We start from the raw sequence: 71,569 nt of genomic DNA on the forward strand, positions 1-71,569 counted from the left end.
AGATATTACAGGAAGATGTACAGGTTTAGTGACTGGTGCATCAGTCCAGAGTGGATTTGCCGGTACACGTAAAGTAAAAAGAATGACTGTGTCAGTAAGAGAGCGTGAGCTGTCGTGGGTATGAAAAATCGAGGGAAAAATGAACCATCAGTATTCACTTGAAGTATTTTGGACAAAGAAATACAAATCTGCAATGATTTCGAATGGAAATGTAGGTTATATAACGAGCCTATGGAAGTAAAGTTTTCTACGGAAGTAAAGTTTTCTAAGTCCAATAAGCTGTCTTGATATATCTTACCATCTTTCCCTCCTGGTATCCCCCATCTACCCTTGCCCTTGTTGTCTTTGCCCCTGCTTCCTCTGTTACCCTTGCCCTAGCTTCCCTACCTGCCCCTGCCCCCCCTCCAACACCCAGCAACACCATCCAGCAACTGGTCCGTTTGTGAATCCGGATCATCTGCTTTTTTTTTTTTTCTTTTTACTTCATCTGGCTGATGCTCTTTCTGTTACCTCTCTCGCTAGCGTTGCCGTCTGAGACCTTGCGTTAAGGACAGGCCTACCGGAGTGAATTACTTGGTAAGGATTTAGATCAACAGCATAAGCAGTAGTGGATATTGACTACACACCCTCTTGATGCATCCTATTTAAATGCAACCTGCGTATAGTGCCGACCTTGGGGTCCCGCTCGTCTATACTGTTACCTCGCTCATCCCGCATCGAGACCACCTCAGAAAGCGGTTCATCTTGAGAAGAGGCAATCGGGTACTCTATAGATTCATGAATCTTTAAACAGCCAGTGACACATTCAGGTTTTTGAAGACCACCTCGCTGGCTCTCCAGGTCTTTGAAGAGCACCACCTCGTTGGCTCTAACTAGCATAGTCAAGAGTTCCTGTAGCTCAGTGTAGACAAGAGCAAATATGGAACTCACCGTATCGTGAGTGGCAAGATCGCTGATCTCTCGAGAATAAACGTTTGAGATCTGAAGTCTGGATTGTCATAGCCATACTTAAACAAACGAGTACAGGTTATATCTCCTCTCGGAAAGGATTCTTTTTTTTGTTATGATTTTCATCACTTTCTTATTTTCAACAATCAGAATCAGAAACATAGTGAAGATGCGTTTGAGGTGTTGCGGGTGCTGTGAAGATGAGGGGGAAATGAAGATGAGGTAGCCTTCAACCTGACCAGTATGGGCCACTGGCGTCGGAGATGCATGCACAGTTACGTTTTCTCATAACAATGCCTTCGTCAAGTTAATTGATAGATTTCCCGAAATCAATTTCCTAGAAGCAGACAGAAAGGCACATAGACACATCCCGATGCACTCCATAATTTACCTTAATTTCTGGATGTAAAGATTCCATCGGTTGTGGTGTAGATCGGAAGGGCTCAGCAAGTGTATTGCAGATGTACCGAGGTTTGGTGTGGATGTGCATGAATCAAACGGTTTGCTGTGGCGTTGGTTGCAAGTCGTTCCTTTAGGTATTTCAAAACCTAAAACTGTCATATTATTCCTCTATCGGTCATAAACAAACAGAAAAATCAACCAATTATGTTTTGTATGCAAGTTGTTTACAATATCCTCGTCCACCATCTGTCTGTCTATCTGTCTGTCTGTCTGTCTGTCTGTCTGTCTCAAAATTTGAAATGATAAGAAGGGCATGTAGTATATGGTTCATAAAACTCGTTTTCCAGTTAGAAAGTTACATAGATCAAGCATAACGTCCTGAGGGACTTATCCTCGCCTCCTCACACCCCTCCCCTGCTCTGGTTGTCCCCAGACTGAGAGCGAGGAGGGCGTGGTCAGATGCCTTCAAGGATGAACAGGTATGGTTCAGCTTAACTGCTCTCAGGGTGTCCAGTAACTATATGTAAATGAAATTCCCACTAACTGTGCAACAGAACATACATTAACTGGTTCACAGCCTTTATGTATGGGATGTTATATAGCTGTATATCATATCATTGATACCTATGTACATAGAATGAATCATCTTTAACTGGGTTTGCATATTATGTTCCTCAACTAAATTGATTTTGACTGATACAGAATTAACGTACAATAACTGAAGCGGGCGGGGGAAGCTATGGCAATGTTTATGATGCCTGGTTGTGGCTAGAGGATAAGGAGGCTCTGGTTTAGGTTCATAATACATAATTTCTAAGTCTTCTGCATTGGATCAGCAGCTGTGCTTAGCTGTTTCGTATTAGTTTTCAGTCATTATCAAGTCATTTTGATTTGAATCTTGTTCAGGTGTACTTTGTTCTCCCTTATCATTATTCTTACCTTGGATATGTTTTGATGACCACTTTGGAGATGAATATATATACTCATAATTTACGCGCTATGCTCGGTGAAATCTAAATGTATACTTTCTCAAACATACTGAATCAATCAATCTATCAGTTAATAATCTGCAAAAAGTTTAGTGTCCCAACAAATTGATAGGAATAAAGAAAACAGAAGCCAACATAACATTTTGAAGAAAACAGATCTATTAAAGGAGTAACTTGTTCATAGTGGTTCCCACAAGACATATCACTGTTACCAACATGGGTAACAAATAATGTTAATGTAAACAGAGATATATAGTTTATGGCGGAAACGAAGGAGAAAAGGAACCTATATTTATCAAATATGATCGTTTGGAGGTCTACACGGGATGTAAAGTTCTCAATGTACCGTGAGGTATGGAGGAGTGAGTGCCTATCCCACCATGATCGTCTTAGGTCTCTTCATCTCCGCCTTTGAAAGCTACGGTTTCAAGCTGGCAACGCGAACAAGAACACGAACTACAAAATCCATCGGGGGCAAACATGGGTAGGTGAAGTTGGTGGACAGTGTTGTGACCCAAGGAGCGCACCAAGAGCCTCACGGTATAATCGACCTCATTGGACTCAACCATAGACCAATGTTACTCCCATCATCCCACCAACATCCTCATTCGTAACGCATGTTAGAATCGACTCAGTGGAGTCAATCATCATAACTATTCCACTCGTATAATTGCTGGCGTTGCAATCATAAATCATTCAAGATGGTGACTAGCAACAATGGTGTGTCTTTAGCTCTGATGTTGTATAGTTTAACGCAATCACTGGGGACAGCTGAAGCTCCCAGTCTGACAGTAGATGAAGATGTGATATTAAAAAGGATATAGTTGGGGGTTATGTTTCAGGGCAACTCCCAACCCAGAAAATATGTTTCGGCCGTGGACAATTGTGCAACAATTTACGCCACACTGTTTCTTCTCAGTCTGATGATCTACTTATGCCACCACGCTCAAGTAAGATGACGAGATATGCTAAACAAACTTACACCTCTGCAAATGAAGCACTCCTCGCTACATGGGCAATCTGCCACTTCTCAGACACTTCACCTTGAGCCGTATATTTAGACCCAGCGTATGGAGTGATGGCTGAGCCTTTTGGACCCAGCGTATGGAGTGATGGCTGGGCTTTCTGGACCCAGCGTATGGAGTGATGGCTGGGCTTTCTGGACTCAGCGTATGGAGTGATGGCTGCGCCTTTTGGACCCACCGTATGAAGTGATGGCTGGGCTTTCTGGACCCAGCGTATGGAGTGATGGCTGAGCCTTTTGGACCCAGCATATGGAGTGATGGCCGGGCCTTTTGGACCCAGCTTATGGAGTGATGGCTGGGCTTTCTGGACCCAGCGTATGGAGTGTTGGATGCGTTTTTAGACCCAGCATATGTAGTGTTGGATGGGCCTTTTGGACCCAGCTTATGGAGTGTTGGATGCGCTTTTAGATCCAGCATATGTAGTGTTGGCTGGACTTTTTTTTTCTCTCTCTCTCTCTTGCAGGAGGAGCTACGAGGGAAGAAGAAGACCCCCTGAGCACCCGGTGAAGACCCCTACGCTGACACTCGTCAGGAGGCCGCGTCGGGCAGGACGGTAGGCGACGGGTGAGTAGGATCCTGGCGCTGCCGGTCGGTGAGAGGGCGCCCCATCCGCTTCACCACGAAGCCATTCCCTAGCTGGGTCACGGGCGCTCTGCCAAGCACCACCAATAACACCAGGAGAATAATGAACATGAATTTTCAGCTATTATTTTATTTTCCACGTTGGTCGCTATGACATGCAGGAGTGATTCGTATATATCTGTTATTCATATAAGGGAACTGGAGTAACTGTAGGTATATGCCTTGGAACACTGTGTTTATGTTTTGCGACACTGTGGTTAAGGGTTGCAATACTAATTATAAGGCATAATACTGTAATCATAAATAGGCTTCTAGTTAGATTAAGATATCTCTTTTTTTTTAGGAGATGTGAAGAAATATCCAAAGGCTTCAAAGAACGACCATATTCCAGTCAATATTGTATATTTAGATCTCTCATTTTATGATTTGAATACTTTCACTTAGGAAAATCAGATTCCAGTATAAGATGAAATAGAACAAGTAATATCCTGATATATATATATATATATATATATATATATATATATATATATATATATATATATATATATATATATATATATATATATATATATATATATATATATATATATCAATTTTTCTCGGAAACCTTCTCTCTAACATACAAATGATATTACACTGACTGATCAAGTGAAGTGGGATATGCAAGCGTTGATCCACTTGGCTTCCATATTTTCTTTTTTGGTATTTTGACATCAGAATCGGTACTGACATACGATACTGGTGAAGGAAACAATGAGTTACAGTACAGAAGCTTGTGATCCGTGGAGTTCTCTTGTAAGATCATTTCCAACTAAGGCACCAATTCTGTTTTCCCGTGGATTAGTTGCACTAGCGGCACTAGTGCTAGTTATTCGTCGACCTTGATGACAGGGATGGGCGAGAGGGAGTACGGAAGAGCTGCGAAGGGGTAGGAGTAAGGGAGGACGGCTGGGGACACAGCAGTGTACTTGATGGGCTTGAGGTTGACGACCGGCTGCACATACTTGACGGCGGGGATGGTGACTTCGTGCTCCTTGGTGGTGAGTTCGATCTTGGTGGTGTCAGCTGGGGTTGCGGCCTCAACCGGCTCGTACTGCTTGGTTTCCACGGTGGCTTTCTTCACGGTGGGCAAGGCATGGATGTACGGGAGAGGGAGCTTCACATCCCGGCGGCGACGACGACGAGCCTCCTCTGCCTTTACCTCCGTGTAGATGTATGGGAATTCGGTGGCCTTTAGGGTTGGGTCAGCCTTGACGACGTAGCCATAAGGGTGAGCATAAGGAGTGACCAAAGGATGAAAGTATGGGCTGGCCAACGCCACTGGCTTGACGTCTCCCTCAACCTTAGGGGTTGTGATCAGCTTCGCATATGGCAGCGCCCAGGAAGCCAAGCCTGGCAACACCAGCTGCGCTGAGCAACATGACACTGCGACCAGAAACACCTGCGGGAAGAGAGGACATTAACGCATGAACTCAGCTAAAACACTTAATACATGAACAATCCAACTCCACCTTGCTTATGGAGCACGGCTACCGTGTCTTTACGACAGCACCTGCTCCAGTGGATGATAAGATAATGGACACAATCGTCTTTATGAAAGGCGACCTCTTTTTTTCTTCATACATCTCCGCTGTCTCCCGTGTTAGCGAGGTAGCACCGGGAACAGACGAAGATATAGTCTTATTTGCTTGTATCTTTTCTTTAGTTGTCATGCATAGCGTATGGGAAAGCTCAGTCACATAATGAAGAGAAACACCAGTGTTATGAAGTGGTTTTCATTACACTGGTGCTCCTCTTCAAACATACACAGCTTTGTCGCTGTCTCCCGCGTTTGCGAGGTAGCGCAAGGAAACAGACGAAAGAAATGGCCCAACCCACCCCCATACACATGTATATACATATGTCCACACACGCAAATATACATACCTACACATCTTTCCATGGTTTACCCCAGACGCTGCACATGCCCTGATTCAATCCACTGACAGCACGTCAACCCCGGTATACCACATCGATCCAATTCACTCTATTCCTTGCCCTCCTTTCACCCTCCTGCATGTTCAGGCCCCGATCACACAAAATCTTTTTCACTCCATCTTTCCACCTCCAATTTGGTCTCCCACTTCTCCTCGTTCCCTCCACCTCCGACACATATATCCTCTTGGTCAATCTTTCCTCACTCATTCTCTCCATGTGCCCAAACCATTTCAAAACACCCTCTTCTGCTCTCTCAACCACGCTCTTTTTATTTCCACACATCTCTCTTACCCTTACGTTACTTACTCGATCAAACCACCTCACACCACACATTGTCCTCAAACATCTCATTTCCAGCACATCCATCCTCCTGCGCACAACTCTATCCATAGCCCACGCCTCGCAACCATACAACATTGTTGGAACCACTATTCCTATATATGATCACACAAGTCCTTGATGATAGTTATGAAGGTGAAATCGCACTTCAGTAGTTCATGTAATTTTGTTTAACGTAATTTTTCTATACATGTGTCACGGCATGTTTCGTGGAGACACTTCACGTTATCATGTGCCAGTACTTAACAAGGTTATTCAAATCCCAACATCACAACGGAGTACCGCCGTTGTCTATACTGGCAGAAGCTGTACGGCGGCACTCCGGTGTGATGTGATTTAAATTTTTTTTTGTAAATACTGGCACCTGATGAGATGTATTGTCTCCACGAAACATGTCGTGCCACATGTATAGAAAAATTACGTTATATGAAATTGTATGAACTACTAAGGTGCTATTTCACCTTCATATTTCACCTTTATACATATATATATATATATATATATATATATATATATATATATATATATATATATATATATATATATATATATAATCATAACACTTTTTGGTGATTTGATTAGCTAATCTCACAGTATCTAGACGAACGATTCACTATTCATACATGAATCAAACTTCACCATTTTGTCACAATCCTATACAATCTGAACCTCACCAGAGCCCTCATGGTTGTAATGAGAGTGCAGCTCCTTCTGCTGACCTAAGAGCCTTCCCGCCTTTATATACACTGCAAGAACTGTGGCCCCGCCTACGTCATGACCTTGTGGTCAGACCAGACGGCGTTCCCAGATCCTTCCCAGGGACCTTGTCGTGCAATAACACGCATGTCGTAATGCTCAGCACCAGCTCTGGTATTTCACTTCGACTCGTCCGTGCGCTAGAATTTATGCTATCTTCGCATCAGAGGTACACACAGTTAATGTCTCGTAGAATTATATCATTCGTACCATCTTATGGCTTCATAAAGAAGTCTTCTCAATTTCATCCGTACTATCTTAGTACTTTACAGAGCAGACTTCATAGTTACAGTGACAAGATATCACGAATATCTCACATTATTATTAGGGGTGGCTGTTGGAAAAACAGATCACCATTCCCCCTACGAATTTACATTTTTCTTTCAGAATACGGTATCCCAGTCACTTCAACTTATGCCTTGGGACGATCCATTTACTAGTCATTATAACTAAAGATCCTATTACTCACTTGAGTGTATAGTAGTTCATTACTGTTGTATGGAGCACAGTGTTATGTAAGACAAGGTCTGCACCTCCAGGCTTCTGCTGCTTCCTGAGTAAACACGCAGCAAGGTGACGCTCGTGGTGTCTTCCCCTGACCACACCCACCCAGTCTATAGCAATGAGCACCGACATGACAACAAAACAGCGATTTCATGCAAATGACCATCAGTGGTCGTTGTTTTAACATCTTTTTACGGTGAATTAGGAAAAATAATTACCATGGATGTGTATAGACCCTTAAAGAAAGCAATTTTCAAGTGAGTGAATACGATAGTACATTACGAAAGTGTCATGTATGCAAATTTGGATCCCGAAGGTATCTGTGAATGTTCAGTGTTTTGTTTTTCTAAAACCAAGAAATGTAAAATGTGTCTAAAACCATCAGAATATAAGAATCTAGATCTCTGTAGTGATGTGGAAGCAACGTTCCTCGTAGTGAGGGCGACATGTATAGGTTTATATAAGATGCAAAATAAAAATAAAAATGTAGCAAGCGGATCTGTGTTTGCACCACGAGGGATCTATTAACTGTGGTCACCTTGCACCTCGAAGGGGTTTTAAGAATTTCAACAGAGAGAGAGAGAGAGAGAGAGAGAGAGAGAGAGAGAGAGAGAGAGAGAGAGAGAGAGAGAGAGAGAGAGAGAGAGAGAGAAGTGGTCTGGCCTTAATGCTAAGAAAAAGGAAGATGAAAACACGGAGAGAAAAGTCCCCCTTCCACTTGTAAGCAGTAGAAGAAAAATGATCGTCGAAGGCCTTTGCTTCAGATCCCGTATCTCTGCATTAGTAGTAACATCCTGAACCTGCCCTGCTCTGTAATCAGAAGCAGTGGTCGACCAGTCATACAGTATAAATAAAACCTGACGCCCTTACCACAGTCATCCACACTTGATGGTTATAATTGATAAACGTTTTTATTTGACAAATATTCATCTTGATTTTATAAACCATGTTTACACGGGTTATCTCTTCTTGTTAGTCTTTTTCCTGATGACGCGTTGCGACATTGCCTTGCGACGTTGCTTGATATAACTGTAATGTGCCTCCCTTGTTGAAGTTTCTCAGAGACTAACCAAAAGCTCTGCAGAAGGAGAAGAGATCAGACTCTTGTCGACCCTACCCCTCCAATCCACTTTTAAGTCACCAACAACCTAAACCACCCCTTTTAGGTCACCAACAACCTAAACCATCCCTTTTAGATCACCAACAACACGAATCCCCTCTTTTAGGTCACCACCATCTACTTGTTTACGCTTACTGCATGGTTACCGCCTTACTCTTACCTGCGCAACGGTCTTTAGCCACCATCAAGGTCACAAGTCTCTGTATCTATTGGAAGATGCAAGGAGGGTCTCCTCTGCCGCCATGACGTTCACGGATCTCTCTCTCCCCCCTGCCACCTTGCCCGACTACCACACCCACTTCCCCACGTATTCTCTCCTACCATATCGTCCTCCTCACCTTCTCCTGCCACCCTGTTGCCACAGCGCTCTCCACACACCCCCTCCCCAACTTTCCTCCATGTAACCCAACCCAACCCAGCCTTCCAAACATTATGCCCTGCTACTACTTTCTCCTCACCGTCCTCAGCCACCACCACGCCCTCCTCACCGTTCTCAGCCACCACCACGCCCTCCTTACCATCCTCAGTCACCACCACGCCCTCCTCACCGTCCTCCTTCTCCACCACGCCCTCCTCATCGTCCTCAGCCACCACCACGCCCTCCTCACCGTCCAATTCCTCTACAGCGCCCTCCTCAAGGTCGTTTCCCACCACCAAACCTTCCCCACCATCTTCTCCCACCACCAGGCCCTCTCGAATATCCTCTTCCCCATTACTCCCTCCACACGGTCGTCTCCCAACACCAAACCCTCTCAATAATCCTTCACCACATTGATGACCTCCTTCATGTCCTCTAACCCACCACCACGCCCTCCTATCCATATCCCTTCACCACCACGCCTTGCTTAACGTCCTCTCTCACCACCAAGACCTGCTTGACGTGCTCCTCCCAACCGCACTTTCTTTTATTTGGGTTGAGAGAGAGAGGAGGCAGATGTGGGATATGGGAAGGGATTGTTTCTAGATTGCTTTTGGAGGAATAAAAAGCAGGAACCTCTACCCCTTCCTTGGGTATATAGAATATCGTCCATGTTTCCTTCACTCTGTTTTAAAAACCTTTGTATTGTATCCTATGGTGTATACCTTTACGAAAATACAGTCTAGCAAAAGGTTAAGTATTGTGGATTGATTCTGTTATCATATTACTTTGCCACATAATATCGTGAAACATATTCTTGCCTTTTGAAATTCGACTGTCTTTATATTGTGCAAGTTGTGTTATGTAATGTACAAAAAGTTATAATTCCCTTACCATGACACGAAATAATCTGAGATAGGACATTATACTTTTTGAATGTCATGAATGACAGAGAAGCAAGTTGTTGTCATCCTGTTATATATATATAATATAATATATATATATATATATATATCTATATATATATATATATATATATATATATATATATATATATATATATATATATATATATTATCCCTGGGGATAGGGGAGAAAGAATACTTCCCACGTATTCCCTGCGTGTCGTAGAAGGCGACTAAAAGGGAAGGGAGCGGGGGGCTGGAAATCCTCCCCTCTTGTTTTTTTTTTTTCCCCAAAGAAGGAACAGAGAAGGGGGCCAGATGAGGATATTCCCTCAAAGGCCCAGTCCTCTGTTCTTAACGCTACCTCTCTAATGCGGGAAATGGCGAATAGTATGAAAGAAAAGAAAAGAAATATATATATATATATATATATATATGTATATATATATATATATATATATATATATATATATATATATATATATATATATATATATATGTATATATATATATATATATATATATATATATATATATATATATATATATATATATATATATATATATATATATATATATATATATATATATATATATATATATATATATATATATATATATATATATATATATATATATATATATATACATATATATATATATATATATATATATATATATATATATATATATATATATATATATATATATATATATATATATATATATATATACATATATATATACTGATTTAACTGTGGTACTTTGCAAATACTCATAAGAATTCAAACTTTTGTTCGTAAGTGGCACATGACATTTTCCCTTTTTGCAAAATAAGATTCTTAAACAAAGTATGATTGTGTAGCCTTTTCTTTTTGACTTTCTGTGATTAGTAGAGTTACACTCAGCACTATTGGAAAAGAAATAAGCATAGATTGGGAGAAGAAGTAAATTGTCTTTTGCTAAAAGAGTTTATTAGCATATATCACAATGTTGACGTTCGAAAAAAGCATTGTTCTTCTGGATTCTCTCATTTCCATTTTACTTGTCTCCAAGCCGTGCGATGACAGTCTAAAAAATTAGAAGAACCATACTCATTACTTTTTTTTTTTTTGTAAGTGGACCTCAAAGAAGAAGTCAGTCAATTCCTTGAGCTTCACGATAAAGGTAACCAGGAAGGCTGTGTTGTTAACCCCAGGGGAAGAGAGCTGGGGAGATAGCAGAATAGGTGACGGGCTTGAGGTTGACGACTGGACGCACGTACTTGACGGCGGGGACGGAGAACTCGTGTTCCTTGGTGGTGATCTCCAGCTTGGTGGTGTCGGCGGGAGTAGCGGCCTCAACTGGTTCCAACTGCTTGGTCGTGAGGGTAGTCTTGGCGACGGCAGGGACGGCGTGAAGGTAGGGAAGGGGCACTTCTACGTCGCGGCGACGACGACGGGCTTCCTCTGCCTTGGCTTCGGTCCAGATGAAGGGGAACTCTGTGGCCTCGAGAGCAGGGTCAGGCTTGATCATGTAGCCATAGGGGTGAGCATAAGGGGTAGCAAGTGCGTGAGCATAGGGGGTAGCAAGGGGGTGAGCGAAGGGATGCATGTAAGGGCTAGCCAGAGCCAAAGGCTTGACTTCTCCCTCGATCTCAGGTGTTGTGATCAGCTTCGCGGTGGTCAGCGGCCATGGTGCTGCGTAGGGCAACACCAATTTTGCTGAGCAGTAAGAAACCGCGACCAGAATCAACTGTTGGGAGAGAAAACGTTATTATCATGTGAGCTGCTTGAAATATATGAATGATGATATGTCTTCAAATCATATACCGCGGTAAAATAGCACCACAGTGAATGAAAGTCATGTGTATGGGAAGTACATAATTAAATAACCAATTTAGCAAATAGAACGAAAAGATACTTCAGCATCAGTTAGTCAACTTCTTTACTGAAAGATTATTTGTTTTAAAACATTCAAGTGATCGTCAACCGTTGCTCAGCGTACCAACTCTGATTACACTTTTACAACTTTTGTTTCACATATCTGTCACTAGCTGCCCAAGCGTACACTCACCAGAGCCCTCATGTTAGCAGCGAGAGTTAAGGTCCTTCTGACTGCAGCAAGCTCTTGTCCTCTTTATATACGCGCGGGGAATGACTCCACTGGCTTGTTGGTTATGTAACTTTACCTCACACCTCCGTCACAACCTTGAGGTACAATGGAGTTTGGGCGGGCGGGTCATCTTCTTTGGATGTCTTATGAGGATAACAGCGTATGTCTCGTGCTGCATATCGAAGAGACGTGGTTTAAGAATAACCTACGTTGACTTTTGCAGTTAAGTTCACAAAATTGTATCAAATTTTCCATTATCGTATTTTGAATATGCTAATTTCATCGTGGAATTGCAAGGAATAGCACATATGCTACAAGAAATATATTTCTTGGTTATCACAGTGTTGTAATGGCATAATAAACATACGTCGTAAGTAAGGCACTGAGAACACATTTGATATTAACATATTTCTGAAATTCGTGTTCCATAACGTGTGACGCGTTTGAAGCCATTCTGCATGAGTAAATTGTTTAGTAAGAGGAAATGCTAAACGCAAAGAGGTTATGGGACGCTCTTCATAACAAGGATTGTTTCCTGGTATCTCTTGTTGATTGAGTTGTTTTAGGAAAAATGCATACCATCCAAATGAGATGGACTTTTAAAGACCCATTCATTTTCTTTACGGATATCATAACATAATAACTATAGTTGGCAGTGATACTGACAGGAATATAATGTTTAATGCTTTATTTATCTGAATGCATGTTCCCTAAACTATCATGTTTTGTTTTTCTCCAAAAAGAAGAAAAGAAAATCCTCCTCTGTAACAGAGGAATATCACATGTGAAGAGTGACCATGACGTAGAAGTGCCTCAACGGGTTGTCATGTCTAACTGCTTTATATCCTTCACTCCCTCAAAGACAGGATTCGTGAATGAGAAACAGTCAGTATGAGTTCCTACTTTCTCGTCTGTTTATAATTTTTGCTTTTTATTTCTCTTGGATGGAATCAAATATTGATCTGATCGCAAGAAATTATCATTGGATTTAAGAACAACTAACTCTCTGGTGTGAATTCACGAACGGGGAATTTTCAGTTAACATATGACACCTTATCATAAGCTCCAGTACAGCTTTTGGTTATCACGAACTGAGGCACTTAGAGAAAAGTAACTCTATACAGTCGATCATTTTTAGATGATATCATCCTTTGATATTTTTGTGTTTCTCTCCTCCCTGATTTCCAGCTCTGGCCATTTCATTGCAGGAGTCACTGATGGAGTAACGTAATCTTCTTACCTTATCAAGAATGGTATTCCTCAGGGCTCTGTCCTACGACCTACTGTCAATCAATTACCTATCAATCAATAATTTTTACTGTCCTTCATCAAACTATATTTACTGTTATGCTGTAAATTCCACTTTACATGCTTAGGCTCATTTCCATTCCACTAATCATCGTGAAAACCATGTATAATCAATATCACATTTCCAGATTCCCAAAAGCTTAAAGTTTCTTGTACTCAGCTATTTCATATCTCCAGAAGTTTATTTGCCCGATAATGGAGTACTGCTTACGTATGTCGGGTGGGTCCTAATCAACATCTGTATGAACCGGAATGGAATCAGAATCCCAAATGTCTTATCAGTATCTCTGGCATAACCTCTCTTTGACCATCCCTCTCAGTACGTCACGTAATACTCCTCTCCCCTTCTCTCTCTCTCTCTCTCTCTCTCTCTCTCTCTCTCTCTCTCTCTCTCTCTCTCTCTCTCTCTCTCTCTCTCTCTCTCTCTCTCTTGTACCAGTATTATGTTGGCTCTTGCTCCCGTGAGTTTGTACACAGGTCTTATCATCCTTAAAGGCTTGCATCCAAGTTACGTTTCTGGTTGCAGAATCTCACAGTTGTCGTGCAGAGACCGGCCACTCGAGAATTAGCTATTTGGAAGCCTCCCTCTTCCCTTGAACACACAGTCTGTGGAATTCTCTTCTTCCTACCGCCTTTCCCTCCTCCTATGATATTCTTTGTGTCTTTGAGTAAAGTCTACAAACACTGGCAGAACCTTTATCATAATTAACATTCTTTTTCTCTCACTATATTTCTTTTATCTAAGACGACCCTTGGCTCAGGTGTACTTTGCCTGCGCCATGTTGATCAATACATGTAAGGAAGGTCATTATATTTTCGGTCTTTAATGGTATATACCACATAAGGTCATTTTGGTTCTTATAGTGCGATATTCAATACAAGTTTGTCGCTTAAAGTTTCCACACTCGATCATGAGTATTTTTACCACTAGAAAAGAAAAAGAATAGGCTCTCTTTTGCCGTTTGAAGGAGATTTGTAAGAAATACATTTTCATTTGAAACTTATTTATTTGTATTATTATTTTGATGATATGTAAGAAGATATGTACAGTTGAACGTAACATATATGAAGTGACATCTGCTGGGAAACAAAATATAATCAGATTTCAGGATGTTCTGGGATGTATCAATGACAGTGGGTCCCATAAGTTCTAGTTCCAGTTCATACTCATTATCTTTTTTTCTTTTGTAAGTAGACCTCAAGGAAAAAGTCAGTCAATTCCTTGAGCTTCACGATAAAGGTAACCAGGAAGGCTGTGTTGTTAACCCCAGGGGAAGAGAGCTGGGGAGATAGCAGAATAGGTGACGGGCTTGAGGTTGACGACTGGACGCACGTACTTGACGGCGGGGACGGAGAACTCGTGTTCCTTGGTGGTGATCTCCAGCTTGGTGGTGTCGGCGGGAGTAGCGGCCTCAACTGGTTCCAACTGCTTGGTCGTGAGGGTAGTCTTGGCGACGGCAGGGACGGCGTGAAGGTAGGGAAGGGGCACTTCTACGTCGCGGCGACGACGACGGGCTTCCTCTGCCTTGGCTTCGGTCCAGATGAAGGGGAACTCTGTGGCCTCGAGAGCAGGGTCAGGCTTGATCATGTAGCCATAGGGGTGAGCATAAGGGGTAGCAAGTGCGTGAGCATAGGGGGTAGCAAGGGGGTGAGCGAAGGGATGCATGTAAGGGCTAGCCAGAGCCAAAGGCTTGATTTCTCCCTCGATCTCAGGTGTTGTGATCAGCTTCGCGGTGGTCAGCGGCCATGGTGCTGCGTAGGGCAACACCAATTTTGCTGAGCAGTAAGAAACCGCGACCAGAATCAACTGTGGGGAGAGAAAACATTATTATTAAGTGAGCTGCTTGAAATATGGGAATGATATTATGTTTTGAAATCATATACTGTAGTAGAATTGCAACACTGTGAATTAAAGTCATTTGTATAAGAAGTACATAATGAAATAATCTATTTAGCCAATAGAACGAAAATATACTCCAGTGCCATCCTGTCATCTTCTTTACGAAAAGATTATTCGTTTTAAAACATTCAAGTGATCGTCAACCGTTGCTCAGCGTACTATCTCTGAATACACTTTTACAACTTTTGTTTCCACATATCTGTCACCAGCTGCCCAAGCGTACACTCACCAGAGCCCTCATGTTAGCAGCGAGAGTTAAGGTCCTTCTGACTGTCGCAAGCTCTTGTCCTCTTTATATACGCGCGTGAATGACTCCACTGACTTGTTGATTATGTAACTTTACCTCACACCTCCGTCACAACCTTGAGGTACAATGGAGTCTGGGCGGGCGGGTCATCTTCTTTGGATGTCTTATGAGGATAACGGCATATGTCTCGTGCTGCATACCTAAGAAACGTGGTTTAAGAATAGCCTACGTTGACTTCTGCAGTTAAGTTCACAAAATTGTATCAAATTTTCCATTATCGTATTTTGAATATGCTAATTTCATCGTGGAATTGCAAGGAATAGCACATATGCTACAAGAAATATATTTCTTGGTTATCACAGTGTTCTAATGGAATCATAAACATACGTAGTAAGTAAGGCATTGAGAAAACATTTAACATTGCTATATTTCTGAAATTCGTGATCCATAACGTGTGACGCGTTTGAAACCATTCTGCATGAGTAAATTATTTAGTAAGAGGAAATGCTAAACGAAAAGAGGTTATGGGACGTTCTTCATAACAAGGAATGTTTCCTGGTATCTCTTGTTGATTGAGTTGTTTTAGGAAAAATGCATACCATCCAAATGAGATGGACTTTTAAAGACCCATTCATTTTCTTTACGGATATGATAACATAATAACTATAGTTGGCAGTGATACCGACAGAAAATATATTGTTTAATGCTTTATTTATCTGAATATATGTTCCCTAAATTATCATGTTTTGTTTTTCTCCAAAAAGAAGAAAAGAAAATCCTTCTTTGTAAGAGAGGAATATGACATGTGAAGAGTGACCATGACGTAGAAGTGCCTCAACGGGTTGTCGTGTCTGATTGCTTTATATCCTTCACTCCCTCAAAGACAGGATTCATGAATAAGAAATACTTAGTATGACTTCCTACTTTCTCGTCTGATTATAATTTTTGCTTTTTATTTCTCTTGGATGGAATCAAATATGTACATATTGATCTCATTGCAAGATATTATCATTGGATTTAAGAACAAGTAACTTTATTGTGTGAAGTCACTAACGAGGAATTTTCCGTTAACATATGATACCATATCATAACCTCCAGGACAGCTTTTGGTTATGACGAACTGAGGCACTTAGAGAAAAGTAACTGTATACAGTCGATCATCTATAGATGATATCATAATTTGATATTTTTGTGTCTCTCTCCTCCATGATTTCCAGCTCTGGCCATTCCATTGCAGGAGTCACTGATGGAGTAACGTAATCTTCTTACCTTATCAAGAATGGTATTCCTCAGGGTTTTGTCCAATGACCTACTGTCAAACAATTACCAGTCAATTAATAATTTTTTTCTTTCCTTCATCAAACTATATTTACTGTTATGCTGTTAATTCCACTTTACATTACTGAGGCTCATTTCCATTCCACTTCTCATTGTAATTCTTTGTTCTATTGTTTGTATTGTTTGTACTGAGGACATTTTGTCTCTCAATTTAGAATTTTCCAACATCTCAGGAAGAAGAAAGAATAACCCAGATAGATTTTAGAGCTTAACGCAAATTTATGCTAGACCTGAAAGTCGATCGTTTCTGCCTGTTCCATTTCAAAGCTCCTCAAATGAACCGTATAATAACATAATTGTTATAGTTAACCACATCCTTCACTGTATCGTCAAAACCATGTATAATCAATATCACATTTCCAGATTCCCCAAATCTTAAAGTTTCTTGCAACCAGCTATTTCATATCTCCAGAAGTTTATTTGCCCGATAATGGAGTACTGCTTACGTATGTCGGGTGGGTCCTAATCAACATCTGTATGAACCGGAATGGAATCAGAATCCCAAATGTCTTATCAGTATCTCTGGCATAACCTCTCTTTGACCATCCCTCTCAGTACGTCACGTAATACTCCTCTTCCCTTCTCTCTCTCTCTCTCTCTCTCTCTCTCTCTCTCTCTCTCTCTCTCTCTCTCTCTCTCTCTCTCTCTCTCTCTCTCTCTCTCTCTCTCTCTCTCTCTTGTATCAGTATTATGTTGGCTCTTGCCCTCGTGAGTTTGTACACAGAGTCCCATCATCCTTAAAGGCTTGCATCCAAGTTACGTTTCTGGCTGCGGCATGTAAGGAAGGTCATTATATTTCCGATCTTTAACGGTAAACATAATGTAAGGTTATTTTGGTTCTTATAGTGAGATATTCAATATAAGTTTGTCGCTTTAAGTTTCCACACTCGATCATGAGTATTTTTACTACTAGAAAAGAAAAGAATAGGCTCTCTCTTTTGCCGTTTGAAGGAGATTTGTATGAAATACATGTTTATTTGAAACTTATTTATTTGTATTCTTATTTTGATGATATGTAAGAAGATATGTACAGTTGAACGTAACATATATGAAGTGACATCTGCTGGGAAACAAAATATGATCAGATTTCATGATGTTCTGAGATGTATCAATGACATTGAGTAGCCCACAAGTTCTAGTTCCAGTTCATACTCATTATCTTTTTTTGTAAGTTGACCTCAAAGAAGAAGTCAGTCAATTCCTTGAGCTTCACGATAAAGGTAACCAGGAAGGCTGTGTTGTTAACCCCAGGGGAAGAGAGCTGGAGAGATAGCAGTATAGGTGACGGGCTTGAGGTTGACGACTGGACGCACGTACTTGACGGCGGGGACGGAGAACTCGTGTTCCTTGGTGGTGATCTCCAGCTTGGTGGTGTCGGCGGGAGTAGCGGCCTCAACTGGTTCCAACTGCTTGGTCGTGAGGGTAGTCTTGGCGACGGCAGGGACGGCGTGAAGGTAGGGAAGGGGCACTTCTACGTCGCGGCGACGACGACGGGCTTCCTCTGCCTTGGCTTCGGTCCAGATGAAGGGGAACTCTGTGGCCTCGAGAGCAGGGTCAGGCTTGATCATGTAGCCATAGGGGTGAGCATAAGGGGTAGCAAGTGCGTGAGCATAGGGGGTAGCAAGGGGGTGAGCGAAGGGATGCATGTAAGGGCTAGCCAGAGCCAAAGGCTTGACTTCTCCCTCGATCTCAGGAGTTGTGATCAGCTTCGCGGTGGTCAGCGGCCATGGTGCTGCGTAGGGCAACACCAATTTTGCTGAGCAGTAAGAAACCGCGACCAGAATCAACTGTGGGGAGAGAAAACGTTATCATGTGAGCTGCTTGAAATATGGGAATGATATTATGTTTTGAAGTCATATACCGTAGTAGAATATCAACACGGTGAATTAAAGTCATGTGTATGAGAAGTACATAATCAAATAATCAATATAGGAAATAGAACGAAAATATACTTCAGTATCAGTCTATCAACTTTACCGAAAGATTATTTGTTTTAAAACATTCAGGTGATCGTCAACCGTTGCTCAGCGTACCATCTCTGATTACACTTTTACAACTTTTGTTTCACATATCTGTCACCAGCTGCCCAAGCGTACACTCACCAGAGCCCTCATGTTAGCAGCGAGAGTTAAGGTCCTTCTGACTGTCGCAAGCTCTTGTCCTCTTTATATACGCGCGGGGAATGACTCCACTGGCTTGTTGGTTATGTAACTTTATCTCACCACACCGTCACAACCTTGAGGTACAATGGAGTTTGGGCGGGCGGGTCATCTTCTTTGGATGTCTTATGAGGATAACGGCATATGTCTCGTGCTACATACCGAAGACACGTGGTTTAAGAATAGCCTACGTTGACTTTTGCAGTTAAGTTCACAAAATTGTATCAAATTTTCCATTATCGTATTTTGAATAAGCTAATTTCATCGTGGAATTGCAAGGAATAGCACATATGCTACAAGAAATATATTTCTTGTTTATCACAGTGTTGTAATGGCATCATAAACATACGTAGTAAGGTACTGAGAACACATTTAACATTAACATATTTCAGAAATTCGTGCTCCATAAAGTGTGACGCGTTTGAAACCATTCTGCAGGAGTAAATTGTTTAGTAAGAGCAAATGCTAAACGCAAAGAGGTTATGGGACGCTCTTCATAACAAGAATTGTTTCCTGGTATCTCTTGTTGATTGAGTTGTTTTAGGAAAAATGCATACCATGCAAATGAGATGGACTTTTAAAGACCCATTCATTTTCTTTACGGATATGATAACATAATAACTATAGTTGGCAGTGCTACCGACTAGAATATAATGTTTAATGCTTTATTTATCTGAATGCATGTTCCCTAAATTATCATGTTTTATTTTTCTCGAAAGAGAAGAAAAGAAAATCCTCCTCTGTAACAGAGGAATATCACATGTGAAGAGTGACCATGACGTAGAAGTGCCTCAACGGGTTGTTGTGTCTGATTGCTTTATTTCCTTCACTCCTTCAGAGACAGCATTTATGAATAAGAAATACTTAGTATGACTTCCTACTTTCTCGTCTGTTTATAATTTTTGCCTTTTATTTCTCTTAGATAGATTCAAATATGTACATATTGATCTCATCGCAAGAAATTATCATTGGATTTAAGAACAAGTAACTTTATTGTGTGAAGTCACTAACGAGGAATTTTACGTTAACATATGATACCATATCATAACCTCCAGGACAGCTTTTGGTTATGACGAACTGAGGCACTTAGAGAAAAGTAACTGTATACAGTCGATCATCTATAGATGATATCATAATTTGATATTTTTGTGTCTCTCTCCTCCATGATTTCCAGCTCTGGCCATTCCATTGCAGGAGTCACTGATGGAGTAACGTAATCTTCTTATCTTATCAAGAATGGTGTTCCTCAGGGCTCTGTCCTATGACCTACTGTCAATCAATTACCTGTCAATTAATAATTTTATTCTTTCCTTCATCAAACTGTATTTACTGTTATGCTGTTAATTCCACTTTACATACTGAGGCTCATTTCCATTCCACTTTTCATTGTAATTCTTTGTTCTATTGTTTGTATTGTTTGTACTGAGGACATTTTGTCTCTCAATTTAGAATTTTGCAACATCTCAGGAGGAAGAAAGAATAACCCAGATAGATTTTAGAGCTCAATGCAAATTTACGCTGTACATGAAAGTCTATTGTTTCTGCCTGTTTCATTTCAAAGCACCACAAATGAATCGTACAATAACATAATTGTTGGAGTTAACCATATCCTCCACTATAACTTGAAAACCCTGCATAATCAATATCACAGTTTCATCTTCCCAAAAACTTAAAGTTTCTTGTAATCGGGTATTTCATATCTCTAGGAGTTTTATTCGCCCGATTATCGAGTACTATTTATAAATCTGGTGTGGGTTTTAATCAACATTTGTATTAACCAGAATGGACTCAGAATCCCAAATGTTTCATGAATTCCTCTGGCATAACCTCTCTTTGACCACCCCTCTCTGTACGTTGCGTAATAACACCCCCTTCTCTCTCTCTCTCTCTCTCTCTCTCTCTCTCTCTCTCTCTCTCTCTCTCTCTCTCTCTCTCTCTCTCTCTCTCTCTCTCTCTCTCTCTCTCTCTCTCTCCTACAGGAATCATTTTGGCTATTACTCTCGTGAGTTTGTATATATGTCCCATTATCCATCAAGGTTTGCATCCAAGTTACGCTTTTGGCTGCGGCTTCCTCACAGTTGCTGTGTGGAGACCGGCCACTCGAGAATTGACCATTGGAAGCCTCCCTCTTCCCCTGAACATCCAGTCTGTGGAATTTCTCTTCCTCCTCCCGCCTTTCCCTCCTCCTATGATTATCTTTTTGTCTTTGAGTAAGGTTTACATACACTGGCAGAACATGGATTATTATCAACATTTTTTTTTCTCTCACTTTAAATCTTTCATGTAAGATGACCCTTGGCTCAGGCATGCTTTGCCCACGCCATGTTGATCAATACATGTAAGGAAGGTCATTATAGTTCTGATCTTTATTGATATACATTACGTTAGGTCATTTTGGTTCTTACAGTGAGATACACTAAGTTTGTCGCTTAAAGTTTCCACGCTCGATCATCAACATTTTACTACTGTAAAAGAAAAGAATCTGCTTTCACTTTTGTCGTTTAAAGGAAATTAGTAAAAGTTATATACTTATTTCAAACTTGTTTATTTGTATTGTTTCTTATTTTGGTGATATGGAAGAAGATATGTACAGTTGAAAGTAACATAAATGGAATCACATCTGCTTCGAAGAAAAAATATAATCAGACTTCAGGATGTTCTGAGATATATCAGTGTCAGTGGGTAGACCACTTGTTTTAATCACAGTTCATATTCATTACTTTTTTTTTTTTTTTGTAAGTGGACCTCAAAGAAGAAGTCAGTCACTTCCTTGAGCTTCACGATAAAGGTAACCAGGAAGGCTGTGTTGTTAACCCCAGGGGAAGAGAGCTGGGGAGATAGCAGAATAGGTGACGGGCTTGAGGTTGACGACTGGACGCACGTACTTGACGGCGGGGACGGAGAACTCGTGTTCCTTGGTGGTGATCTCCAGCTTGGTGGTGTCGGCGGGAGTAGCGGCCTCAACTGGTTCCAACTGCTTGGTCGTGAGGGTAGTCTTGGCGACGGCAGGGACGGCGTGAAGGTAGGGAAGGGGCACTTCTACGTCGCGGCGACGACGACGGGCTTCCTCTGCCTTGGCTTCGGTCCAGATGAAGGGGAACTCTGTGGCCTCGAGAGCAGGGTCAGGCTTGATCATGTAGCCATAGGGGTGAGCATAAGGGGTAGCAAGTGCGTGAGCATAGGGGGTAGCAAGGGGGTGAGCGAAGGGATGCATGTAAGGGCTAGCCAGAGCCAAAGGCTTGATTTCTCCCTCGATCTCAGGAGTTGTGATCAGCTTCGCGGTGGTCAGCGGCCATGGTGCTGCGTAGGGCAACACCAATTTTGCTGAGCAGTAAGAAACCGCGACCAGAATCAACTGTGGGGAGAGAAAACGTTATAATCATGTGAGCTGCTTGAAATATGGGAATGATATTATGTCTTGAAGTCATATACCGTAGTAGAATAGCACTACTGTGAATTAAAGTCATTTGTATAGAAGTACATAATGAAATAATCTATTTAGCCAATAGAACGAAAATATACTCAGTGCCATCCTATCATCTTCTTTACTGAAAGATTATTTGTTTTAAAACATTCAAGTGATCGTCAACCGATTCTCAGCGTACCATCTCTGATTACACTTTTACAACTTTTGTTTCACATATCTGTCACTAGCTGCCCAAGCGTACACTCACCAGAGCCCTCATGTTAGCAGCGAGAGTTAAGGTCCTTCTGACTGTCGCAAGCTCTTGTCCTCTTTATATACGCGCGGGGAATGACTCCACTGGCTTGTTGGTTATGTAACTTTATCTCACCACACCGTCACAACCTTGAGGTACAATGGAGTTTGGGCGGGCGGGTCATCTTCTTTGGATGTCTTATGAGGATAACGGCATATGTCTCGTGCTACATACCGAAGACCCGTGGTTTAAGAATAGCCTACGTTGACTTTTGCAGTTAAGTTCACAAAATTGTATCAAATTTTCCATTATCGTATTTTGAATAAGCTAATTTCATCGTGGAATTGCAAGGAATAGCACATATGCTACAAGAAATATATTTCTTGGTTATCACAGTGTTGTAATGGCATCATAAACATACGTAGTAAGGTACTGAGAACACATTTAACATTAACATATTTCAGAAATTCGTGCTCCATAAAGTGTGACGCGTTTGAAACCATTCTGCAGGAGTAAATTGTTTAGTAAGAGCAAATGCTAAACGCAAAGAGGTTATGGGACGCTCTTCATAACAAGAATTGTTTCCTGGTATCTCTTGTTGATTGAGTTGTTTTAGGAAAAATGCATACCATGCAAATGAGATGGACTTTTAAAGACCCATTCATTTTCTTTACGGATATGATAACATAATAACTATAGTTGGCAGTGATAATGACTGGAATATAATGTTTAATGCTTCCTTCAGCTGAATGCATGTTCCCTAAATTATCATGTTTTGTTTTTCTCGAAAGAGACGAAAAGAAAATCCTCCTCTGTAACAGAGGAATATCACATGTGAAGAGTGACCATGACGTAGAAGTGCCTCAACGGGTTGTTGTGTCTGATTGCTTTATATCCTTCACTCCCTCAGAGACAGGATTCATGAATAAGAAATACTTAGTATGACTTCCTACTTTCTCGTCTGTTTATAATTTTTGCCTTTTATTTCTCTTAGATAGATTCAAATATGTACATATTGATCTCATCGCAAGATATTATCATTGGATTTAAGAACAAGTAACTTTATTGTGTGAAGTCACTAACGAGGAATTTTACGTTAACATATGATACCATATCATAACCTCCAGGACAGCTTTTGGTTATGACGAACTGAGGCACTTAGAGAAAAGTAACTGTATACAGTCGATCATCTATAGATGATATCATAATTTGATATTTTTGTGTCTCTCTCCTCCATGATTTCCAGCTCTGGCCATTCCATTGCAGGAGTCACTGATGGAGTAACGTAATCTTCTTACCTTATCAAGAATGGTATTCCTCAGGGTTTTGTCCAATGACCTACTGTCAAACAATTACCTGTCAATTAATAATTTTTTTTCTTTTCTTCATCAAACTATATTTACTGTTATGCTGTTAATTCCACTTTACATTACTGAGGCTCATTTCCATTCCACTTCTCATTGTAATTCTTTGTTCTATTGTTTGTATTGTTTGTACTGAGGACATTTTGTCTCTCAATTTAGAATTTTCCAACATCTCAGGAAGAAGAAAGAATAACCCAGATAGATTTTAGAGCTTAACGCAAATTTATGCTAGACCTGAAAGTCGATCGTTTCTGCCTGTTCCATTTCAAAGCTCCTCAAATGAACCGTATAATAACATAATTGTTAGAGTTAACCACATCCTCCACTATATCGTGAAAACCATGCATAATCAATATCACATTTCCAGATTCCCAAAAGCTTAAAGTTTCTTGTAATCAGCTATTTCATATCTCCAGAAGTTTATTGGCCCGATAATGGAGAACTGCTTACACATGTGGGGTGGGTCCTAATCAACATCTGTATGAACCGGAATGGAAAGAGAATCCCAAATTTCTTATCAGTATCTCTGGCATAACCTACCTTTGACCACCTCTCTCTGTACGTCACGTAATACCCCTCCCCCCTTCTCTCTCTCTCTCTCTCTCTCTCTCTCTCTCTCTCTCTCTCTCTCTCTCTCTCTCTCTCTCTCTCTCTCTCTCTCTCTCTCTCTCTCTCTCTCTCTCTCTCTCTCTCTCTCTCTCTCTCTCTCTCTCTTGTATCAGTATTATGTTGGCTCTTGCCCTCGTGAGTTTGTACACAGGTCCCATCATCCTTAAAGGCATGCATCCAAGTTACGTTTCTGGCTGCGGTATGTAAGGAAGGTCATTATATTTCCGATCTTTAACGGTAAACATCATGTAAGGTTATTTTGGTTCTTATAGTGAGATATTCAATATAAGTTTGTCGCTTTAAGTTTCCACACTCGATCATGAGTATTTTTACTACTAGAAAAGAAAAGAATAGGCTCTCTCTTTTGCCGTTTGAAGGAGATTTGTATGAAATACATGTTTATATGAAACTTATTTATTTTTATTCTTATTTTGATTGATATGTAAGAAGATATGTACAGTTGAACGTAACATATATAAAGTGACATCTGCTGGGAAACAAAATATAATCAGATTTCATGATGTTCTGAGATGTATCAATGACATTGAGTAGCCCAAAATTTCTAGTTCCAGTTCATACTCATTATCTTTTTTTGTAAGTGGACCTCAAAGAATAAGTCAGTCAATTCCTTGAGCTTCACGATAAAGGTAACCAGGAAGGCTGTGTTGTTAACCCCAGGGGAAGAGAGCTGGGGAGATAGCAGAATAGGTGACGGGCTTGAGGTTGACGACTGGACGCACGTACTTGACGGCGGGGACGGAGAACTCGTGTTCCTTGGTGGTGATCTCCAGCTTGGTGGTGTCGGCGGGAGTAGCGGCCTCAACTGGTTCCAACTGCTTGGTCGTGAGGGTAGTCTTGGCGACGGCAGGGACGGCGTGAAGGTAGGGAAGGGGCACTTCTACGTCGCGGCGACGACGACGGGCTTCCTCTGCCTTGGCTTCGGTCCAGATGAAGGGGAACTCTGTGGCCTCGAGAGCAGGGTCAGGCTTGATCATGTAGCCATAGGGGTGAGCATAAGGGGTAGCAAGTGCGTGAGCATAGGGGGTAGCAAGGGGGTGAGCGAAGGGATGCATGTAAGGGCTAGCCAGAGCCAAAGGCTTGACCTCTCCCTCGATCTCAGGTGTTGTGATCAGCTTCGCGGTGGTCAGCGGCCATGGTGCTGCGTAGGGCAACACCAGTTTTGCTGAGCAGTAAGAAACCGCGACCAGAATCAACTGTGGGGAGAGAAAACATTATTATTATGTGAGCTGCTTGAAATATGGGAATGATATTATGTTTTGAAATCATATACTGTAGTAGAATTGCAATACTGTGAATTAAAGTAATTTGTATAAGAAGTACATAATGAAATAATCTATTTAGCCAATAGAACGAAAATATACTCCAGTGCCATCCTATCATCTTCTTTACGGAAAGATTATTCGTTTTAAAACATTCAGGTGATCGTCAACCGTTGCTCAGCGTATTATCTCTGAATACACTTTTACAACTTTTGTTTCCACATATCTGTCACCAGCTCCTCAAGTGGAGACACTCACCAGAGCCCTCATGTTAGCAGCGAGAGTTTAAGTCCTTCTGACTACCGCAAGCTCTTGTCCTCTTTATATACGCGCGGGAATGACTCCACTGGCCTGTTGGTTATGTAACCGCCTCACACCTCCGTCACAACCTTGAGGTACAATGGAGTTTGGGCGGGCGGGTCATCTTCTTTGGATGTCTTATGAGGATAACGGCATATGTCTCATGCTGCATACCTAAGAAACGTGGTTTAAGAATAGCCTAAGTTGACTTCTGCAGTTAAGTTCACAAAATTGTATCAAAATTCTTCCATTATCGTATTTTTGAATATGCTAATTTCATCGTGGAATTGCAAGGAATAGCACATATGCTACAAGAAATATATTTCTTGGTTATCACAGTGTTCTAATGGCATCATAAACATACGTAGTAAGTAAGGCATTGAGAACACATTTAACATTGCTATATTTCTGAAATTCGTGATCCATAACGTGTGACGCGTTTAAAGCCATTCTGCAGGAGTAAATTATTTAGTAAGAGGAAATGCTAAACGCAAAGAGGTTATGGGACGCTCTTCATATCAAGGATTGTTTCCTGGTATCTCTTGTTGATTGAGTTGTTTTGGGAAAAATGCATACCATCCATATGAGATGGACTTTTAAAGACCCATTCATTTTCTTTGCGGATATGATAACATAATAACTATAGTTGGCAGTGATACCGACAGAAAAATATATTGTTTAATGCTTTATTTATCTGAATATATGTTCCCTAAATTATCATGTTTTGTTTTTCTCCAAAAAGAAGAAAAGAAAATCCTTCTCTGTAAGAGAGGAATATGACATGTGAAGAGTGACCATGACGTAGAAGTGCCTCAACGAGTTGTCATGTCTGATTGCTTTATATCCTTCACTCCCTCAAAGACAAGATTCATGAATAAGAAATACTTAGTATGACTTCCTACTCTCTCGTCTGATTATAATTTTTGCTTTTTATTTCTCTTGGATGGAATCAAATATGTACATATTGATCTCATTGCAAGATATTATCTTTGGATTTAAGAACAAGTAACTTGATAGTGTGAAGTCACTAACGAGGAATTTTACGTTAACATATGATAGCATATCATAACCTTCAGGACAGCTTTCGGTTATGACGAACTGAGGCACTTAGAGAAAAGTAACTGTTTACAGTCGATCATCTATAGATGATATCATAATTTGATATTTTTGTGTCTCTCTCCTCCATGATTTCCAGCTCTGGCCATTCCATTGCAGGAGTCACTGATGGAGTAACGTAATCTTCTTATCTTATCAAGAATGGTATTCCTCAGGGTTCTGTCCTATGACCTACTGTCAATCAATTACCAGTCAATTAATAATTCTATTCTTTCCTTCATCAAACTGTATTTACTGTTATGCTGTTAATTCCACTTTACATACTGAGGCTCATTTCCATTCCACTTCTCATTGTAATTCTTTGTTCTATTGTTTGTATTGTTTGTACTGAGGACATCTTGTCTCTCAATTTAGAATTTTGCAACATCTCTGGAGGAAGAAGAATAACCCAGATTGATTTTAGAGCTTAACGCAAATTTATGCTAGACCTGAAAGTCTATTGTTTCTGCCTGTTCCATTTCAAAGCTCCTCAAATGAACCGTATAATAGTATAATTGAAGGAGTTAACCACATCCTCCATTATATCTTGAAAACCTTGCACGATCAATATCACATTTCCAGATTCCCAAAACTTAAAGTTTCTTGTAATCAGCTATTTCATATCTCCAGAAGTTTATTTGCCCGATAATGGAGTACTGCTTACGTATGTCGGGTGGGTCCTAATCAACATCTGTATGAACCGGAATGGAATCAGAATCCCAAATGTCTTATCAGTATCTCTGGCATAACCTCTCTTTGACCATCCCTCTCAGTACGTCACGTAATACTCCTCTTCCCTTCTCTCTCTCTCTCTCTCTCTCTCTCTCTCTCTCTCTCTCTCTCTCTCTCTCTCTCTCTCTCTCTCTCTCTCTCTCTCTCTCTCTCTCTCTCTCTCTCTCTCTCTCTCTCTCTCTCTCTCTCTCTCTCTCTCTCCTACAGGAATCATTTTGGCTATTACTCTCGTGAGTTTGTATATATGTCCCATTATCCATCAAGGTTTGCATCCAAGTTACGCTTTTGGCTGCGGCTCCCTCACAGTTGATGTGTGGAGACCGGCCACTCGAGAATTGACCATAGGAAGCCTCCCTCTTCCCCTGAACATCCAGTCTGTGGAATTTCTCTTCCTCCTCCCGCCTTTCCCTCCTCCTATGATTATCTTTTTGTCTTTGAGTAAGGTTTACATACACTGGCAGAACATGGATTATTATCAACATTTTTCTTTCTCTCACTTTAAATCTTTCATGTAAGATGACCTTTGGCTCAGGCATGCTTTGCCCACGCCATGTTGATCAATACATGTAAGGAAGGTCATTATAGTTCTGATATTTACTGATATACATCACGTTAGGTCATTTTGGTTCTTACAGTGAGATACACTAAGTTTGTCGCTTAAAGTTTCCACGCTCGATCATCAACATTTTACTACTGTAAAAGAAAAGAATCTGCTTTCACTTTTGTCGTTTAAAGGAAATTAGTAAAAGTTATATACTTATTTCAAACTTGTTTATTTGTATTGTTTCTTATTTTGGTGATATGGAAGAAGATATGTACAGTTGAAAGTAACATAAATGGAATCACATCTGCTTCGTAGAAAAAATATAATCAGACTTCAGGATGTTCTGAGATATATCAGTGTCAGTGGGTAGACCACTTGTTTTAATCACAGTTCATATTCATTACTTTTTTTTTTTTTGTAAGTGGACCTCAAAGAATAAGTCAGTCACTTCCTTGAGCTTCACGATAAAGGTAACCAGGAAGGCTGTGTTGTTAACCCCAGGGGAAGAGAGCTGGAGAGAAAGCAGAATAGGTGACGGGCTTGAGGTTGACGACTGGACGCACGTACTTGACGGCGGGGACGGAGAACTCGTGTTCCTTGGTGGTGATCTCCAGCTTGGTGGTGTCGGCGGGAGTAGCGGCCTCAACTGGTTCCAACTGCTTGGTCGTGAGGGTAGTCTTGGCGACGGCAGGGACGGCGTGAAGGTAGGGAAGGGGCACTTCTACGTCGCGGCGACGACGACGGGCTTCCTCTGCCTTGGCTTCGGTCCAGATGAAGGGGAACTCTGTGGCCTCGAGAGCAGGGTCAGGCTTGATCATGTAGCCATAGGGGTGAGCATAAGGGGTAGCAAGTGCGTGAGCATAGGGGGTAGCAAGGGGGTGAGCGAAGGGATGCATGTAAGGGCTAGCCAGAGCCAAAGGCTTGACCTCTCCCTCGATCTCAGGTGTGATCAGCTTCGCGGTGGTCAGCGGCCATGGTGCTGCGTAGGGCAACACCAATTTCGCTGAGCAGTAAGAAACCGCGACCAGAATCAACTGTGGGAGAGAAAACGTTAATGTCGGTAATCTGATAAATCTAATGTTTAGATCTTGATCTATACCACGTTATGTTGCTATCAAAACCTGATATCACTTGTTACTATATAAAGGAAGCTATTCTTAACATCATATTATATGTATGGCCGGTACAGAAGCATGCGACTGGATGTTAGATATGTACGCATGGCTGTATTTTGTTTGTTTCCTTGTATATACACCAGTCCTCGTATGTGTGTGTGTGTGTGTGTGTGTGTGTGTGTGTAATATATATATATATATATATATATATATATATATATATATATATATATATATATATATATATATATATTTGTATATTCATTTATATATGTATTATAAGAAATCTAACGTCCAAATAACTTCGTTCTTATGGGAGAGTGATATATGGTATAAGATATCCATTCGAACGTTGATCATCATTCGATAATTGTACCAATTATGATTTCACTGTTTTTCTATCGTTTGTCCCTATTACCCAAAGTGTGCACTCACCAGAGCCCTCATGATGGCAGCGGGAGTAAGGATCGTTCTGCTTGATGTACGTTCTGGCCCTCTTTATATACTCTCAGGGTATATCTCCACTGACTCGTTGGTTACGTAACTCTAACCTCGGCGGTCCCTCACAGCCTTGTGGTACACAGCAATGTTTGGGCGGGACATCTTCCTTGGATGAAGGTCCCGGTAGATGGATGAAATATGCGGATACTGTTCTCTTGGGAATGCGGCGAGTGTTAGACCTTCTGGAGAAATTATGAAAAAGAAAGTTTTGTACATTATCGATTTTTTTTTTCGTGACAGCTATCACCGTTTAATGATTATATCATAATCACATCTTTTATTATAATCATATTACATTTTGCTATGTTATATCATCCCTTACGATAGTTTGGGGATATGAAAAAACGGAGACACCTATATATATATATATATATATATATATATATATATATATATATATATATATATATATATATATATATATAAGCATTCCTATGAGTCCACGGGGAAAATGAAACAAGAAAAGTTCCCAAGTGCACTTTCGTGTAATAATCACATCATCAGGGGAGACACAAGAGAGACATAAAGGAAACAGCACAAATGCATGAAAGAAGAGTAAGAAGGAAATACATACATTCTCTTCTCCTCCCCCATACCCGATCACTGCCTCCTACGTCTGCTATGTAGCACCAGGACACAGATGAAGAAAGGCCACATCTGCTCACATCCATAAACGAGCTGTCATGTGTACTGCATTTTAACCACAGCTCTTTATCCACATCCAGGTCTCACAGACCTTTCCATGATTTTTCCCTGACGTTTTACATTCCCTGGCACAGTCTATTGACGGCACATTGACCCCAGTATGCCACATCATTCCAATTTATTCCGTGCACGCCTTTCAACCTCCCGCATGTTCAGGCAAAGATCGCTCAAAATCATTTTCACTCCATCCTTCCATCTCTATTTTGGTCTCCCGGTTTTCCTTGTTCCCTTCATTTCTGACATACATCCTCTTTGTTAACCTTGTCCAACCCATTTCAACACACCCTCTTCTGCTCTCTCAACCACATTCTTTTATATTTCCTCGCATCCCTCTAACTCTCTCATTACTTATTCAATCAAAGCACCTCACATTACATATTGTCTTTAAACATTTCATTTCCAACAAATCCACAATCCTCCACACAACCCTATGTATAGTCCATGTCTTGCAACCATATGATATTGTCGGAACTACTGTTTCTTCAGATATACCTATATTTGCTATCCCAGATAACGTTCTCTCTTTCAACACATTCTTCATCGCTCCCAGAACCTTCGCCCCCTCGATCACGTTATAACTCACTTACGTTTCCATGTTTCCATTCGCTATCATGTCTACTCCCAGATATCTATAACACATCACTTCCTCCAATTTTTCTCCATTCAAACTCACATCCCACCTAACTTGTCCCTCAACCCTGCTGAACCTAATAACGTTGCTCTTATTCACGTTTACTCTCAACTTACGCCTTTCACACACTCTTCCAAACTCAGTCACCAGTGCTTTATCATCGGCGAACAAAAACGGATTTATTTCGCAAGCCCTCTTATGCCCAACAGACTGCATACTCGCCCCTCTTTCTAAGACTCTAGCATTTACCTCACTCACTACCCTATCCATAAAAGAATTAAGCAACCACGGTGATGTCGCACACCCCTGCCGCAGACAGATCTTTATTGGGAACCAATCACTCTCCTTTATTCCTAATCGTACACACTCCTTATATCCTTGATAAAACCTCTCACTGCTTCTAGCAGCTTACCTCCCACACCATATATTATTAAGACCTTCCAAAAAGCATCTCTATCAATGCTATCATATGCCTTTTCTAGATCCATAAATGTCGCAAACAAATCTATCTGTTTTTTAAGAATTTCTCACACACGTTTTTCTAAGCAAATATCTTATCCACACATCCTCTACCACTTCTGAAACCACGTTTATAGCTCTATAGTTTGAACACCCATCTTTATCTCCTTTGCCTTTATACAAAAGCAGTATACATGCATTCCACCAGTTATCTGGCACTTCACCATCATCCATGCATACAGTGAATATCCTTACCAACGGATCAACAACACAGTCACCCAGTTTCTTAACAAATTCAACTGCAATACCATTGGCTCCAGCCGCCTTGCCACATTTCATCTTCCGCAAGGCTTTCATCACCTCTTCTTCACCAAACCACTCTCCTTGACTCTCTCACTTCGCATATCACCCCGACCCAAACACCCTACATACTACCACTCTATCATCAAACAAATTTAGCAATCCTTCAAAATATCTCACTCCATCTCCTCCTCACACCATCACTACCTGTTATCACTTCCCCCTTGCCCCCTTCACCGATGTTTCCATTTGTTCTCTTGTCTTTTGCACATCACTTACCCTCCTCCAAAATATCTCAATATTCTCCCTAAAGTTTGATGATACTCCGTCACCCCAACTCTCATTCACCCTCTTTTTCAACCCCCGCCTCTTCCTCTTACCCTCCTGCCGCTTTCTGTCAAACATCTAATCATTTACACTCCTTCCCTGAAAGTACCACCCAAAATCTTCTTTTCTCTTTCATTAGCAACTTTACGTCCTCATTTCACCACTCACTACTCTTTCTAACTTGCCCACCTTTAAGCTTTCGCATGCTACATGCATTTCTTGCACCTGCCGTCACTGCTTCCCTAAATGCCTCCCATTCCACACTCACTTTCCTCACTTCCTTTGCTCAAACCTTTTTGAATTCTGCACTAAATCTCTATTGATATTTCTTTGCAGAAAACTCCTTTCCAAGCTTACTTAATCTCACCACTCTCTTCAACATTTTCACCTTAACCTCTTCCAGATAATGCTCAGATATCCTACCAACTGCCTTTCTTTGCACGTTTACATCCAAAAGTCTCTCTTTTACGTGCCTATCAATTAATACATAATCTAATAATGTCCTTTGACCATCTCTCCTACTCACACACGTATACTTGTGTATATCTCTTTATGAACTAGTAATTTCCAATCACCAGTCTTTCTTCAGCACACAACTACACAAGCTCTTCACCATTTCCATTCATAACACTGAATACCTCATGCGCACCAATCATACCCTCAACTGCCACATTACTTAACTTCGTATTTAAGTCACCCAAAACTGCTGACACACTCACTAAGCTGCTCCCAAAACACCTGCCTCTCAAGATATTTCTTCTCATGATAAGGTGCATAAGCACAAATACTGACCCATCACTCTCCATCCAGTTTCTGTTTTATCCACATCATTCTAGAATTTACTTCCTTACACTCTATCACAAACTTTCTCAACTCCTGCATCAGGAACAGTGGTACTCCTTCCTTAGCTCTTGTCTTCTCACAAATCCCTGACTTTACTCCTAAGGCATTTCCAAACCATTTTCCTCCTTTACCCTTGAGCTTCGTTTCGCTTAGAGCCAGAGAATCCAGGTCTCTTTCCTTAAGCATACTACCTAACTCTCCTCCCTTCTCATCTCGGTTACATCTACACACATTTAGAAACCTCAATCAAAGCCTTCGAGGAGGATGAGCACTCCCCGCCTGGCACCTTCTGTTACCTCTTTTAGAAATTGAAATACAAGAAGGGGAGGGTGTCTATTCCCCTACCTAGTCGGGTGTAAAGTTCTTTTTTCCCTGTATGTATATATATTCTTTTTTTTTTTTTCCAAAGCCAGCACAAACTTTTATACTCGCCTCTATCAGTAAGTGACCAGACATCCCACCATCAGCCCTTTTCAGTGCATTCACTGCTAACACTTTCTCCTTTGCACGACTATCAATTAGTACATAATCCAGTAATGTCCGTTTACCCTTTATCCCTATCACCCACATATGTATATAAATGTTTCTATTGTTTTAAAACTATGTATGCACAATGACCAATCCTTTTTCTTGATTGAAGTTGAATATATGAAGAAAGTTCGTGTAGTTTATTCCAACATTCTCTCTCTCTCTCTCTCTCTCTCTCTCTCTCTCTCTCTCTCTCTCTCTCTCTCTCTCTCTCTCTCTCTCTCTCTCTCTCTCTCTCTCTCTCTCTCTATATATATATATATAGAGAGAGAGAGAGAGAGAGAGGAAGTGAAGTGTTTTAGATATCTGGGAGTGGACTTAGCAGCGGATGGAACCATGGAAGCTGAAGTGAGTCAGGATGGGGGAGGGGGCGAAGGTTCAGGGAGCGTTGAGGAATGTATGGAAGGCGAGAACGTTCACTCAGAGAGCAAAAATAGGTATGGTTGAAGGAATAGTAGTTTTAACAATGTTATATGGTTGCGAGGCATGGGCTATAGATAGGGTTTTTGGGAGGAGAGTGGATGTGTTGGAAATGAAATGTTTGAGGACAATATGTGGTGTGAGGTAGTTTGATCAAGTAAGTAATGAAAGGGTAAGAGGAGTGTGTGGTAATAAGAAGAATGTGGTTGAAAGAGCAAAAGAGAATGTGTTAAAATGGTTTAGACACGTGAAGAGAATGCGTGAGGAAAGATTGACAAAGAGGATATATGTGTCAGAGGTGGAGGGAAGAAGAAGCGGGAGACCAAATCAGAGGTGAAGGATGGAGTAAAAAAGATTTTGAGCGATCGGGGCCTGAACATGCAGGAGAGTAAAAGGCGTGCAAAGAATAGAGTAAATTGGAACAATGTGGTATATCAGGATCAACGTGCTGTCAATGAATTGAACCAGGGCATGTGAAGCGTCTAGGGTAAACCATGGAAAGGTCTGTGGGGCCTGGTTGTGGAAAGGGAGCTGTGGTTTCGGTGTTTTACACATGACAGTTAGAGACTGAATGTGAACGAATGTGGCCTTTAGTCTTTTCTTGGCGCTACCTCGCTGGAGGAGGTTGGGGGTGGTTGGGAATGCTGTTTCCTGTGTAGCGGGGTGGCGACGAGAATGGATGAAGGCAGCAAGTATGAATATGTACATGTGTATACATGTATATGCCTATGTATGTATATGTATGTATACGTTGAAATGTATATGTGCGTGTATGGGCTCTTATACATATATATATATATATATATGAGTGATTGGGCCATTCTTTGTATGTTACCTTGCCCCACCTCGCTGAAGCGGGAAACAGCGATTTAGTATAACAATATATATATATATATATATATATATATATATATATATATATATATATATATATATATATATATATATATATATATATATATCCCTGGGGATAGGGGATTAAGAATACTTCCCACGTATTCCCTGCATGTCGTAGAAGGCGACTAAAAGGGGAGGGAGCGGGGGGCTGGAAATCCTCCCCTCTCGTTTTTTTTTTTTTTTTTAATTTTCCAAAAGAAGGAACAGAGTGGGGCCAGGTGAGGATATTCCAAAAAAGGCCCAGTCCTCTGTTCTTAACGCTACCTCGCTAACGCGGGAAATGGCGAATAGTTTAAAAGAAAAGAAAGAATATATATATATATATATATATATATATATATATATATATATATATATATATATATATATATATATATATATATATATATATATATATATATATATATATATATATATATATATATATGTTCGTTTGTGCTTTCACATATGAAGTTAGAATGAGGTTTGTAAAACTTCATGTTTATTTCAATCGTGTTTATTTACATTTTATTTTTATCTTGCAGACATTGAAGAAGGGTTGTACAGTAAAATGTAACACAAAAAACCAATACTATTGCAAAACAAAGTACATAGCTTGATTCCTTAAACAAAAGTACAATAATGTACTTCATTTTTCGTGGCAAGTACATAGTACTCTGCAGGTTTCACAGTTTTGATTATTTAAGTTACATTTTCAGGATTCTGTTGTTTTTATGAGAAGGACCATCGACAACATAACATCATGATGAAAGCCACACTCACTTCACTGGAAATGATATTATGTATGAATCGTGCTGACGGTGGACTAGGGTGACGTCCTGAGATGTACCAGTGACGGTGCACGACCAACAAGGGCTTAGATCACAGCTTTGCATGCGTTGAAGACTGTCCTTTCATCTTTTTTTTTCATTTTTGTGGACCACAAGGAAGAAATGTCAGTTCATTCGTCGATCACAGGAAACGAGCCGGTGCGAAGGGGGCTAAACCCCGGGATAGCATTCTTTTACCACCATGGTAAGAGAGTGGGGTTGACAGCAGTATAGGTGACGGGCTTGACGTTAACGACTGGTTGGACGTACTTGACGGTAGGGACGGAGAACTCGTGTTCCTTGGTGGTGATCTCCAGCTTGGTGGTGTCGGCGGGAGTAGCGGCCTCAACTGGTTCCAACTGCTTGGTCGTGAGGGTAGTCTTGGCGACGGCAGGGACGGGGTGAAGGTAGGGAAGGGGCACTTCTACGTCGCGGCGACGACGACGGGCTTCCTCTGCTTCAGCAGGCTTGAGGAGGTATCCATAAGGGTAGCCAAGGGGGTTGATTAAGGGGTGACCAAGAGGGTGCATGTATGGGCTGGCCAACACAGTCTCTCCCTTGATCTCAGTGTTTGCGATCACCTTCCCGGTAGTCAGCGACCATGGCGCTGCGTAAGGCCAGAATGGTTTTGCTGAGCAGCAAGTAACTGCGACCAGAATCAACTGTCGGGAGAGAAAAAACGTTGATAATGTTATTTTGATAAATCTAATTTTGGCTTCATGAATTCTATACAATCCTAACTTCCTGTATTTGTTGATGTCTTCAAAAACACTCGTCTTAGTACAAGGCTGCCAGACTGAAGGACTGGTATGTGAAAAGCTTTGAACAACGGCATTAAAGAGGAAGAAGCCGAGCTGGAGTATTAATTCTGTTGATTTGGCGAACCGAGAGAAATGACTTGGTATGTTGATCATTGTCATGCAGCTTCAGGACTTTTTTTTGTTGGGTTTGTGCAGGCAGCTTCGTGGCTGCATCCTGCTAAGGCGGAAGGCACTGATGGAGCAAAGTAAGGTAACAAGATGAACTACAAGTCAATCAAGCAGAAAATACAAGCATTACAGACAGGCGAAGAACACTCTTTGGCCTCACAAAAAGGGTAATTGAGCTTAGTTCTAAAAATGTTGTCACCACTTTACAAATCATTGGTGCTCTCCTAACTTGAATATCAAGTTCTTTTTTGATCACTCTTCTTCAGGGTAGAAGTAGGAGCGTACTGAATACAATGGTGAGCTACCGAGATGATCCACGGACTCAGAAACAAATCCTATGAGAGTCGACTAGACTTAAACTTGCTTAACTGAGAAAAACAAGCGATGAATATGATCTGCTTTAATGTTTCAATATTGTGAAAGGATACACAAGCAGTGATATAAGTAGCTATTTCAAATTAGGTTTGTCTGATTAGCATCAGTAGTAATCAATTCAAACTTTTGAGCAAATGTTTTAATTTGGGTGAGACAAAGTTCTCTTTCTTTGATAGGGTTGTAATTGGATAGAATGATTTACAAAAAAAAAAAAAAGAGCAGCTGAAAGTGCAACTCGTCTATATATTGAGGCGAATTAAGGGATAAGGAGGGATAGAAGAGCTAACTAGACCTGGCACATTGAGAGATAATAGATACTGATATAAATGCTTTCAGTCAAACACTTTTTCTTAATGGGAAATATGAGTTGAGGCATATCGTCCTTCCTGTGAAAAAAAAGAAGGTACTGTTCGATCAAACGCGGATACGGATACAAATACGTAATAAAGAATAATCAATTAGATGAAAAAGAGAGCAACACTGAAAACGAGATTATGCCATGAATCATTAACATTATCTAGGTAAACCATAGAACGACAAGGGGAACAAACACGATAGACATTTTCTTTATGCATGACCCGCCAATATACATGGACATAAAGGCCAAACATGCAAGCTTACTAGATATCAGTTACATAGAAATCATGATACTTTATAAAATAGAAATGAGTGTGAAGGCGATACAGCAGCCAAGGATGCTCATGGCTCAGGTGGCATGAATTTACGATCCAACAAAATAGATAGAACCACACGCAATGTTAGTCGTGTAAATAGGATAGATCCACACACAATGTTAGTCGTGTTCCTGAAAAAAAGACAAAAAAAAAAGAAAAAGAAAAATCCAGCAGCAAAACGAGTGGTTTCGTTGGTCAGACAATGATTACACGAAAGCGAAAACAGCAGCAGACATTTATGAAAATGCTGCGTGTCACACACTACTACAAACACAGTGATGATAGCACACACATTGGGACATATGACCAAAAACAACTTTATCAAATGAAGCTCAGTAGTTATACATAGATGACAGGGACGCAACCCCGACTCTTCGATCACTACAATAACAATCTGTGAAACTGTAATACAACGAAGAGGAATGGACACTGTTTTCCTCGATGTAGTAATGGTAAAGTAAACCACAGGGTTGTGCTACAGACAGAGAGTAACAAGACAAAACAATGAAGGCAAAATACGAAGAGAGATCAAACAGTTCAGATAAGTAACAATGGAAAACACACTGCTGGTCCTACAAGTAATTGTATTAACGCATAGTCTACTTGAGATAATGATACAAGATATTGAAAGAGAAGGAGAAAGAAGTATGATCAGCTGCTTTGTTGGTGACCAGAAATGGTGAACAGAACACAAAGGTAATGAAGCGAAGATATTCCAATATAACCTGGAAATAGGTACACGAAAACCTGATGGAGTTAACGAGGATAGATTTAACGGAATCAGTCCTCGAACACATAGCAATAGATCAGTGACGCTATACAAAGTTCGAATGAGTTGAATATAAGGTGAAGCAAAGGTCAAAGGAATCACCATTAAAAAAAGAAACTATTAGTATAATAGAAATCATATTGATAAGATACTGCTAATGAACACAAGTAATGAGTGGTATGATAAATGTGAACTTTCGCTTGAAAAGACAGGGAGTTAATGATGAAGATGTTCAAGGAGAACATAAAGATACAAAGTTGAATTCAGTTGTGTCGTGTGGTCACTGAACGAACAGATGTATGTAAACAAGTCGAAGAAGATGGAAGGAACACTTCACAGTCAAAATGCAGGAACTGAGACGAATGAAAGACCATGAAAGGCTGATAGAACTCAGATTCCTTAGCTTAGAGAGAAGGAAAGGATGGTGCATTATGATCTACGCTTTGCAGACGCTGATAGCGTCAAGAGGAATGCAACGATCAAAAAACAAGTGAACGAGGAAGAAACAGAATACTTACATCGGTGATAACACCTTGAAACATACCAAGAAGTTATCAAACACAATCTTACAAAAGCCTTGCAAGAAAGAAGGAAAAAGAATCTTTTTTTTTTCATTGTACTGGTATCTGAAATCAGAAGCATGCCTAGGATGGATTTAGAAGCAGATGAAAACAATCCAAGAAGAATTTATGAAATGTACATGGCGGGGGAGGCGGGAGCGGCGGCGGCGGCAGAGAGATATATAAAGAGGATATGTGTAGTGAGGGCAACGTTAGCCTCGCCTTATTGGCAAGATCCCGTCGTAGGTACTTATAGCTAACTGTATATACTCACCAGAGCCTTCATGTTGTCAGCGAGAGTTAAGGTCCTTCTGCCTGCCCCTACGTTCTAGCCCTCTTTATATACTCATGGGGTATGACTCCACTGACTTGTTGGTTATATAACTTTAACCTCGCCCCTCCGTCACAACCTTGAGATATACCAGAATTTGCGGTAATCATCTTCGCTGGAAGTACCCCAGGGAAAAAACGGTCTTTTTTTTTTTCATCTTATAAAACTAGGTTAAGGTATTCAGACTGTTAGTGTCACAATGCGTTGTGAAGCCCTGTGTTTTTCTACTAAGTCACACTACACTTTATCTTTTGTTTGTAAGTCTTATGCTAAAGTTTCCCTTTCCATAGAAGAAATATGCGAAATGCAAGGAGTAACAGACTTACTGGAGAATGTCACATGTATGTTTACTATCCCAAAATTGTTGATAGCGGTACCAGGGTCTCGTGATGATGGTATGCATCTGTTTAGCAAGCCTAGCCATTGAGAGCACATGTGACACTTAACATCAGTCTTAATTTCTTACTCCATCACCTCTCTCTCCCGTGGAAGGTACAATCATATAAGCTATTATGTTTTAGTATGAAAATATGTCATGTTCGACAGTAAGATCTGTGAGCAAGAAGACAAGTCAAGCACTACAGCAGCAAAAGAAGAGGAGACATTGTTGATAACAAGAATAATATGTGTGACCAACAGATTATTTCTTTACTCTGTTCTATTTCCAGTTAAAAAAATACACACACAGAAAGAGATACGTGATTATGTGTGACCAACAGATTATTTCTTTACTCTGTTCTATTTCCAGTTAAAAAAAGCACACACAGAAAGGGATGCGTGATTATGTGTGACAAACAGATTATTTCTTTACTCTGTTCTATTTCCAGTTAAAAAAACACACACACAGAAAGGGATGCGTAATTATGTGTGACAAACAGATTATTTCTTTACTCCATTCTATTTCCAGTTAAAAAAAAAAAAAAAAATACACACACACAGAAAGGGATGTGTAATAGTAAAGGAACAGTTGGTTACTTTAGATCAAAAGAATGTTCTCATACTGAAAACTTCCTAAATATATGTTGCTCCCTTTGTTACGTTTTGGTCTTCGGCAGGTGTCAGAGTATACCCTCAAACAGGCAACGCCCTATCTGGATATTGTTCCTGTATGGCGATATACATCATGTTGTCTTGATATTGTTCCTGTATGGCGATATACCTCTTGTTGTCTTGATATTGTTCCTGTATGGCGATATACCTCTTGTTGTCTTGATATTGTTCCTGTATGGCGATATACCTCTTGTTGTCTTGATATTGTTCCTGTATGGCGATATACCTATTGTTGTCTTGATATTCTTCCTGTATGGCGATATACCTCTTGTCTGGATATTGTTCCTGTATGGCGATATACCTCTTGTTGTCTTGATATTCTTCCTGTATGGCGATATACCTCTTGTTGTCTTTCCCCAGCACAATGATCCTCTCCAGGCATCCTTTATCCTCTTCTCGATCATTCTCTTTTATTTGAAAAGATTATTAACATCCACTAGGGTGCGTTGGCATTATGAAATCCAAGAACTCACAAAGGCTAATGAAATAATCATCATATATGTATCAGAATACACGAATTGATGGTAGTGAAGGGAATATGCGAGACATACAGGATATCAGGTTTCTCTGAATCACCGAGGTTAACTTTTTTTCCAAAGTGCAGGTGCTCAGACAGGTTGCCTCGTTCTCAACCTGGATAACTTGATAGCCTTCAGTCTCTTTTGGATGGTACTCATGTAAGGGAAATATTCATTATGACCTTTTGTTCTGTCTGTCTGTCCGTCTGTCTGTCTGTCTGTCTGTCTGTCTGTCTGTCTGTCTCTCTCTCTCTCTCTCTCTCTCTCTCTCTCTCTCTCTCTCTCTCTCTCTCTCTCTCTCTCTCTCTCTCTCTCTCTCTCTCTTTCTCTCTCTCTCTCTCTCTCTCTCTCTCTCTCTCTCTCTCTCTCTCTCTCTCTCTCTCTCTCTCTCTCTCTCTCTCTCTCTCTCTCCACATATATTGCAAGAGGTCCCATATTTCTCATTTCAAAGTAACTTTTTCTTTTTTTTAATTTTCTTTCCCAACAGCTGAAATTGAACTTAATGATCACTCTATCGCCAGCAGTCAGTCCGCACCAGGTGTCGTCACGCACCAACAGCTTCACATCATGATGTGGACTTGTGAACGGGGGCAAACTTCAGCTAACCTGTTGCCACGGGCCACAGGAAAACTTGCGCTGGTCACGGCTCAAGATATGTTAGAAATGAGCAACTTCGTGCACTCAAGACATTATCAGTTACAAGAGCTGAATTTCGGGTCGACCGAGCACAGCCGAATTCCGTCACACACTTCGTGCCATAAAGGAGTTCTGCCTAGCATCAGGATGCTCAGTGATCATGATAAAAGATACGGTGATTACCTTCAGTGACAAGACACAAAACACAAAATATTCTGATACTTCTACGTGAATACCCAGTTGCCATAATCAGAATTGCAAGATCTGAAACCATCATCATTAAAAGACTTAATCTCTCATTACGCCCTACCAATACCATCTGTTTTATGATAGTATATACATATATTCTTTTAGCTGTGTATATTATCTTAGTCTGATCTATGTTGTCATAAAGCGCACGTCAATGGGAACAACGAAACACCAAACCAGACGGAGTTTGGACGAGTTTATCCATATCCTTGGATGTTATCATGGAGAACACTACTATCAGTACCTCTTGACAGGGCTTGGCATATCAACCCTTCCCTTTGTTACCTCCTGCAGAAGGGACGTCAAGGAAGGTTCTGTCTGGTCAGTTTGGACCTGTGTTTAAACCTGGGTCCGGGGTTTGTGTTGTCCCTTGGCGTTTACATGTAAACAAAGGACACAGAATCATGCATACTTCATTCTTACGTGATTCCCACAGTATAGAACTAAATTCTAATTCCACTTAGCTTAATGGAATCTCGACCAACGAGGCATGGAAGGAAGTTACGCAAACCTATCGAGAAGAGCGCCAGGGTGATGTACTCCATATCTTTATAGGACACGAGTGTATAATAGTAATGATGATCAAAAGTGGGTGCCTGTAGTGTTGGGGGAACAGACAGTCTTTACACTGACATTGAGATGGCAATCTACCGAATAGTGATAGTGTTTAAAGTGACTGTGATGAAACCGTTCTTGTAGCAGTCTGCTCGGATGGCCTTGACGCGGTTGCGGTAGCTGACTCTAACTCAAGGTCAAGGGATCTCTCGTGGAAGGAGATGACGGTGTAGCAGCATCTTTCCAAACCGCTGGATAATGTCTAGGTGAAGGTTGCGGACAGATGAAGGTCCCAGTGTATTTAGTGCCTTTGATAGGTGTTGTAGAAAGGGCGGAGGATGATTTTGTGTGCTCATCTCTGCATCTTTTCACGTAACACCTGCTGTGTGAAGGACAGGGATGACGACCAGGTGGGGAGGGCATAGGCGAGACTGGCAAGAAAGAAAATTGGGTGAATGTTTCTGTGTTCAGGCACAATGAGTTCGTCATGAGTCTACGGGGACCTGATGATGGTGTCTAGACGGACACCGAGAAGCCTAGCTGTACTGGACGACCTGGTGGTGCCTGGAGCCTACTGAGATACAACGGGAGGAAGCGAGACTGTTAAGAATCCTGTGGAGTGGCAATGCCTTCGGAAGAGCCTTTGTCGTCTCTGACACTAATAGTGAAACCGTGTTGGGGCTGGAAGGTAGGCTGGTTGTGGGTTGTGTCAAGATAGGGTCATCTCTAGCAGATGGCAACAGAGTATTTACTTGATGGGTTGATCTGCTTCTACACTATACACTATAGATGATTAAAAGGAGGGAAAATATGTGAGTCTGCTTGTTCAAACCTCTTCCTGTATCATCTCCCACTTGATAAGGTAATGAGATTTCTTCCTCGCAGGTATTTGGTGAATTAGTTGCAGATGTTAGCGTTGTTGTGTCAGTAGGGCTAGTCATCCTTAATGCCTCGTGGGATCCAGGACGCATCAGCTGAAAGTACCCGCTGAAAGCCTCAAGATAAGAAGGTTTCTCCGTAAGCGGACATAGATATCTCAGGTTGTACGTCATTCACACTTAGCACGTCAGTCCAGGGACGTCGAATACTCCAACGCGCAAAGTAACGTGTAGCGGAACCGTAGCCGATCTGTATATCCTGACCCTCGTGGTTGTGGGCGGGCAGGAGGGGATCAAACAATCTATACGTATGACGTGCTACTGACTGATGATAATGGCTATATAAGCTCAGAGAAGGAGTGTTCTGAACTTGCGTAGGAAGGTCTACAACTTGTTATAAGTGTACCATTAGACCCTGAGGGAGCCACAGTTCACTTTGCAAGAGCGAGCGGGTTGGGATACGCAGCGCACGATATATGACGGAGGCAGATTGGCGGAGGTGGGTGCTCAGTGCTGTGCCAGCCAACGTTACTTCCAGGTCCTGAGTGGTTCTTGTATCCTTCCTTGCTGTTAGATGAACCAGAAGAACAGGAGGACATCCACATTACTCATCCAGCATCATACAAGTTCAAGATGGTTATAGAACGCTATATGGTGGCATGAAGTGGAAGGCTCTTGGACTGATAATGTGAGTCTTCGTGGTAGTCACAGAGGTAAGAAACCAAGTGCCCCATCACCTGGTCCCCGGTAGGTGGCATAAGCCTCATATTTCAGATATTCTGAGATCAGTAAGAAACTTTAGAAAAATCATAGAAACTGCCGCATAAGGCATTCGAAAGCAGCTCAGCATCACTGAAGCTGCTATAGGAAGAGACTGAAGTTCATTCCATAGCTTCTGTCGAACGTAGTCTATTTAGCATATGTGAATCACCGATACTGCGTTCATACGGTGCAAGTCGTGTTGTGTAATGTACATCTTGAAGCTATCTACAGTTTGTCTATTACCGTAACGAAAAATGTTGGAATCGATTTTTTTCCTATGAATGTTACAACCTGCATACAACATATGGAATGGAGTTATCATCCACTAGACACCACGAAGGTTATAAGATAAACATATCATTGTTCTACTGAAGAAATTACAGTATAGGAATGCTCTGTGACAAACGGAAGAATTATATCAATAACGTATATATGCCACATGAAGCCTTGCCCTTAGGGTGAAGTATTTTGTTCGTGTTCGTTAACATAGATTTTCCTTTTCAAACCTTCCTATCATTATCATTTTCGACGTCAAAGTAAATATCAGAGAAAAGCATAATGGCTCTTCTTTCTTTTGTGACTTTTGAAATGGGTTTATTAAACTTCAACTTTATTGCTAAAGTCTTTGAAATATTTATTGTTGCATTTAGACAAGAAATGTACAAGGAGACGCAACATAGATGAAAGGAATACCTTTGGAAAGAATACGAAAAGAAAATCTAACAAATGATATAAAAAAGACTTTTATTTCCTTGTAAAACTAATCAATTTACAGTCTTTATGATGTTTCTTTTTGAATCAATATTTTCAGTGTCCTGTTATTAGCCTTTTACTTTTATTTTTTTTTCTAGCCATGGGTAGACTTTCTGCAACACAGGATTACGATACAAATCCATTCCAGGTTCACACCTGTGTTGGGTGGAGAAGACATCCACAGATGTACTTGTGATGGTGCACGACCAACAGGGACTAATCATAATCACAAACGTTGCTGATGGCTATTTTTTTTTTTTTTGTGAGAGGACGACAAAGGAATAGTCAGCCTATCTATCGATCTTGACGATAGAAGCCGTTCCAAAGGGGGAGCATGCAATCCACAGTGTTAACCCCATGGGAAGAGAGCGGGAGAGAAAGCAGAATAGGTGACGGGCTTGAGGTTGACGACTGGACGCACGTACTTGACGGCGGGGACGGAGAACTCGTGTTCCTTGGTGGTGATCTCCAGCTTGGTGGTGTCGGCGGGAGTAGCGGCCTCAACTGGTTCCAACTGCTTGGTCGTGAGGGTAGTCTTGGCGACGGCAGGGACGGCGTGAAGGTAGGGAAGGGGCACTTCTACGTCGCGGCGACGACGACGGGCTTCCTCTGCCTTGGCTTCGGTCCAGATGAAGGGGAACTCTGTGGCCTCGAGAGCAGGGTCAGGCTTGATCATGTAGCCATAGGGGTGAGCATAAGGGGTAGCAAGTGCGTGAGCATAGGGGGTAGCAAGGGGGTGAGCGAAGGGATGCATGTAAGGGCTAGCCAGAGCCAAAGGCTTGACCTCTCCCTCGATCTCAGGTGTGATCAGCTTCGCGGTGGTCAGCGGCCATGGTGCTGCGTAGGGCAACACCAGTTTTGCTGAGCAGTAAGAAACCGCGACCAGAATCAACTGTGGAGAGAGAAAACGTTGATAATGTTTTTCCATTAGAGCCAGCTGGAAATTATTCTTTTCTTCATAATCTTTGAAATGTGTTTGATATTGTTTTGATATCACTCATTTTGGAACACAACTACTGTTGCTTGGATATCCTACTTATGATCGCTGGATAGCCGTGTGTGTGTGTGTGTGTGTGTGTGTGTGTGTGTGTGTGTTTCCTATTTGTGTGTTTTGGGGAAAGAGTTTTACAATCGTGTTGCCCCGTGTCTTAACCTTGTATGTATGTACCAGATATTTACTCCTATTTGTACAAGCACACACACACACACACACACACACACACACACACACACACACACACACACACACACACACACACATACACACTTACACACACACACACACACACACACACACACACCATCTTAAGCCAGGTACTCATTTATCAACCGTTCTCAAGGGGAGGCTGAACACCTGGGTAGGATGTAGGCAGACTGCCGGGTCCAGGTTTCGATCTTATTAGGGCCCAACCCCGGGCTGGACTGTACGGCTTAATAATCAGTAACGCTAGTCTCTACACCACGGCCGCCAGAGTGTAGGTGTGTGTGTGTGTGTGTGTGTGTGTGTGTGTGTGTGTGTGTGATTTTCTTCCTTCTTTTTATATTTCCTTAACTGAATACCTTTCTTTGTGGCAAACATTCGTGAAAGTAGACTTTCTTAGAGAACTACCGTAAGAATCGTCACATAGCTTCGAAAGTAAAAGGTGTGCTCCTCTGGTAACCACACGACAGCATGCCAAGTGGTAACCCATAACGTAAACATGTATACATAACATCACACCTGTGCGAGTAGGTATACATGGAAGTTCGCTAACTTCAGTGCTTAAGATATTGAGCATAATATAATCTGCATTCATGAGTGTGTATGCATAAGAGGTTTATACATACAGGAAAATGAAATGAATAATGGCCTACATCTGCTGTATCATTGACGCATATTCTTCAAAAAAAAAAAAAAAAGGAATGATATTACTTAACTGAAATACATTAATTATCCGGTTTTACTGTTAGTGAATATCATTTTAGTTTCTCGTTTCAGTGTTATTCTTTTTTCACTCTCTTTCCACTTAAGTACCCAAACTGAAATAGACTAAGATGCATAAAACTACTCACCAAAGCCCTCATGACTGCAGCGAGAGAGAGGATCCTTCTGTATCCTGTGCACTGTTGCCCTCTTTATATACTCTAAGGGCGTGTGACGCCACAGGTCTGTTGGTGACGTCACTCAGCCTCGCCCCTCCGTCACGACCTTGAGGTACAGCGAAATTTGGATGGTCCTCACTGTTTATGACGTATAGAGAAGGCAATCGCTACGTAGAAAATGGGGGTGAGGAGGCTGCTCAAAATCCTTGGTGGTGCCGAAGTGCTCGCTTGCTTTAGACATGATATAGTTTTTAAGTGATTCTTAAGGTCACCTCCTTATCGTTAACCTTTCCTGTGTCTCAGGTTTTACGCATTTCTGAGAAACTGTGGTGAGCAGTGTACCTCCTCCCCTCTCATCTTCGACCTGCGTCAGCGATGGATCAGCCAGCCAGCTCGCTCGCTCACGCGGTCATGCCCACAGAATGCATTTAGGAGCGTCAGTCACGTCTTTCAGGCAAGAAAACCACAGTATCACAAAGATTGAGGGTATGTGGAGAGAGAGAGAGGGGTGGTTCCATCTTGTATAAACATATGCCTAAACACCCCCACGTAATATGACTTGAAGTATGAAAGATCTAATGCGTCAGTTCTGACCGGATCTATAAACAATTAGTAGGTGTACACATGCAGTCGTGGTACTATATTCTGCTAAGATGTGTATTAGGAATTCGGGCTGGTCTTTATACTAGGACAAATCAGACCATTAACAGTTATATACTAACAGGAACTGCTATCAGTTAGGTAGCAACAGGTATTGCTCACAGTCATATACTAACAGGAATGATTAATAGTCATACAGTACCAGATATCACCTACGCTGAGATAGCAGGAATTATTAATAGCTATACAGTAGCAGGTATCGCTAACACTTAGATAGTAACGGGAATCACTGAAAATTCTATCGTACTAGGAATCCCAATGAATTATAAGGTAAAAGGAAGTATTAACATTCTTACACGAACGAGAATCACTAATAGTTATATACAAACATACTTCACTAAAGGCAGTTTACTAACAGAACTCACTAACACTCATATAGTTACAGGGATAAGAGGCAATTATGCGCTAACGGGAACCCTCAAAGATGATATACGAACAGAAATCTTGATCGGAAATCTGCAAAGAGGAATCACCAATAGTAATATATTAACAGGAATCACTGACAAACGAGAAAATGACCCATGACACTTCGGTGTAAACGTAGTTTTATGGGTAACAACAAATGCTAGATCTATGTTATCATGAAAAAAAGGAAAGATTCAGAAACCTTAAAAGGATAGACAGAAATTGATACTTTGAGATTTACTTTTAATGTAATTCACATAGGAAAGGTACTTAGATGTTGAGTTACACCAGCAAATGAGACAAAAAGCTAACCCTGGAGATATACTCATTTTCCCCAAATCCTCGTTTTCTTCCTATAGAAACTTCCAAATGTCGTTATGTTGATAAACATAAAATGATATGCAATTGCTCTAGATCCGCCGAGGAGGCACAGCCCTGACGGAGAACACTTAAAGCCAAACAAGGTGTGACCGTTCGTCCCTGAGGGTGTCCGACCACACCCACGAGAGCCCCGCTCCTCTCCCGGGGACGACCACATCATCAGACCAACAGGGAGGTAACCTCGCCCCTGCAGGATAAGGCTAATCCATGTTACCTTATAACTGGATGATGGGCTTTACGAATCTGAAGCGTAGCATTGTTAACATCACCGTTTCTCTGGAAAGGTTTTGGGGGTTGGTGAAGACGTGCCACTGGAAGATCTTCCCCTTCCCTCCCCTCCCTCCATCCCTCTAGAAGACTTGGTTTATATCCCGTTGGTTCGTTATAAAGCAAGTTGGGGTTATGAAAGATCTTACGGATTCATTGTGAAGGTGAAGGAGTGACTAAGAAATGAGGGGGTCACGCTTTAGATTCAAGAAGAGCAACATCGAATATATTACAGTGGCCATGGTCACTCTTGTAGAAGCAGGGCCCCATCCTCTATACTGCTTCTGGTCAGATGTGTTCATACAAAGGACTGCACGAGGCAATGCACCGTTAGTTCCGTTCGAGGCAGTTCGTGATGGCAGAAGAGATAAGAAACAAGAAGCAATGTATAGGGGGGCGCAGAAAAGCAACCAGATAACGAAGGAGAAAAGGTGTATACATTTTCCCTTTTTTTTTTAAACTACATCTGAAAACGTATCTCTAGTGGCGTTGCTTTCAGTTACTCATACTAAAGAATCCATCCATATGATAACGATCCCCTTGAAGAAAAAGTATTTTGCCTCATCCAATGTAAAGCTCTTTCGTATGGGTTTGTGTTCATCACTAAGGCAGAAAATATATATATATATATTCGAGTAGCAGGTGAAGAGCGATAAAGCTTTTGACATTTTTGAATAGCTGTGGAGAATTATTTCTTAATCTTCTCATCTTTAATCTAGACTGCTCTCGAAACACACACACACACACACACACACACACACACACACACACATAAACATACACACACACACACACTCACACTAATACCTCCCACGGAAAGCACCTTCGTGCTGCTGAAAAACATGAAAATGCGCTCGTTAACACCACTTTGTTCAGGAAATCACGACCTTTGTGACTCTCTGAATGCTTCTTGTCCTTTTTCCTCCTCAAGCGGACTTGAAGTACATGCTGCAGCCGAACGAGCCCTAGCTCCAAGGTCGGGGACCCTACCATACTGTCTGGCCGTAAATGGCTGTACCACGTAAAAACGTCGAATGCCTCAACTAAACTCGATGTTTGCTGCTCCAACTACAACTTTATCCAGTGATTAAGTGCGCAGGTAACTGTCATTATCAGTATCTACTAATTTCACTTATCCATTTGTAGTTTTGGCAAGAGCAGATATGACATTTAAAATCAAGTAAAAACGCCAGCAAACCTCATCTTAAAACGCTTTATTTATACGTGTTTCTGGCTGACATGACTCTCGCTGAGGATTGGCACAACTTACACGTACGCTGTAAAGGATACGAAGTAGAGTAGGGTTAGAGTGAGGACTGGGAGTGGATGGGGAAAGCTAGAACAAGTGCCCTTGGGGTAGATGGGTTAGTTTCAGCAAGAGTAGGTGGGGACAGCTCCGGCAAGGTCAGCTGAGGGAAGGAGGAAGACAACAGGAGGTATTAAGATAAGGATAACCTGGGGTTCTTAGGTCAATGAAAGCTGAGGATAAGGAGAGGTTGCTGTTAGAAGCTAAGCAAAGATAGCTGTGAGAAGATAGGGGGTAAGATAGCCGTGAGGAGCTAAGGCAAGATAGCTATGAGAAGCTAGAGAAACTCTGCTGTGAGGAGATATCCTGAGGGAGAGTAGATGTAGCTGTTTTTTTTTTTTGGGGGGGGGAGGGCTGAGGCAGCAGGATGGGCTCAGACAAGAGCGATTTTGACCGAAGAGGTAGCTAGGTTAGAGACAGGTGGGTTGAGAGACAGGGAAAGGATGGCGGAGGAAGGAGAGCCAAGCCAGAGGAACCCAGAGAGCCGAGACGAAGAAAATTAAGAAAGAGAGAGCTATAGCGAAACTCACTTGGAGATCTTGAGTAAGTGTTGATAGGGAGGAAGTGGGAGGTGCAAAGAGCAAAAGACGCTGTGGAGGCTACAGCAGGAGGAACTGCAGGAGGCAGGGTAAAGCAGCTGTCTGGGGAAGATGGGGTAAAAGCAAGTGGTGGGAGCAAAGAAAGGAAGTAAAGTGGCCGGGGCAGGATGAGATAGAGAAAGGCCAGGTCAAGGAGTATGTCTTTTACGCGAGTGCTATAACCACACCCTGGGCAAGTACTGGAAGGTGCAGGAGGGCAAGAGATACCTTCTCAAGACAGACTGTTACGTCTGTAAGACATGGAGAAGCAAGATATTCCTGACCAGGAGGGGGGAGCGTCCTTGCTGGCGAGCCGGGAGGTGTAGGACGCTGGCAGTAGGAGAGCCACCACGCCCATGTCTCTCTTTTCTAATCCTCCTCCTGTGCTGGGATAATGTTACTATCAGCTCCTTGGTACTTCCCCTGATTTGTCTGGCTGTCGTCTCATTTGATTTGTTGTTTTTCTCCTTTCTTTTTTCCTCTTGGGATCTTCCATGCATCCTCATCCTCGTTTAGGGACGACAAATTACTAAAATCTTACGAGTGATAACACAAAGACGTCCGTGTGTATATATGGTGGAGGTTGTGAGGTGAAGTTTACGTCCGGGAGATTATAAGGATGTGGTAGAACAGGCACTGAAGGGAATTTGTCCATCAAGAGATAAAGAGACGAGAACAAGAGAGAGAAAACGAGAGGGAGAGACTCTGCTCGCTTTTAGTACCTCTTCATGTTCTGGAACACCGGCACCTCCTGGGAGCCCCGGGCCTCCTTGGATCCCACTACCCACTGTTGACCACTCTGCACACGTGGGTCTTTGCATCCCCAAAAAACTATCGCATCTCCGAGTACCTCAGCATCTCTCAGACCCCATACACCTTTCTGGAACTCTTGCAACGTACACAAACTCTGCATCTCTTAGGGTCCTGTCATCTCCTTGGACCACAGTACCTCATGAGACTCCATTTTCTCACTGCCTAGTTTGGTAGTTCCATAGGACTCTGACACAGCTCTAGAAAGGCCACCGTTTCCGACCCGTTCAGTTTCATGACACTGGTGATGGTGATCAGTGCTTTTGATGGCAACACTTGAGGTGTGGGGGAGGGGGTGGGGGGGTGACGTATCTCGTGCTGCAGTGCCCACAGCGCTGCGGAAAGTTGTGGCTCAGGGGAAAAAAGGAAAAAGGAAAGAGAGAGAGAGAGAGAGAGAGAGAGAGAGAGAGAGAGAGAGAGAGAGAGAGAGAGAGAGAGAGAGAGAGAGAGAGAGAGAGAGAGAGAGAGAGAGAGAGAGAGAGAGAGAGAGAGAGGAATGTGATCAGGGAGATGAATATAGGAGGAGGGATAAAGGAGCAACGCCGCTGAGGATGATCGGGAAGCCTCCTGGAGGGTGTGGCGCTGCTCCTGACCTTGCTGCTACCTCCTCCCTCCCTCCCTCACCTCAGGGCGTTTCATCCTTCCCTCCTCCACGTTTCTCTGCCCCTCCTTCTAACTCGTTTTATTTTTTCTCCCCCTCCTCCTCCCACAGCAGCTCTACTTACTTACTTACGCTTCCTCACCTCACTAGCCTTCGTTCCGTTCCTCCCTCTCTTCATAATGAGACCTTCCCTCGACACAGTTCCCTGATCCTCCTCCCTGATCCTATTTTAAGTTCTTCCCAAGACTCTCTCTCTCTCTCTCTCTCTCTCTCTCTCTCTCTCTCTCTCTCTCTCTCTCTCTCTCTCTCTCTCTCTCTCTCTCTCTCTCTCTCTCTCTCTCTCTCTCTCTCTCTCTCTCTCTCTCTCTCTTCTCTTTTCTCTTCTCTTCTCTTCTCATTCGTCTCTATCTCCTCTCACTCATCTTTTCCCCTACCTACTCACCTCTCTTCTCACTCTTGTCTCTAATCTCACATACCTTGTTTTCTTCCCATTTTATAATAATTTTTACGACAGACCTAAATTTTTTTTCCGTTATATTTGCTTGTCTCCTTCTCCGCTTTTACCGGTTGCTTACGTCATCCGCTCTTTCATGAGCCACAACAATTATCGTGGTAGTTATCCTCTGTTTCCATCATCGGGAACCTTCATTACAATCTCCTCCCTTCCTGAGACAGGAATGGTGAGTGTCGTCGAGGACGCACGTAGGCCAACAGATTTATTCTGACGCCTTTATTAGTCGTAAAACATCATACAGAATCAGGTGAGCTGCGTTGCAAAAGGTTGTTTTATACAGTAACATCAGATGATAACCGTGCTCTTACATCCTGTGGAAAATATATGGGTACAGTCAAGTCCATTAAAAGAATTTCTCTTGAGTTTCCTAAATTGCGAAGAGAAAATGGTCTTTAAAATACAAAGAGGTTATATAAGATTCTGTTGTTTTGGGATATAGTTTATATTACATTTCTCTTCATTATTTCAAACATTAGATATTCCTACGTTTGTTTACCAATTGGTTATGCCCATCTGAATCTTTCTATCTCCGTGATTGCGTTAAAAAGAAAATCTTTTCTCTATTGGTAGAAAAATGTTTATTCACTTTTCTTCTTTACGACACTAAGGTAGACACTTGGGACTTGATTTCCTTGAAATATAACCAGCATATCAGACCTGTATATGAAGTTTATCAATTCTTTATGACTCAGTATCTAACAAAGTGAGAGAATAGATGTTTTCTTTAGCCAAATAAAGGACAAAGGCTTGACTTATATAACAGGCCCCTGGTCAGTTAGCCCAAGGAGATGTTCATCGAGGAGTCGCCTTGTTCACCTGTGGATCACACACATCGGCACATGACCTTCGATATGAGGAGCCAGACTAGCCAACTGGGTCTTCAAGATTCCGTCTTCATCGTCGCACCTTCCACCACTCTGATCCCATATGCATAATCGACTTCGTCTTGTGAGAGAGAATTCGGTTCACTCCACCATTATTCTTCAGGTCATAGCGCAGAGAGCAGCCACATCTTACACGCCACAGTCATTACAGAGACCAATATCATCTTACAAAGTACAGTCACTAACAGACGCCTGTCACGTCCCACGCACCAGAGTCTTTACAGACGACAGTCACATCCCTCACACTACAGTCATTTACGGAGACCAGTCGCATCACACACAACAGTCACCCACACACATCAACACACATGTACCTCATACTCACCGGTCACTCATCTTAGCCCGGGTCTGCACGTGAGAGCCCTCACACGCTCACACCCTCACATTCCACCAGTAGCGACCTTGGATACTAGAAACACCAACCCGCTTACCACCGCTAGTGGCCCGTATCATCTGCCGCAGCTTACCGTCTGGCATTGCTCTGCTCTATCCTTGCCAATCTGCCATGAAATACGCGCTTCCACATCCAGCGTGGAGGACTAGGGAAATGATGTTTTTGTGAAGGTCACTATAAAGTGAGAATTTTGCTGCGAAGTAGAAAGGATGAAGAAAAATAAGCCATGGGGTTTTCTTCCAGGATCTTCCGTGTAGCGTAGGTTTCCCCACCAAGTTGGTGAGGACGCTGTCCCTGAGACAGAACGTCCTCAAACGTGGAGGCTATGGCAGGGCGTGTCCCTCAGACAAGGGAATGCTGGAGGGGAGGAGCACACTAGGAGGAGTTACTGCGTTCCTAGAGACGAGAATAGGGAAGCAGGACATCAAGACTCAATAAATGGACGGCAAGGAAAAAGAATAGTAAAAATCTACCCGCCAAATCAGTAGAGAAACAATGGCAAGGAGTTTATAGTTGAGAGTGGATCCTGTTCTTATGGTATTCATGTAGCTGGTGATTCGATACTAACTGACTAGGATCAAATGGAAAATATTCTGAGTAGATCATCACTGTCAGCTGTGAATGACTCGTGTTAGGTTGGGACAAATTCAAATGAATCCTTAATGTTGGAATGCAATCTTCTATGCTTCGTAACCCATCCTCTAGATGACATCTAGTTGTGACGGTGAATCTATAGGAGTGGTGGACGTTCGCTGGTCTTGGTGGGTGTTCTATGGTCATTGGAGGATGGTCTGTGGGCGTAGTGGATGTCCTGTGCGCATAGTTGATGCTTTATGGACTTGTCGGATGTTTGGGATGATTTTTACTTTTTTTTTTAGGCTTTTAAAGTTTTCTGGGGCGTTGAGGATATTTGTGAGGATAGAAAAAGTTTTGGTTTGTCTACTGAAGGTTTTCTTCCACACGTGAAAGTGTGGGAGCAGACAAGATTCTGCAGGTCTCTTGTGGACTTGGTATGGTCTTTTTAGTGTTTTGGTTGTATTTGGAATTTGTGGAGTTAGTGAAGGTTTTGTGGGTCTTTTCTGAACTTTGTGGAATCAATGTGGGTTTTTGCGGGTCTCCGCCTGGCTTTGTGTAGTGGTGCAGGTTTTGTGGGCGTACTCTAGGTTTTGATGGTTCAGTGCAGGTTTTGTGGATCTGCTCTGGAGTGTGATGGTGCAGGTTTTGGGGACTCAATATTCTGCGGTGTGTGGTGTGGTAAATGCTCTGTAGCAATGAAGGCTCTGTAGGTGCTAGTGTTTTGTGAGTGTCGTAGAAGCTTCATCGAAGCTTTGTATCCCTTTTTCCTTTTTTTTTTTTGTGGAGGGTCAAATTGCCCTCAGTGGACAGATACACACATCGTACCCAGATTTTTCTTCTATTCATCACTCAGTCGTTCATGAAACTGTTACTGCTCTTCTCTTGCATCATAAATCCCCATTATTTACCTTACTTAGTGTCTGATGATCTTTCCCGTATTTGCTCGACCCTATCTACTCTCTCCTCCTCCCCTCCCATCACAGTTAACTGGAACCATCTTCGAGGGTTTAGAGGTCATCTCAGTCTTGTTGCACGTGAAGGTGTCCAGGATGCCCCGAACCCGCCCAGTGAGTCCCCACCCTCTGTGTCTCAACTCACTCTGTGTTCCCAACGACCACACAGACCTGTTTATCCTGCATCACTGCCCACTCCGTGTTCCTGACTATTGTGTGTCCCCGCCCACTGCTTGTCGCTACCCACTGTATGCCTCAGCTCATCGTGTGTACCGCTCACTGTGTGTTGCTCCCTATGACAATCTTTCTCCACCCAGTATGCGCCTGTGCCCACTGTGTGTGTTCTTACCCAGCTATGTGGCCTCACCCGTTGTGCGAGTTCCTTCACGAGTTTGTCCCATGACAAATGTGTCCTCGCCACTGTATGTCCTCACCTACTGTGTGTACTCAACCAGAATGTGTCCCGCCCATGGTGTAGTACCAGCCACATAATACTTGACACGTGCATTTGCATACCACCTGTGGTTACTCCTGTTCACTATATACCTACGGTGAATTCGCATCACTTTGTTGCTGTTTTTAGTGTGTCCCTTGTCATGTGCATCTTGTAGTGAGTCCCTTGTAGTGAGTACCTTATAGTGTGTCCCATATAGTGCGTCCTTTTTTGTATGCTGTACAGGGTGTCCTTGCTTCGTGTCCCCATCTATTTTGTTGTCTGCTCAGTTTGTGTGCCTTCCCACGGTACAGTATGTCTCCTCCGGGTGTGGGTCTGTCCCCTCCCGTTCTGTGTCCTCGCTCAATCTATGTCCCTGCCAGCTACATGTCCCCCTCTATGATATAGTTCCGACTACGATATATACCCCCTCTCTACTCTGTGTCCTGATATACTCACTGTGTGTCTCTTCTCCCCTAGCCTCCCCGCCTACTCTGTATCCCCACACACTACGGCCACCATCTGGCTCTGTCATTATCTGTGTCTCTTTGTTCGTTGCGTTTTCTCCCCAAAGTTATGTGTCATCCCGATGGGTTTGCGTCTTTTGCACCAGCCTGTAAGCTGTATGTTCCGGCCTAATCATGTATCTTCACTTGACCGCTTTATGTCTTTGTATAAAGTGGGGGAGGACTCACAGTGGGTGGGAACATAATGGGCAGGGACGTATTGTACGTCGGGGGACACAAGCTGGGGAAAAGACTAGGGTAATGATACATATAGATAGGAACACATTCTTGGAATGTAGTGTGGTCCAACTTGTATGTACCCATCCACTGTGTGTATTTGTGTGTTCCCACTAACACCCGTAGTGTCTTCCTCGCCAGGTTTCTCACCCACGGTGTTTCCTGGCTATATGGCCACATCCCATGGTATTTCTCCAGCTGAATGCCCTAACCCACAGTATCTTACTGTATGCGTCTTAACCCACGCTGTACCTCCCACTATGTGTCCTTACCAACAACTTGTTCCTGCTTTATGTGTCCTCATCCATAATGTGTCTCTCGGTATGAGTCCTCACCTACAGTGTGGCCTGGTGTACCGAGCTACGGTCGTTATCACTTGGCCACATGGTGTTTTTCTCTCTGTGTCCCAATTGATAGTCTTCACCTTACCTATATTATGTCTCCTACTTATAACTTAAATCTCAGTGCACGTCCTTATCCAGAGCAACCTCGCTCATACTGAGTTCCCTCACACATATTCGACTCTCTCACAATGCGTTGTTGCCCCATAGTTTGTCCATAAGTTTGTCCCAATCTATCCACACGAAGGTGCACATGACCCACACTGCTCTTCAGTTTAATCGGTGGAGCAAAGTTCAGACTGCGTGTTCCTGAATCTTTTCCAGGTTGTGACATTATATAGCAGTATTTCTCAACCGGATTTACTCTCCAGTCCTCACATCCGGGTCTTCTTTGTTCACCCACATTGATCCCAACAGGTGTAAACAGATAAAGGCATGGGAGATCTATATTTGCCCACGGATAACAGCCATTAGAAAAAGGGAAGAACTATAGAATCTATGCCATTTCTGTTTCCTTTTCACTCATGCTCATTCGGGGAGTAGTCTTGTTCGAGAGCAAAGCTATTCTGTTAGCTCAGTGTGGACAGCTTACGATAACTCTTAAAAACCCCATTGCCACCTCTTGGGGAATCGCGAGCCACCGTTTTAGGAAAGCACTGTTGCAGAGGATCATCTGGTCACATCAAGTGCTGTTCGTCACACTGTGTATCAGTGGTTTACTGGGGGTATCCGCGCACAGCTTGGAAATAGAAAAAAAGAAAAAAGATCCCGCGGTTGTACGCCTCAGGTATCTGCTCCTCCTCATGTTATTCTTCTTCTTCCCTTTATTCTCATTCTTTTCTTCTGCTGCTGCTACTCATATATTACCTTCTTTCTCCCTCCTCCACCCCTCATCGTTCGTCTCTTCTTCCTCCTCCCCTCACTCCCACTCTTTTATCCGCAATGTTCATCATTCTGTTCCTCCCTTCTCCTCGCCTACAGTGAACGTTGTCAACATTTTAGTGAGTGTGGATCGCCTCCAATGAACGTGATTCGTGTATAGTCTCCGTGGAACTTGCTGAACAAACATGGAACACTAAGAGGGAAAAATATACCACTCACCTTATCAAAGATCGTTTACATGGGATAATGCATACTTATTTCAACAGTGAAGTCCTTCTTGTGAACGTATTTACTCAAGAGATGAGATAATTCCTTACTCAAATAAAGATATGACTATATGGTGATATCGTACACTTAATAACATAATTTCTATATAATGACTACTGTGTACATATGACGAATATGATAAACTAAATGGCAGTGACACCAAAGAGGCTCATGAAACAATGCGATCAACTTCTTTATTGGCCTCCTGAAGATCTGAACCTCTGTTAACCTGAACACTTACGTCCTGAAGATTATCTTCTTTGCTCTCCCCTGCTCTTACTCGTTAAAGGCTCCTTATCTCCCTGCCGCCCTCTCATCTGCGGCTGCAAAGAAGTTTCCCCTTAGTCTGAACTTCTTTCCAGGAACCAATACGATCTACAGTGTAAGCAGTCTGGTATCTCTTTCTCCAGGAGTCGTTGCCGCTCTAGTTCGAGGTGCTGAGTTGGGGGGTCTTACGTCGGGCGTTCACTGTGATACACCTGGACTCTACACCTGTAATTATCACTTGGTCTGCAGTCAAAAAGACTCCCTCCGCTGATTCTCTTCACACTCCTCTACTTCAGACAAACCTATTCCTATTGTTAAGCAATTTAGCCTTAAGGTTCACCTCGCGTGTACACCTCACTAGATCTTCAATTGTCTCTGTAGCTCTTCGTCTGTTTCTCATTTTTGTTCGCGTTATCATACGCTGTCTGAACGGTTTGCAGTACTTACTCTTTTTCCCACTCTCTCTCTATATCTTTCCCACTCTGTCCTGCTATCTTTCCCGTATGCCTGCTATTCATGAGAGGCGTAATACAAACATAACCGTGTTTTTAAACCTCTCATAATCATTATTCTATTTCTTAAGGTTTTATTTTCTCATATTGTGGCGCATCTTGTTAAGGTTACTTAGATTGTCAGCCTACCACCTTTCTACCACTTGAACGCCACCTGGTTAACGTTTCTCTGTTTCAATCTATTGTATCTACTTACCTTACATGTTTAGCAACATTTTCTCCTCGACATCCAGTTCTTAGAAACTCCAGTCCTTCTCGTCTATATCTGCCTATTGTATTCTAACATTTTGCTCAACTTTATCAAACACAGTTTGGGCTAGCTTCTTCCCGGCGTCTCATCGCCCCTCCCTCCCTCCTACTCAATACAGCTAGCCTCAGTTCAAACTTTTAGTGGATTGTCGTCCTTAATGTTCCCAAGGCTTAGCACCCTCTAGCTTCAGCCTACGCCCCGGCAGGTCCACGCCCCCTTACAAGGTCAGACCCTTAGCTGGCAGGGACGACGAAACGAGAGTCCCGATGAGCAGTTCAAGGACTCCAGGATTTTTGTCTGTTGCAGGAGATGGGTGTGTGGAGGCAGCCCTCCTGGGCGGACCGGTTGGGTGTGTGTGTGTGTGTGTGTGTGTTGCGGTGGGGAGGAGGTAGGGTCTGGGTAGGGGAGAGAGAGAGAGAGAGAGAGAGAGAGAGAGAGAGAGAGAGAGAGAGAGAGAGAGAGAGAGAGAGAGAGGTGTGCAGGGTGGAGGGAGGTGGGGAAGGAGGTTAAGGGAGGGTCACTTGGAGGGGACTGTGCATCAGTTAGTTACTAGGGCGAAGGTTGTTGTCGGCTGCCTCCAGGACGTGTCCGGGCCTCCGTCGTGTGTGTGTGTGTGTGTGTGTCAAAAAACACTTCCATCCTCATGGATTTGGGGGGAGGAGGGGGGAAAGAGGGCGTATGGATGCGGGAACTAACAAACATCACTAGACCCTAACAACCTTGGCTATCGCTGATCGTATCCCTGACGTAGTGACAGTTGTGGTGCATGATGTAGGGTGTGGTATAGTAGTGTGATATACTATCAAATCTGTAAGAAGATCTAACATAATCTTTTTTTATGAACAATAAAGATCTTGAAGAGTACCAATGAAGCTATTTTTTTTTTTTTTTGTTAGCTCAGTGATTTCCAATATGGTCTCGGATATGATGATGATGCGAGGGAATGTTAAGATACTGCTAGCGTGCTGATGTCTATACGTTCAAGTCAAGGTAGTGACATTCAGATGTTACGATAGATCAATGGTATCACGTATGTTTGACAAGGTAATGGCTCTTGTTTGTAGTGTCAGTGTGGTGATTCCATGGATTTTGTCGAAGTGGCGACGTCCCCTGTGTAGATAAGGATGTCCCTCTTCAAAGTACTGATGTTTCTGTCGAGGAAATGATGTTCATGTGTTCTGTTATCTCTATAGTGTTGAGTATTTTGTCGAGTTGATTTTGTGGGTACGTTTTCTCATTTTGATGATGTTACGTATATTGTCAGGCTGATACAAAACATATGTCCTGTTGACTAGGTGGTAATATGTGTGCTTTGTGAACTTAGAGCGATGATACAGAGTTATACATAAAATACATAAGAGATTCACATAAAAGAGAGTCTGTTGGCCTATGACATAGCTCAAGAACTGTTCCATTTAGTCATTCCAAGACCGATCATATACCTACCCATATCAAGGCAAAGATGCGCATGTGCTCAATCGTAGACGTAATCGTGGTAATGATATCTGAACATCTTGTCAAAGTTATTGTCTTGTATATACTCTGTCAAGGTAATGACGTTGATGTCTTTGTATTCTGTCAAGTCAAGGATCTTATGTCAAAGGAAATGTGTGTTTGCTCTGTTGCCTTAATGATGTTACGTATTTCAAGGTACTGATGTGTGTTTAAACTCTCAGTGTATTATTGTTCAGCGTTTTTTTTTTTTTTTACGTTATTGATTTTTGTATAGTGATGTTACGTAATTTGTTAAGGAATTGTTGTCTGTACGGTATGATGTCTACGTGATTGTTTTTTTTTTTTATGTTAGCTGAGACGAGACGGGCAGCTGAGGCCCTAATCAAGGCCATCCCATCAACGGTATCTCTCTCTCTCTCTCTCTCTCTCTCTCTCTCTCTCTCTCTGTCTCTCTCTCTCTCTCTCTCTCTGTCTCTCTCTCTCTCTCTCTCTCCCTATCTCTCTCTCTCTCTCTCTCTCTCTCTCTCTCTCTATATATATATATATATATATATATATATATATATATATATATCTTTTCACACATATTCGCCATTCCCCGCGTTAGCGAGGCAGGATTTCAGAACAGATGTCTGAGCCGTTGAGGGAAAACTCCTCCCTTGGCCCCCTTCTCTATTCCTTCTTTTGGAAAGGTAAAACTGGAGGGGAGGATTTCCAGCCCCCAATTCCTGCCCCTTTCAGTCGCCTTTTACGACACGCAGGGAATACGTGGGAAGTATTGTTTCTTCCCTATCCCCAGAGGTAATATATATATATATATATATATATATATATATATATATATATATATATATATCATACAAACCTACAACAGCCAGGATCGAACCCGGGACCACTGTGTGGCAAGCGGGAGCGCTACCGCTAGGCTATGATCGCCCCTAATAGAGAAATGATTATTCGAATGTAATCGAATACCTGATGAGATATGACCGGTCTAGATCCCGTTGGTCACCAACATGAGACAAGGAGCATTCAGTTACCCAGTATTCGAATAGTCGCTTCCCTATTAGGGGTGATCATAGTCAAGCGGTAGCGCTCCCGCCTGCCACGCAGGGGTCCCGGGTTCGATCCTGGTTGTTGGAGGTTTGTATATTCTATGAACGTGCGCGTTCATATGCACTTTGTTCCTTGTATATATATATATATATATATATATATGCTCGACCCTGGACGGGCCGTGAATGCGTTACAGTCAGGAGCGCTGTATATGCTCTCAGTTACTGAAGTCAAGAATTTTGTAAAAGCATTGATGTTTGTATGTTCGTCAAGTTAGTGATGTTTGTATGTTCGTCAAGTTAGTGATGTCTGTATGTTCGTCAAGTTAGTGATGTTTGTATGTTCGTCAAGTTAGTGATGTTTATATGTTCGTCAAGTTAGTGATGTTTGTACGTTCGTCAAGTTAGTGATGTCTGTATGTTCGTCAAAGTAGTGATGTTTGTATGTTCGTCAAGTTAGTGATGTCTGTATGTTCGTCAAGGCAGAGATCTCCTTTTGTTCCCTGGATGTTATGAAGTTTCCTTCTCCGTCGAGGTAATGATGTTTGTCATGATGTCTGCTACTTATCACATCAAGGAAGTAATGCTAATACGTCCTGATAGTGGAGTCGTGGCACTGAATAGTCAACAATGGAGGTATGGCAGAGGGTAGTGAGCTGGTAGAGTTGTGGGTAATGAGCCAGCAAAGTTGTGGGTTGTGAGTCAGTAGAGTTGTGGGTAGTGAGCCAGTAGAGTTGTGGATAGTGAATCACTGAAATAGTAGCAGTGACTAAAGAATGAGTAGGAGAGAGGTACTGAGTACCGGCCCAGTGAAGGTGTCACAGTAAAAGGTGGCAGTGAGCAGTGATCTTGTGGGGATTAGTCATGGTGAAATAGTAAAGATGTAGAAGTTGTTACCAAAGCGGTGGAGTAGTAGTAGTAGTAGTAGTAGTAGCGGAGAGGTAACCAAAGTGGCTGGAGAACCGCTGAAGGCAATGCAGTGAGCGGCTTGCCGGAGAAGGTATGGCAACAAGAACTGAACCAGTGAAAGTGAGGCAGTATATGCAGTGAGCCGGGGGGAGTGAGGCAGAACGGCGAGAACAAGGGTGATGTAATGGGCAGTGAAGGTACAGGGGAGGGTAGTGAGTTATTGGAGTGGGTGCTCAGCTAGCAACGGTATGGAAGTAATTACCGAACAGTGAAGATGTATCAATAGGCTGGTGAAGCAGTAGGGAGAGGAAAAGTATGTGGTGAGCCAGATGAGTGGTAAGGAGGAAAGATTCACTTGAGGCTTGTCACTGAGTAGTGAACTAGCGCGTGGCAGTGAGGCCAGATCATCCACTAGAGGTGTGACAATGGGAAGAACATGTCGGCAGTGGTGAATCAGTGGAAGTGTGGCAGTGGATGATGGAGAAGAGAATGGCAACTATATGGGCGCGTGATGACACAAAGAGAAAGGGGTGGTGGCCCGCAGTCAACACCACCGCGTCTTCCACCACTCTTCTTGCATGTTGCATTTCCAAGCCAATCAATTGCTCATCGTGGCCACAAGTTGTACCTCGACCACTCGCCCAGCACCGCCAAGCGTGCAGTACGTCTCCGTACTTTAGAGACATATGAGTATTAACCTAAGGAAATGTGCTCACGGTAGCACGGATGTACCGCCGACTGTAAGTTGATGCGTGAGCGCTGCCTCATCTCTGAAATCTTCTGACACTGTACCGGGATTCTCTCACATGCCAAATATAATTCGAAGCTAAGCCTTAACATACGCCCATGTTTTACATACCCTTGTCTATCTTCGTATGCAGATGGAGCTATGAACATTCACTATTCTCTTTTCAGTGCGTCCACAGGACCCTTGTGGTTCGTCGTAATGTTACCTTCTACAGCATGTTTTCTGTCTCTCTTCCTTCATCACTCATGTTTGTATACACTTAGGCTTTTCCTCTGTGATGAATCATCCTTCTCAAAGTCTCCTCCTTCACTCTCACGTCTGAAGTGTCAACTTCATACCGACAAGCGTTCCTGTCTGACATTTCCTCGGGGTGGAAGCTACGCTAAGCGCTTCATTGCATATTTCATTATCATTGCCCACAGTCTCACGCTAAGATATACTTCTGCACATATAAAGGAGGGAAGACGGAGATGCATATCTATAGTCTTGTTTGCCGGCGTCCGTGTGCGCCCGCCGCTAGACCTTACGGCCTGAATGAGATTCATCAGTCGATAACAACGCTAGTCTCTTCTTGAGAAACTCAATTGCAATCTCATCCACTCCAGGGTGCCCAGTGCATTTCATGTTTGTGCAATAGGTTTAGGTGATGTCAAGGAAACATGAGGTGAGGGTTAACATGAGGTAAGGGAGAGAGTGAGGAGATGAGGTGAAGGGTAATGTGAAGTGAGGGAATGAGTGAGATGAGGTGAGGGATGAGATGATGAGGGGTAAGAAGGCGGTGGCTGTTGGACTGGAAGCCATAGTAGTAACTGATCTACATTTTTTTTTCTTTATATCTATATCTTGTTTACAGCTTCATCATATCCAAACATTTCCTAATGTTAAAGGCTCCAGTCGCCTACAAGAACCCCTCATCGAAACCACGCCTAAAGTGAGATCTGAAAAATGTGTGGAAGATATAGAGAAGCGAGGAAGAAGAAGAAGAATCAAGAGTTTTAAGAAAAATGGAAATCCTATCTGTAGAAATACAAAAAGGTCAGGTCTTATCCATTTATCAAAAACATTAGAAGGTAAAGAGATCTAGAGTTAAGCAGTATAGAAAGAGAAAGAGATGTCGCAACGGCTCACACTCATCAACTGACATAAAAATAATCATGTGACGCAGCCACTTGGGCAGCATTGCGTGGTCAAGGTGAACAGCTGAGACACTGAAATACCCAGGTCGTGGGAACAGAAGCCGAAGCTGTGTTATCCTGAAGAGGGAAGTAGGATGAACACTGCTGCGTAGGGCAAGTGGGTCAAGTGTAAGAGTGATAAATCGGACTGCCTTAGAGTCGTCTCCGTTAAGTGAGTTTGCAGAGTTCGAACCCAATACTTGTGAGAGTAGAACTCTACACATAGATGAATCAGTCCTTTGTATAATCAAAACATCTGTTCTTTGGCGAAGAATCTTCAGCATCTGAACAGGATATTCAATTTCTCAGAGGCAGACTTAACTATATAATGTGGGGGTTTTCAAGATGAATTGCGTCAAGGTGATATCATGTATGTATTGCGTAGTGGAATGAGATTTGTAAGTTGTGAAGCGTTGTGGAAGAACAGATTGGAAGAGACTTGATTTCAGAGACGCAAAACCTAATCAAGGTCACTCTACCTCATTGGAAATTCGCATCCATATGTGGGCTTATAGGGGTAGTTGTGACGAGTGAAAACGTAGGTCGAACGAGAGGAGATGAGGTGGATGTAGAAGACGCAGGGGAATTCATTGCTGAGACGTCAGCATTGGAGGGTATTGGTTGCAGCTCCCAGCTCCCGCACCTCTGGGTCTCCTTCACTAACGCGTAAGGAATACGTGGGATGTATTTATCTCCCATATATACCCAAGGCAACTGGTGGATATATGTATATGTGTGTGTGTGTGTGTGTGTGTGTGTGTGTGTGTGTATGTGTGTGTGTGTGTGTGTGTGTGTGTGTGCGTGTGTGTGTGTGTGTTTCTTTTGTCATACTGGGATAATTCCTTCACTAGTCTGTTTGGACCATGTGATACGGACAATCTATCTGATCGCTGACACTGGCACCTTGAAACTTTTCCAGACATGTTCTATTTTGGCTCCGTTGTATGTCATTCACGTTCTCGTTTTGTTTTTTTCCCAGGTACTTCAGGCAATTTTGCCAGTATACCAAAGTTTACAACTGTCTTTACGATGTTTCCTTATGACGAGTTCGGGACTATATCAGCCCTTGTGCCCTTTAGCCCTTTTAATGCGTAGTTTCCCATACTTTACTTTCTACGATATGTTGGTTGTGGTCTTGCCACATTTCGCTGTGTTCCATCCACACTAGTTCTACCCTTGGTCGAGTTCCATTTCATGGACAATACAACTGACCAGCGCTGCTACGCGGCAGGCCCGGGTTCAAATCTTAAGTCTCAGGGGTATACTGCTTCTTTCTATCGTGGTGTCTTTCAGTACTTCCTACTCCTCGTATTACTTTAGAATCATCTGCAAACATATTCATGTATGATTCGAGCTCGTCTGGCAAGTGACGTAGAGATAAGACCTATAACGACTGCATCCTAAGATTTGGGTGTGGGGGGACATCACTCGCTAGTGTCATCACGTTTTGAAAGACACTTCTGGTACGCGTCCTCTGCTCCATTTCGATTGGTAGGGGATTTCGAATCTCCATCTCAGTCTTCCCTTGATGCCTGCCTGGAATCTAATTCTTTTTCATCATCTTGGACTGAGGGAGACTGTTAGTGACTGCAGGCGATCCAAGAGTGCTCATGCCTAATATCCCTTCCTTTTTAACACTATGGTAGCGTTGTTACTACCAAAGAGGACGGAAAAGGTCATTTTGGCTTAAATTATTCCTTCTGATCCCATGTAACCTCCCACTGAGGTATCTCTTTCTTTTCTTTTTATACTTACAGATGCTTATCTTTTTGCTTTCTGCTTATCTTTTCCAGTAATTTACAAACAATGCTTGTTAATGATACTGGAGTATAGTATGGGATTTTTTTTTTTTTTTTATACATCCTTGCAGGAAAAGAAAAAAAGGAGATTCGCTCTCTTGGTAAAAGTTTCTCTTCTACTGATTTCTTCAATACCTTACGTGGTTTGTGGAGCGTTTCTGCTCAACAGCAGCAAAGATAATTTACTAATACCGAATTCCTTATCGATGATAAGCGAACATACTTTAAGGCAAAGATCGTTCTCAGTCTAGTAACACGACTTGCTGTCTCTACCCAAGCTAGACACACCCCACTCCCCCCTAAACCCTTTGACTTGCACTTCCCCCTAAGTTACAAGATCCTCTAGTAAACTTAGTATCTTTAACTTTATCCCGATGAACCCATTACCAAGCACTCAGTTAGATGCTGAAATACGCCTCAGTCCGTGAAGTTAGCACGAGTGTGTAGAGGTGTTTCTTAAGTATAGCAAAGCACTTGAAACCTGTTCAGGAATCTGAGTGTCACTAAGGCGAAACCGGTGATCGGCCTCATGGTGTCCTTGAGGGAAGACGCTTGGGCCCCGAGTCTGTCTATATATATATTGTGCGATCGGCCAGTAGGCGGCAGCAGGAGGCAGCAGCTCAGGCCTACAGCAACATGAGGTCCCTGGTGAGTACCTGAACCTTAAGTAGCTTTGGGAGGTGTGTGGGGACGGAATATGAGTTGGCTCCAGACTCTCCACGGTAGCGTGTGGATCCATCTTGTACACTTCAATGTAACAGCCTTTATTACTCATCGCTGAAGAGTCAGTGAGAGAGCAATCTGATTATTTAGAAGTATATTAGGTATGTGTTTCTTATATATTAAGACTGAGATAGATACAGAGGACTGCAATACAGCTAATAGCACAAGTAAGTTTTCTTTGGCTGTTTCTAGAGGAGTCTTGCGGTTCAAAGTTATCATAGGTTATCCTTACTTTAATCATATACTAACGGAAGAGTATGACATCGTTCTTCTGTTTGTTTATCGACAGGTGGTTTTAGCCCTTGTATGGTGCTGCAGTGCGCAGCTGGTGATCCCTAGGTACGGTGTACCGTTCCCCTGGGCTCACCAGTACCGCACACAGGACTTCTTGGGTCAGACAAGCTTCGGCCACTTCACCTTCGACCAGAACCGCCAGGAGACACGCCTGGCTGACGGACGTGTGGTCGGTCAGTTCTCTTACATCGACTCCGAAGGGAAGCCTGCCGTCACCTTCTATGAAGCTGGACCTGAAGGGTACCGTGTCCGCGCCAACAACCTTCCCGTGGCACCAACGGCAGACCTAGTTGCTCCCGTAGACAACCAGGTGCCACCCGAGCCCGTGCAGTATACCCCTGAGGTGGCTCAGGCTCGTGAGGCCTTCCAGGCTAAGTTCGACGAGGCTAAAGGCAAACGCGAGAAGCGCCAGGCGACTTTCTTTACCTATCCCGTTGGAAAGGTTGAAGATGAAACCAAGCCATTCCCTCTTGTCTATCACACTCCTTACACTCCTTACACTCCTTTCACTCCCTACACCCCATACGCCGGCGGGTTCTTCCCATACATCTATGCCAGACCTCTCGCGGCAGAGAAACCCGAGTCTAAAGATAATGCTGTAGCTCAGGCCCGTCGTCGCCGTGACGTGGGCACCGTGCAGATCCCACATCCGTTTGTTCATGTCCAGCCCACTGTCGTGGATCACACGTTCAAAACCCATCAGTTCGAGCCAGCTGAGGCAGCCACTCCTGCGGACACCACCAAGATCGAACTTACCACCAAGGAGCACAAGATCGCCACCCCTGCCGTCAAGTACTCGTTTCCCGCCGCCGATGTCAAGCCTCTCACCTACAGTGTGGTTTCCCCTGCTGTTCATCCTCTGACTTACACTGCATTCTCCTCTGGAGATCCCATCTCTTACACTGCTGCCGTCAACCCTACTTTCCTACCTTATGCCTCCGCCTTCCCCTACTATAACCCCTTCATTATCCCCCAAAAGAGTTCTGAATCTCCTTGAAACTCTTAATTTGACGGTTCTAAAAAATGCCTTAAAGGACACCTCACCTAGAAACTCCCTCATGCTCTTGAGACACCTAAACAGTATAGATGAGCGAGAATGTGTGCATGTATGACTGTTACTTCTCTGTTCTTGACGCGTTAGCGTGGTTGCTACAGATGTGTCACTGATTCGTTCGTATGGCTGCTGTGTTCGCATTTCGATGCGTTCGTGTGGCTGATACGTTCATGTCTGATACATCTGTGTGTCTGCTGCATATGTGTCACCAGTGTCTCTGTGTGGCAGCAACATAAGTATATACGACATACGGAAAGCTGTTACTTACGTGACTCTGATGCATTCGTATGGCTAACATGTCTGAGTAGCGAATGTGTGTACGTGGCAGCATCTTTGGCGTCACTGATGTATGTGTGGGACGACTACAAGCATATCCCTGGTGTGTCTGTAGCTGTTACACACATGTATATGATGCGCTGTCTGTGTGGCTGACAAATGCAGTGAGATGTGTAGGCATTGATATGGCACGAGTGTGGTGACAGGTCGGCCAACGTGATTTGCCGGATGGCTTTGTGACCAGTCTGTGTCCATTACCCTGTGTAGATCTGCAGCAAAAACAATAAAAAAAAGAAAACGATCCGAAATGTCTACTTTTCCTTAAAAAAAGATGAGTTGTAGGTCAAAAGGAAAGGCTCCTTTCTCACCATGTTTAACCATCTGCTTTTTTTCAGCTTTGATAGAAAATTTGTTCAGTTTGAGAGTAGCTTTAAACACCTTACTGAAAGTTAATGAAATATCATGTAGTCACAAAACGACAAAAACCTACGACTTATCTATAGGAACAAACATTACTAGAATACTTCTCTTTGTTTTTGCTTTTTCATGTCATAGATTATCTATATAGGAGATCAACTGTGATAATCATTTCAAACTACCATTATTGGAACAATAAGCAACGAACATTGAGAATGAACACTAACTGATACCACCTTAGCAAATACGGTGACACATAGTTATTATGGCTCGTGCACAAAGAACCAACTCATGCTAGTATTGCAGTTAGAATGACACTTAATGCATGATATCATGGCAGTTACGATGATACATGATCACTATTACCATGGCCATTACTATAATACAAACTCATGCTCTCAAGGCAATTACAGTAATACATACTATCGTGGCAATTACAGCGACACACACTCGTTGTATCACTGCAATTTATAGTGACTACCAACTCTTACTAATTTCGTATTCCCATAAACAAACAGTCCATTCAGGCAGAAGAGAATCTCTCGAGAATGCACTTCTACCATTGATGCATCCAAAGGAAAAGCAATCTTCCAGAAAAGGAGATCAAAAGTAGATATTTCTTTAAAGAGGAAAAAAAAAAGGTTTTTAAAAGTTTGTAACTGACACTAATCAAAAAGGATAAATGAAGCAGTTAACCAGGGAAAAACTTTTGAGAAAAGGTAAAGTATATCAGCAATGCCAGTGCTATTCATCCCTTTCTTGACGAGACCCCTCCGAGTGAAGGTGGATAGACTGACGAAGAAGTTTTTTGTGAGAAACAAAAGCGAGAGACAAGTTTTGACAAAGGTGTCGCTGAGAAACATCCACCTCACAGTTCTTACAGTGTGTAACACTAGTAATGACGAGATTATATTAGTGAGAGAGAGAGCAAGAAGGTCAACTGCAGTTCCTTCCTCTCTGGTAGATTTTTTTTTTTCTCTCTCTCTCTCTCTCTCTCTCTCTCTCTCTCTCTCTCTCTCTCTCTCTCTCTCTCTCTCTCTCTCTCTCTCTCTCTCTCTCTCTCTCTCTCTCTATATATATATATATATATATATGTATATATATACACATATGTGTGTGTGAGTGTGTGTGTGTGTGTGGGGCGTGGATGTGGAAAGGGAGCTGTGGTTTCGGTGCATTACACATGACAGCTAGGGACTGAGAGTTGTCTTTGTTGTCCCTTCCTAGCGCTACCTCGCGTGCGCGCGGGGGAAGTGGGGTGCCATTTCATGTGTGGCGGGTTGGCGACGGAATGGATGAAGGCAGCAAGTATGTATGAATATATGCATGTGTATATATGTATATGTCTGTGTATGTATATGCATGTATGCGTTGAAATGTATATGTATGTATATGTGCGTGTGTGGGCGTTTATGTATATACATGTGTATGTGGGTGGGTTGGGCCGTTCTTTCGTCTGTTTCCTTGCGCTACCTCGCTAACGCGGGAGACAGCGACTAAGTATAATAGATGAATGAATATATTCATTCATTATTTCTATTTATTGTACTTGATCATCGTTCCCTGCGTTAGCGAGGTAGCGCCAGAAAACAGACGAAGAAAGACCCATCCACTCAAATACACATATATACACATATACGCGCATACACATACATATACACACATACATATATACATATATACATACACATACACATACATACATATGTATACACATGTACATATTCATACTTGCTCGCCTTTATAAATTTCCAGCGCCATCTCGCCGCGCAGGAAACAGCATCGCCACCCTCTGTCAGCGAGGTAGCGCCAGGAAACATACGAAGAAAGACCACAGTCTCTTACATCCTTTCTCTAGCTGTCATGTGTAATGCACCTAAACCACAGCTCCCTATCCACGTCCAGGCCCCACAGACCTTTCCATGGTTTACCCCGGACGTTTTACATGACCTGGCTCAGTGAAAAAAAGAATATATATATATATATATATATATATATATATATATATATATATATATATATATATATATATATATATATATATATTCCTATGATTCCACGAGGAAAATGAAACACGAAAAGTTCCCAAGTGCACTTTCGTGGAATAATCACATCAGGGGAGACACAAGAAATATAACAGTCAGTTGATATACATCGAAGAGACGAAGCTAGGACGCCATTTGGCAAACATGTGATTGTCCAAAACATACAACGAGCGTTCATAAACATCCTTTTACAAATCTTATCAAATCTTATCATTGTTGATAAGATTTGTAAAATGATAAGTTTATGAACGCTCGTTGTATGTTTTGGACAATCACATGTTTACCAAATGGCGTCCTAGCTTCGTCTCTTCGATGTATATCTACTGACTGTTATATTTCTCTCTTGTGTCTCCCCTGATGATGTGCTTATTACACGAAAGTGCACTTGGGAACTTTTCGTGT

General features: G+C 42.3%; 10 protein-coding genes across 10 annotated transcripts; 1 reads left to right on the top strand and 9 right to left on the bottom strand.

Moving 5' to 3' along the window:
* Positions 1-4,331: 4,331 nt before the first annotated feature.
* LOC139755409 (uncharacterized) lies at positions 4,332-6,999 on the bottom strand. The gene is made up of 2 exons (XM_071673693.1): positions 6,940-6,999; positions 4,332-5,390 (listed from the first exon to the last, which is right to left on the bottom strand). Exons 1-2 carry the CDS (start codon positions 6,949-6,951, stop codon positions 4,818-4,820), a joined length of 585 nt encoding a protein of 194 aa, XP_071529794.1. The 5' UTR covers positions 6,952-6,999; the 3' UTR covers positions 4,332-4,817.
* Positions 7,000-10,931: 3,932 nt separating this feature from the next.
* Positions 10,932-12,021, bottom strand: LOC139755254 (uncharacterized). The gene is made up of 2 exons (XM_071673374.1): positions 11,964-12,021; positions 10,932-11,642 (listed from the first exon to the last, which is right to left on the bottom strand). Exons 1-2 carry the CDS (start codon positions 11,973-11,975, stop codon positions 11,097-11,099), a joined length of 558 nt encoding a protein of 185 aa, XP_071529475.1. The 5' UTR covers positions 11,976-12,021; the 3' UTR covers positions 10,932-11,096.
* A 2,276-nt stretch (positions 12,022-14,297) lies between these two features.
* Positions 14,298-15,546, bottom strand: LOC139755255 (uncharacterized). The gene is made up of 2 exons (XM_071673375.1): positions 15,440-15,546; positions 14,298-15,117 (listed from the first exon to the last, which is right to left on the bottom strand). Exons 1-2 carry the CDS (start codon positions 15,449-15,451, stop codon positions 14,572-14,574), a joined length of 558 nt encoding a protein of 185 aa, XP_071529476.1. The 5' UTR covers positions 15,452-15,546; the 3' UTR covers positions 14,298-14,571.
* Positions 15,547-17,767: 2,221 nt separating this feature from the next.
* On the bottom strand, positions 17,768-18,971 carry LOC139755256 (uncharacterized). Its single transcript, XM_071673376.1, has 2 exons — positions 18,898-18,971; positions 17,768-18,582 (listed from the first exon to the last, which is right to left on the bottom strand). The coding sequence occupies exons 1-2, from the start codon at positions 18,907-18,909 to the stop codon at positions 18,037-18,039; spliced, it is 558 nt and encodes a 185-aa protein (XP_071529477.1). The 5' UTR covers positions 18,910-18,971; the 3' UTR covers positions 17,768-18,036.
* A 2,511-nt stretch (positions 18,972-21,482) lies between these two features.
* On the bottom strand, positions 21,483-22,690 carry LOC139755412 (uncharacterized). The gene is made up of 2 exons (XM_071673696.1): positions 22,629-22,690; positions 21,483-22,309 (listed from the first exon to the last, which is right to left on the bottom strand). The coding sequence occupies exons 1-2, from the start codon at positions 22,638-22,640 to the stop codon at positions 21,764-21,766; spliced, it is 558 nt and encodes a 185-aa protein (XP_071529797.1). The 5' UTR covers positions 22,641-22,690; the 3' UTR covers positions 21,483-21,763.
* Positions 22,691-24,984: 2,294 nt separating this feature from the next.
* Positions 24,985-26,198, bottom strand: LOC139755257 (uncharacterized). The gene is made up of 2 exons (XM_071673378.1): positions 26,125-26,198; positions 24,985-25,800 (listed from the first exon to the last, which is right to left on the bottom strand). The coding sequence occupies exons 1-2, from the start codon at positions 26,134-26,136 to the stop codon at positions 25,255-25,257; spliced, it is 558 nt and encodes a 185-aa protein (XP_071529479.1). The 5' UTR covers positions 26,137-26,198; the 3' UTR covers positions 24,985-25,254.
* Positions 26,199-28,742: 2,544 nt separating this feature from the next.
* Positions 28,743-30,238, bottom strand: LOC139755258 (uncharacterized). Its single transcript, XM_071673379.1, has 2 exons — positions 30,088-30,238; positions 28,743-29,571 (listed from the first exon to the last, which is right to left on the bottom strand). The coding sequence occupies exons 1-2, from the start codon at positions 30,097-30,099 to the stop codon at positions 29,029-29,031; spliced, it is 555 nt and encodes a 184-aa protein (XP_071529480.1). The 5' UTR covers positions 30,100-30,238; the 3' UTR covers positions 28,743-29,028.
* Positions 30,239-35,743: 5,505 nt separating this feature from the next.
* Positions 35,744-39,756, bottom strand: LOC139755411 (uncharacterized). Its single transcript, XM_071673695.1, has 2 exons — positions 39,654-39,756; positions 35,744-36,734 (listed from the first exon to the last, which is right to left on the bottom strand). The coding sequence occupies exons 1-2, from the start codon at positions 39,663-39,665 to the stop codon at positions 36,267-36,269; spliced, it is 480 nt and encodes a 159-aa protein (XP_071529796.1). The 5' UTR covers positions 39,666-39,756; the 3' UTR covers positions 35,744-36,266.
* Positions 39,757-45,085: 5,329 nt separating this feature from the next.
* On the bottom strand, positions 45,086-47,300 carry LOC139755413 (uncharacterized). Its single transcript, XM_071673697.1, has 2 exons — positions 47,164-47,300; positions 45,086-46,003 (listed from the first exon to the last, which is right to left on the bottom strand). Exons 1-2 carry the CDS (start codon positions 47,173-47,175, stop codon positions 45,461-45,463), a joined length of 555 nt encoding a protein of 184 aa, XP_071529798.1. The 5' UTR covers positions 47,176-47,300; the 3' UTR covers positions 45,086-45,460.
* Positions 47,301-66,870: 19,570 nt separating this feature from the next.
* On the top strand, positions 66,871-69,006 carry LOC139755414 (uncharacterized). Its single transcript, XM_071673699.1, has 2 exons — positions 66,871-67,006; positions 67,371-69,006. The coding sequence occupies exons 1-2, from the start codon at positions 66,995-66,997 to the stop codon at positions 68,370-68,372; spliced, it is 1,014 nt and encodes a 337-aa protein (XP_071529800.1). The 5' UTR covers positions 66,871-66,994; the 3' UTR covers positions 68,373-69,006.
* The last annotated feature ends 2,563 nt before the right edge of the window (positions 69,007-71,569 follow it).

The sequence above is a fragment of the Panulirus ornatus genome, chromosome 19 (genome assembly GCF_036320965.1).
Source record: "Panulirus ornatus isolate Po-2019 chromosome 19, ASM3632096v1, whole genome shotgun sequence".
In the NCBI taxonomy this organism is placed as follows: Eukaryota; Metazoa; Arthropoda; class Malacostraca; order Decapoda; family Palinuridae; genus Panulirus; species Panulirus ornatus.